A 53,930-nucleotide genomic window follows, 5' to 3' on the forward strand; every position below is an offset into this window, starting at 1 on the left:
TTCGGGGCAGAGCTCATCAGAGTAATATTCAGCATGCTTTGCAATTGTTCATTTTTACACTGAACAAAAATATAAACGCAACATGTAAAATCTTGGTCCCATGTTTTATGAGCTGAAATAAAAGATCTCAGAAATCTTCCATAGTCACCATTATTTCTTATTTCTCTCAAATTGTTTGCAAAAATGTGTTTATATCCCTTTTAGCAAATCTCCTTTGCAAAGATAATCCATCCACTTTCCAGGTGTGGAATATCAAGAAGCTGATTAAACAGCATGGTCATTACACAGGTGCACCTTGTGCTGGGGACAATAAAAGGCCACTCTAAAATGTGCAGTTTTGTCACACAACACAATGCCACAGATGTTTTAAGTTTTGAGGGAGCGTGCAATTGGCATGCTGAATGCAGGGATGTCCACCAGAGTTTGCCAGATAATTAAATGTTAATTTCTCTACCATAAGCCGCCTCCAACATCGTTTTAGAGAATTTGGCAGTATGTTCAGCCGGCCTCACAACCACAGACCATGTGTATGGCGTTGTGCTGACAGAGCGCCCCATGGTGGCGTTTGGGTTATGATATGGACAAGCATAAGCTACGGACAACGAACACAATTGCCTTTTATAGATGGCAATTTGAATGCACAGAGAGACTGTGCCATTCATGGTTCAGCATGACAATGCATGGCCCCATGTCACAAGGATATGTACACAATTCCTGGAAGTGGAAAATGTCAGTGCTTCCATGGCCTGTATACTCACCAGACATGTCACCCATTGAGCATATTTGGTATGCTCTGGCTCAACAAACAAAAAATGGCATAGAAAAGTATTTAGTATTTTGAAAATTCATTTTACAGTATTTTGAAAATGCAAAATACAAGATGAAGTGTAGTTCAAACCAGTGTCAAAATACAACATATCCAGAAGTAATTAAAATACGTATTTCAAATACAAGTATCAGAAATATTGCCCATCTCTGGCTGCCTCAGACCACTGGTAGAACAGCTAACTGGGTCATTAGATGCTTTTTTTGCCCTCCCATGTCATTTATACACAGAAGATCTCCAATAAACAAAGAATCACATGGTTTATACGCCTTTCTGTTAACACAGATAACTTCAGAACAAAGTTGACTACAAACACAATTGAAACAAACAAGAGACATGTAAAAAATGCTTCAAATTAAAACGTGAGATGACTGGATTAAATCATAAATACAGTAGGCAATAGGCCTTTTTCAATCATATTGAAATACATTTCATGTTCAACCAACTGAGTATTTTACTACTTGTATAGGTTACTGTCTGTAATTTGTCTCAATATATTTCATGTATAGCCTAAAAAGTGGGCAATGATGTGCCAAATCTTGATTTAGTGCATTATTATAGTAGGTGTAAGCATTATAATATTTGCAGCTATAGGTGATATCTTTCTAGCGGCTGATCCTTCGTCATTTTTGTGGAATAATTATAATGCTAAACTAAGATTTGAATGGAGAAAGCTGATACGAGAGCAGCAGTGTTTTTGGAAAATAGGGTGCTTGCCACGGGGCAGCTGTAATAGCATAGTGTCGCCAGCGATAAGGATAGCAGACTGCACAATAAATAACGAATATTGGTATCCATCTAGATGTTACCGTGATACAGTCTACTCAATAGGGAGAACATGAATGGCAACAGCACCGGGACACAGTGTCATCCTTAGTTGTCACAACCCTGTGCCAAAACACTCGTAAACCTAAATTCGGGAAACCGGGCGCAGAAAAGTATGCAGAAACACAGGGCTAGATAAAAGGATTAGATTAATAGGGCCACACCAATACCATAGGTGGCACTCTAAGCACCTTAAGTAGGTTGCGATCGGCCAATACAAATTTGAAGACGAAGAAGAAGAAATAGACCTCACCTACCTGTTACATGCATTCATGCTCCGTACACTGCGCGCAAGGACATTGCAACTTTATCCCTATCTTGATTGAAAGTGGAACATAGAATAAATAATGTGCAGATATAGTTAAGGGCAAAATACATGTTAGTTTGACATCGACACAGAAGATGCATGTTTTGGACACTCCATAAAAGTGCCTTCGAAGGTGAGAGATAACATACTTCTATATAGCCTACTGTACGGTAATAGCTCATTGCGATGATGTAACGTTAACTGGCTTAGTGTAAATCGAACGTTGGTTACCGACTGGATTTAAATCTGTTTCCATGTAAAAGGACATTGGTGGACAAGACAACTACTGTTGCCATGGTACTTTTTACCCCCTCCAATTGAGGCTTTCTTTCTTGTCTTTCAGATTGTTTATAGCAACGACATGACTACAGCAACAGGTGTTTGTTTGAGTTTATTTGATTAATGCATTAGTACCATGCACATTGGCAGCCAGTGGATTTCCTTGTCAGCCTTGTAACGTTATTTATGTAGCCAATCAAATGTGCACATTTGTGCCTACCGACATAACAAGGTTCTCATAACATCGCATTGGTTGTCTTGAATATCATAACCAGAGGGGTGACACTGGGACGTGTGTGTGTGTGTGTGTGTGTGTGTGTGTGTGTGTGTGTGTGTGTGTGTGTGTGTGTGTGTGTGTGTGTGTGTGTGTGTGTGTGTGTGTGTGTGTGTGTGTGTGTGTGTGTGTGTGTGTGTGTGTGTGATGCATCTGTAATGTATCAGTGTGTGTGTGCACATGATCTGTATGTGTGTGTTTTTGTGTCATGTTTTACATTCTCCTTTAGTGGGGGCCTATGTGTGTGTCAGTGAGATTCGGCCTCGTCTGTGTGTGTTTTGTGTGTAGCACGTAAAGTGTGTGTCTTCCACCTGTATCCAATACACATCTGTTCAAAACAGCAGATCTGATTTTAGATGGAAGCTGACAGCTCTATTGACTGTATCTTAAGGGGGGGTCCAACTCCTTTTTACCTCAGACCAGTACCTGATGCTCTTCCTTCCTTGCTCTCTTCCAGTCTTGGTATCCATCCCTGCTGTATCGTTCCATGTGGCTGACCTCTCTGCTCCAGCATGTCTCGAGTGTCCTCCACCCCCAGGTACAGCCCCAGCTCCAACCCCCTGGGCTACTACAGCACTTATGAGCCCACCATGAGCTACCCCCGTAGGGGATCAGAGCTTCTCCACCTCCCGTTCCCATCTTCCATGTGCGCCATCTCCACCTCCAGGAACCTGGGCCTCACCAGCCCCAGTCACAACCACAGAGGGCCAGAGAGGGGGAGAGCCCAGCTACCCCTCCCCAGGATCGAGGTCCCCCAGGCAAGTCGGCGCAGTGAAAGCTTCAGCCGAGCCCTGTGTGCCACCAACAAATGGCGGCCGGTTGGGGAGCGTATTAACACCAATGGTAGTAGGGGTCTCTCGCCGACTCGCCAGGCGTACCTTATGGTGTCCACCTCGCCCTTGTCCCGCCGGCATCGCTTGGTCAGCCAGTCGATCCTCACCCAGGACCTGGCCTCCATGGGGCTGTCTGACCAGCAGCCCTGCCCTGCCATCAGAGGACGGAGTCCAGCCAGAGCTGATTACTATAGCTTTCCCTACTGGGTCTCTGAGGTGAGTTAGTGGGACGGAAGTACTGTACATACTCTATGCATAGTTCTATACATAGTTGAATGGTGGGTGAAAGAGAGTGAGTGAAACATACTGATACCAATATTGGTAAAAATAAAATGTTATGTACTGTGAGAGGCTGAGCTGATCTGTAGTTGATTCATAGTGCCTTCAAAGGTAGACTCAGCAATATGACGTACAATTGAAGTCGGAAGTTTACATACACCAAATACATTTAAAGTTTAAGTCAGTTTTTCACACTTACTTTTTAACAATAACTTTTTTTTTCACAATGACATTTAATCCTAAAAATTCCCTGTCTTAGGTCAGTTAGGATCACCACTTCAGACATTTCAGAATAATAGTAGAGGGATTTATTTAATATTTTATTTCTTTCATCACATTCCCAGTGGGTCAGAAGTTTACATACACTCAATTAGTATTTGGTAGCATTGCCTTTAAATTGTTTCACTTGGGTCAAATGTTTTTGGTAGCCTTCCACAAGCTTCCAACAATAAGTTATGTGAATTTTGGCCCATTCCTCCTGACAGAGCTGGTGTAATTGAGTCAGGTTTGTAGGCCTCCTTGCTCACACACGCTTTTTCAGTTCTGCCCACAAATTTTCTATGGGATTGAGGTCAGGACTTTGTGATGGCCACTCCAATACCTTGACTTTGTTGTCCTTAAGCTATTTTGCCACAACTTTGGAAGTATGCTTGGGGACATTGTCCATTTTTAACTTCCTGACTGATGTCTTGAGATACTGCTTCAATATATCCACATCATTTTCCTACCTCATGATACCATCTATTTTGTGAAGTGCACCAGTCCCTCCTGCAGTAAAGCACCCCCGCAACATGATGCTGCCACCCCTGTGCTTCACGGTTGGGATGATGTTCTTCGGCTTGCAAGCCTCCCCCTTTTTCCTCCAAACATAATGATGGTCATTATGGCCAAACAGTTATATTTTCGTTTCATCAGACCAGAGGACATTTCTCCAAAAAGTATGATCTTTGTCACCATATGCAGTTGCAAACCGTAGTCTGGCTTTTTTATGGTGGTTTTGGAGCAGTGGCTACTACGCTGTGACCCACTGGAATTGTGATATACTGAATTATAAGTGAAATAATCTGTCTGTAAACAATTGTTGGAAACATTACTTGTGTCCTGCACAAAGTAGATGTCCTAACTGACTTGCCAAAACTATAGTTTGTTAACAAGACATTTGTGGAGTGGTTGAAAAACGAGTTTTAATGACTCCAACCTAAGTGTACGTAAACTTCCGACTTCAACTGTATATTCCAAAAGTAAACAGCAATAGTGGGTTAATTTCCACAACAACTACGAGTGTGGAAGCACAAGGCTCATCTTCAGCTGTTTTGGTTCTGTGACAGCGTGAAGTAAACCTTTGCACAGATACTGTGTGTGACTGAAAAGTCTTGCATCTCACTCATCTCAATATCTGCTGTGCTGCTCGTGGCAATGTGATTTATCTGAGTTTACATTTAAAGGTGCACATCAGCTGCAGATAAAGATGAATGCACAGAGAGACTGTGCCATTCATGTTTCAGCTATATCACTTGGATGTTCCATGGTGGCATTGGTTCCATAGGTTACTAGCTTTGCTTGCCAGGTCTCTGGGGCCGTGTCTTAACTTGACAGTGCATGCAGATTTAGTATTCTGATCATAGTTATGTTCAAGGAATTCCGAACACGTCATGCGTCTACATTTAAATGTGTCCACAGTGTGGCCAGATTCCCTATTCCTGCGCTTTATTCAAATGCCAAGCTAAATATTATAATAACACAACAGCAACTGATGACAGTAGCAAAATAGCCAGCTAACCTCTGTAGCTAGCAAGCAATGCTAAAGTGAATGCAAACTGGTTAGCATAACTCTAGCCAATCAAACATTTTTTTTCTCCGAAATATTAGCCCGCTGGCTAGAATTTGAGGCCAGCAAACACATTCCTCACACACTAGGAATGTATTTCTTCTAACGTTAGAATGAAGAGATAGCCTAGTGATTAGAGTGTTGGACTAGTAACCGGAAGGTTGCAAGATCGAATCCCCGAGCTGACAAGGTCAAAATCTGCCATTCTGCCCCTGAACAAGGCAGTTAACCCACTGTTCCTAGGCCGTCATTGAAAATAAGAATTTGTTCTTAACTGACTTGCTTAGTTAAATAAAGGTGCCTTTCGGTCCCAAAACACAAGTTTTCTGGAGACTTGTGGGAGGAGTCCTGATGACATCGCCCACTGTATGCGCTTTCGGTAACCTGATTGCGTCCAGACTGAGGAGAAATCCGCACACAGTGCATCCCTGACCACCTTCTGAAGTGGTCAGCCAGATCTGAACACAATCAGACCACAGTGACTTTTGTGTATCTAGACCTGTCTTTTCAACGTGGTCTTCGTATTCTGATAGCAGAAGTCGCATGTAAGTGTCAAGTGTAGCCACGACCTGGGCTCTCAAGACACAGGGCTGGTGGTAAAAGCACACAAGGACATTGAGGTGAAATAATGTAGGTATTTGTTCAATACTCACTGTAGACCACTTGATGGCATCCTTGCCTATGTCCAACAGAGAGGGCAAAGGAATACTATCTTTGACAATATAGTACCAAAGTGGTAGAGATTAGAGAGCACTGAACAACTTGAAACCTTCACACAAAACTTTCATTGACACAAACGTAATACTTTGAGTTATGTGCATGTGCGCATGTCTCTCAAGTTAGGATTCAACCCTGCATTCTAAAAAACAGCAGGTTGTGATGACTGTTCAGACGCGCATTTAAAAATCTCCTGAAAATAATAACAGTCAATTGCATTTTTATTCACCGCACTGTCAGCAATTATATTAAGAATGACAACAAGACTGAGATCCATATGTAGGCCTTCAGCCTCTGTCATAACCAAACCCACTTATTAGTCATCATAGATTGTATTTATTCAGGGTTTTATACAGCCTTTTCAATGTTTCATTGAAATGAGTTGTGACCTTTGTCTTAAATCAGTTTATTTGGTTTCAAATAATACATTTTTAAAAATGGAATGGAGGACTGGCCTTATTCATAGTAGTGTATGGTCCTCTGTAGCTCAGTTGGTAGAGCATGGTGGTAAAAATCTATAGAATGTATACATGATTGTAAGTCGCTTTGGATAAAAGCGTCTGCTAAATGGCATATATTATTATTATTATGATGAGGGGGAAAAATCTATAGTTACATCGGGATATTATCTTTGATGAGATATTTTTATTGTTTTGACAATATTGCAATATTATTTTCCTTCATAGCTTGTCATCCATCTTTTATTGAAAGATAAACCCTAAATACAAAAAAAAACTTCTAATGTAAGAGGTAGAAGAAGCCAAACCACTAAATAGGGTGTGTCTACATCATTGGTTATTGAGTGTATGTTGTTTGTTATGACAGTTTGTTTCTCAGTATCATCATCCTAGATGAGAGTAGACTTATGACTATCCATATCTTCTGAGTGGCGAGTGTGAGTCATGTAGCCTGATCCACTGGTGTGCTGTCTTGTTTGTTTGCCAGGGTGATGATGCCTCATCTAGCAATAGTATGGGAGGTTTCCCTAGAAGGACTTTTCCCGCAGAGGCTTCCATGGCATTATGGTTATGTCCTGAATGACACCCTATTCCCTATATAGCGCACTATTCACCAGGGCTCTGGACAAAATACGTGCACTAGGGGTGCCATTTGAGATGCAGACCATGTGATGTATTGAGTAATAGCAGGAATATTAGTAATGACTTTGGTGTTCTTTCTCTCAGATGTGAGCAGAGAGGGAGTGGGTGTCATATTTCAGAGTGTGTGCCTGTGGGTGAGAATGTCTTTTCAATTCTGTGAATGTATTCTAATGTATATGTAGGTTTGTTTGTGTCAATATTATTGTGTGTAAGTTTGCATTTCAGTTTTATGGCTTGCATAACACGTGCACTACCGGTCAAAAGTTTTAGAACACCTACTCATTTAAGGATTTTTCTTTATTTTACTATTTTTTACATTGTAGAATAATAGTGAAGACATCAAATCTATGAAATAACACATGGAATCATGTAGTAACCAAAAAAGTGTTAAATAAATCTAAATATATTTGACTTCTTCAAAGTAGCCAACCTTTGCCTTGATGACAGCTTTGCACACTTGGCATTCTCATAACCAGCTTCATTCTAGCTTCCTGAAATGTATTTCAATTAACAACTGTGCCTTCTTAAAAGTAAAATTGTGGAATTTCTTTCCTTCTTAATGCGTTTGAGCCAATCAGTTGTGTTGTGACAATGTTGTGGGGTATATAGAAGATAGCCCTCTTTGGTAAAATACCATATTATGGCAAGAACATCTCAAATAAGCAAAGAGAATCAATAGTCCATCATTACTTTAAGACATGAAGGACAGTCAACGTTGAAGTTGCAAAAACCATCAAGCGCTATGATGAAACTGGCTCTCATGATGACCGCCACAGGAATGGAAGACCCAGAGTCACCTCTGTTGCAGAGGATAAGTTCATTAGAGTTACCAACCTCAGAAATTGCAGCCCAAATAAATGCTTCATGGAGATGAAGTAACAGACACATCTCAACATCAACTGTTCAGAGGAGACTGTGAATCAGGCCTTCGTGGTCGAATTGCTGCAAAGAAACCACTGCTAAAGGACCCCAATAATAAGAAGAGACTTGCTTGGGCCAAGAAACACGAGCAATGGACGTTAGAACAGTGGAAATGTGTCATTTGGTCTGATGAGTCCAAATCAGAGATTTTTGGTTCTAACCGCCATGTCTTTGTGAGACGCGGTATGGGTGAATGGATGATCTCTGCATGTGGATTTCCCACTGTAAAGCATGAAGGAGGTGTTATGATGTAGGGGTGCTTTGCTGGTGACACTGTTGGGGATTTATTTAGAATTCAAGGTACACTTAACCAGCATGGCTACCACAGCATTCGGCAGCAATACGCCATCCCGTCTGGTTTGCGCTTAGTGGGACTATCATTTGTTTTTCAACAGGATAATGACCCAACACACCTCCAGGCAGTGTAAGGGCTATTTTACCAAGAAGGAGAGTGATGGAGTGCTGCACCAGATGACTTGGCCTCCACAATCCCCGACCTCAACCAAATTGAGATGGTTTGGGATGAATCGGACTGCAGAGTGAAGGAAAAGCAGCCACCAAGTGCTCAGCATATGTGGGAACTCCTTCAAGACTATTGGAAAAGCATTCCAGGTGAAGCTGGTTGAGAGAATGCCAAGTGTGCAAAGCTGTCATCAAGGCAAAGGGTGACTATTTGAAGAATCTCAAATATAATGCTATATGTGCTATTTCATAGTTTTGATGTCTTCACTATTATTCTACAATGTAGAAAATAGAAAAAATAAAGAAAAACCCTTGAGTGAGTAGGTGTTCTAAAACTTTTGACCGGCAGTGTATGTGTGGTCAATTGAATTGTTTTTAATGCATTTCTGTAATGTTTCTGATTTTACAGTCATTTTTGGAAACCTTTATTAATAATAAGACACATCCTAGCGTTACTGTTTCCAGAGACACCGCTCCTCTTCCTTTTCTTTCACTGAGAAGTACTGAGACCATGGGCATGTTCATTAGGCACCAAATAGAAGAAACAGACTGAAATGAACTGTGGGCACTCCTTGGACTTGTCCAATGAGAGAGGCTTATTTTAGTTTACATTCTAAAACATTTTCAATTGTTTGCCCTAATGAATATGACCCAGGATTCTGTAGGTAATGTAATTGTCCCCAAAATAAATAGTTTCCATGCTAACGTTTAACAGAAATCTATTCAGTTCCCACTGCTGGCTCTAAACTATCCTTGTTAAATTGATCTTGAATGGAACTCTGCCATTTGAGTCTTTTAGCTTTCCTTACCCAGACAGCTCTTTCCTGGAGTGACACAGTGATTGTGGAATGTGGTCAGGCTTAAACTGTCCTGGTATAGTATATTGGCGAGGTGAGGTGACATCGGGAGGGAGAGAACCGGCGTGTTCAATTGTGTGCCTTGAATAACAAGTGTGTGTGTGTGTGTGTGTGTGTGTGTGTGTGTGTGTGTGTGTGTGTGTGTGTGTGTGTGTGTGTGTGTGTGTGTGTGTGTGTGTGTGTGTGTGTGTGTGTGTGTGTGAGATCAAGGACATCTCACTTACGACAGATGTCATCTACCATCCAATCATACCTGATTCATCATCAAAGTACATGATGGAGTTACGTGGCATTGGATTCTGCCCAGCTCACACTTAATGGCTCTGGGCCACCCAGCAATAAACTGTTAACTTTACCTGTCTCCCTAATGGTCTGTACAGAGCTGTAAGGTTTACAAAGACACTATCAAATCAAGGCTACAATTGCTGCTGTCCTCTGTGCTTTTCTGTGTCACGCTAGCTATATAGATTGATGTCAGGGCCGATGAGTCCTCCTAGGATGAAGGCTTCTAGTCTAACCAGCACATTCATTGTTCCTGTGTCCGTGTGCGTGCGTGACCATTTACCTGCTCTTTGATGTAAATGTCCACCTCTGACAGAACCCAGAGAGACCAGAGACTGGGGAGGTCCATGTGGGTTCTAGCACGTATACAAGGAACTGCCCAGACACCTCAGTCTGTCTTTTCTTCTTACAAGGAACCATTTGTGTTTACCTGACACTTAGAAATAAGGGTACGGTTAGGGTACAAATTGTTCCCTGACGTACAAAAAGATGGATCCAAATACACAATGTACCTTCCGAGGTACACATAATGATCTCACATGGTACTGTTCGGTACCTTTTCTTTTAGGTTACATGTGTGGATAATCTAGTATAATGGAACATTTTTTTACCCAATATTTTGAATGTAAAAGGTACAGTCATGACATTCTACGGTGAAGGTACATTTCTGTTTTCCAGGGTACAAACTTATATTTTGTGAACACTTAATACTCTCAAGATACAATGATGAACTTTTGCCACTTGAAATTAACTAACGGCTTTGTCACTGTGGTGCTATCCTAAAAGGAAGATTTGTACTATAATCATGATCATATTTCCCAGCATGCTATACTGCAAGTTGATTTTTAGAATTGTTTTAAATATCTGTGTTTTTGCATGTGCATTGATTGATTAATCTTATGCTACACAAAGATAAATAACATACATTTTTCTAAACTAATCCATTCACTTAGTTGGATTTTGTGCACCTGTTACTGAAATGGTTCTTCTAGTTTAAATGGCTTAGGTAGTCTCCTCATAATGTTCCTAATTCTGGCATTCATTCTGAATTCAGGTTGCGGGCTAATAAAAATTCCAACTGTTGAATATCCTAGATAGGGTTGCAACTTTTCTAGAGATCTTGGTTGGAAAATTCCTGGAAATGGGAGGGAATAAGGAGGAACTCCGTAAAGTTACAGGAATTTTGCAAACCTACTTGTAGGCCTGATGTGGCCTGTAAACCATGAGTTTCATGATTACTGTATTAGGGTGAATTTAGGCCTCAAAATAAGGCATTATGAGATGTCATTTATTGTCATAAAGAGTTGTATATTCAGTTGAAAACAAACTAATTGAGCAACCATGTCATGGGTGGTAACTCTACAATTTACTCAAAGGCAAGGCAGACTGGGAAATTATAATGGTGGCGTGGCTTAGTGGGGGCGTTGCTTTCAGTTAGTTATTTTTGGCCACCTTTTGAGTGGAAGTGTTGTACCAGGTTTTAAGTGGTCTACTGTAGAGGTACATTTCTGCCACTTACAAGGAACAAGTGGCTCTGTCACTGTGATGTCACTGTGATGGCACTCTATAAAGGCTAAATGTACTTTATCTAAAGGCATGCTTTTGTACTTGTGGACTATATGTAAGAAAGGTACTATCTGAGGTATGAACTGGGGTGCAATTATGTTCCTATAAAACAGGTACAAAGGATGTATCTTACAGGGTACAACTACAGTGACAAGCGTTTGTAGCCCGTTAAGAACAAATCTAAACCTTTGTTTCTAGGAGTGTAGTGTTTACTTGGAAATGATCGTTAAGGACTGGGGAGTTTTTCAGGATAAAAGAGAAATGGGCTGAAGTTATGGACAGGCAAAATCCTAGAGGAAAACATGGTTCAGTCTGCTTTCCACCAGACACTGGGAGATGAATTCATCAGCAGGACAATAACCTAAAACACAAGGCTAAATCTACACTAGAGTTGCTTACCAAGAATACACTGAATATTCCTGAGTGGCCGAGTTACAGTTTTGACTTAAATCTGCTTGAAAATCTATGGCTGGACCTGAAAATGGTTGTCTAGCAATGATCAAAAACCAATTTGACAGAGCTTGAGGAATTTTGACAAGAATGATGCGCAAATGATGCACAATCCAGGTGTAGAAAGCTCCTAGAGATTTACCCAGAAATACACCTGTAATCGATGCCAAAGATGCTTCTACAAAGTATTGATTCAGGGATGTGAATACTTATGTAAATGAGAGATTTATGTTCAATACATTAGCTAAAATTTCTCAAAACATGTTTTCACTTTCTCATTATGGGGTATTGTTTGTAGATAAGTGAGAAACTTAAATTTATAAAATGTTGAATTCAGGCTGAAACACAACAAAATGTGAAATAATTCAAGGGGTATGAATACTTTCTGAATGTGATTGTTTATTGTTTTAGTCAAATATGATCTGTTTGGGCTTCTAAATTTGGTTATTTATGATGGTCCGGGCCCCCGACCAACCACTCAAAAAAAAATTGACCCGCAGCTGAATCTAGTTGATGATCCCTGTCCTATAAAATGCACTACTTTTTACCAGGGCCCATAGGGATCTGGTCAAAAGTAGTGCACTATATGGGTGGTTCTACAGAAGTGCTGCAAATTGCAGTCCTACCCCCAAACAAACAACAGAGTCTCCAAACTTTTATTTACATCACGATATGCTCAAATTCAATCGAAGGCAAAAAAACAAAAACAAAAAAAAACATTTTTAAAGGTCCTGTGCAGGTCCTGTGCAGCCATTTTTATCTGACTTATCTGACTATCAAACCATTTCTGTGTAACAATTAAGTAACTTACTGTGATTTTTTAATATTTTTAATTAAAATTAACAAATGGCTTCTTAGCAAAGAGCAATTTCTCAAGCAAGAATTTTGCTAGGACTGTCTGGGAGTGGTCTGAGTGGAAAACTGAAAACTAGCTGATATTGGCAGAGAGGTTTGGAACTCTCTTTCTTATTGATATATTAACTCAGTGTTTCTTAATCCTGTTCCTGGAGACCCAAAGGGGGGCACATTGTAGTTTTTGCCCTAGCACTACACGGCTGATTCAAATGATCAATTGAAAATAACTTTAAAAAATAAAACAAACGGAAAAGTGGTACGTGCATATGTATTCTCACTCCCTTTGCTATGAAGCACCTAAATAAGACCTGGTGCAACCAATTACCTTCAAAAGTCATATAATTAGTTAGATTGCACACAGGTGGACTTTATTTAAGTGTCACGTGATCTCAGTATATATACACCTGTTCTGAAAGGCCCCAGAGTCCGCAACACCACTAAGCAAGGGGCACCATGAAGACCAAGGAGCTCTCCAAACAGGTCAGGGACAAAATTGTGGAGAAGTACAGATCAGGGTTGGGTTATAAAAAAATATCAGAAACTTTGAACATCCCAAGGAACACCATTAAGTCACTTATTAAAAAATAGAAAGAATATGGCACTACAACAAACCTGACAAGAGAGGGCCACCCACCAAAACTCATGGACCAGGCAAGGAGGGCATTAATCAGAGGCAACAAAGAGACCAAAGATAACCCTGAAGGAGCTGCAAAGCTCCACAGCAGAGATTGGAGTATCTGTACATAGGACAATTTTAAGCAGTACACTCCGCAGAGCTGGGCTTTATGGAAGAGTGGCCAGAAAAAAAGCCATTGCTTAAAGAAGAAAATAAGCAACCATGTTTGGTGTTCGCCAAAAGGCATGTGGGAGACTCCCCAAATATATGGAAGAAGGTACTCTGGTCAGATACGGCTAAAATTGAGCTTTTTGGCCATCAAGGAAAACGCTATGTCTGGTGCAAACCCAACATCTCTCATCACCCCGAGAACACCATCCATGTTTTTCAGCGTCAGGGACTGGGAAACTGGTCAGAATTGAAGGAGTGATGGATGGCGCTCAATACAGGAAAAATATTGAGGGAGGCCTGTTTCATTCTTCCAGAGATTTGAAACTGGGACGGAGGTTCACCGTCCAGCAGGACAATGACCCTAAGCATACACCTAAAGCAACACTCAAGTGGTTTAAGGGGAAAGATTTAAATGTCTTGTAATAGCCTAGTCAAAGCCCAGACCTCAATCCAATTGAGAATCTGTGATATGACTTGAAGATTGCTGTACACCAGAGGAACCCATCCAACTTGATGGAGCTGGAGCAGTTTTGCCTTGAAGAATGGGCAAAACTCCCAGTGGCTAGATGTGCCAAGCTTATAGAGACATACCCCAAGAGACTTGCAGCTGAAATTGTTGCAAAAGGTGGCTCTATAAAGTGTTGACTGTAGGGGGGTGAATAGTTATGCATGCTCAAGTTTTCTGTTTTTTTATGTCTTATTTCTTGTATGTTTCACAATATAAAAAAAACAATTTTGCATCTTGAAAGTGGTAGACATGTTATGTAAATCAAATGATACCAACCCCCCCCCAAAAAAATCTATTTTAATTCCAGGTTGTAAGGCAACAAAATAGGAAAAATGCCAAGGGGGTGAATACTTTTGCAAGCCACTGTACTGATCTAATTAGTAGTTTTTTATTTTATTTTTTATTTTGACATATTTCTAAAAAAACAAATGCTGCCCCACCATTGGAGATACCTACCGAAACACACACACATTAAAATACTGTAGAATAATTGTGACTTAAGCCACACCCCAACAAATATCACCAGGTGATGGGTTTGCACCGCTCTCCAGCATGACCACATGGTGACCACATGGTATTCTGTGTGAATATATATATATATTGTTGTGTCTTTGGCTATGCCGGATTAAGTGATATGACATGCTATTCTATAAAATAATAGCCCATGTCCCTTCACAGGGGCGGGTCACTGATTGAGCAGAGCCCTATCCTATGAAAACCCAAATCTCACATTTTAGAAGCTAAAATCACATTTCATCCCATCACAAATAATTTCTTATTCAAACATTTTAAATTGAACAACAATTCCATGTGAATCCGATAACTCTGATGTGTAGACTTTCCATTGTAGAATTGGTCATCTTATCATTGATGAGAATGTCTCAGATGACAACCGAACTGACATCATATTCATTAAGTACCACCACATATGTTAAATTGGTCGGATTACCAGAATATAGTAAACCCCCCCCCCCTTCTGATGTTCCCAGAATCTCTATGTTAACCAAGAATTTGCAAATGTAAAATCAGTAGGGTAGAGAGAGGAAAAAGGGGGAAAGAGGTATTTATGACTGTCTTAAACCTTCCCCCAGGCCAACGTCATGACAATATGTATGTACAGTGGGGCAAAAAAGTATTTAGTCAGCCACCAATTGTGCAAGTTCTCCCACTTAAAAAGATGAGAGAGGCCTGTAATTTTCATCATAGGTACACTTCAACTACGACAGACAAAATTAAATGAAATGAAATTGCCAAAATGTTGGCAATGGTCAAACGTTTTCTGTAAGTCTTCACAAGGTTTTCACACACTGCTGCTGGTATTTTGGCCCATTCCTCCATGCAGATCTCCTCTAGAGCAGTGATGTTTTGGGGCTGTTGCTGGGCAACACGGACTTTCAACTCCCTCCAAAGATTTTCTATGGGGTTGAGATCTGGAGACTGGCTAGGCCACTCCAGGACCTTGAAATGCTTCTTACGAAGCCACTCCTTCGTTGCCCGGGCGGTGTGTTGGGATCATTGTCATGCTGAAAGACCCAGCCACGTTTCATCTTCAATGCCCTTGCTGATGGAAGGAGGTTTTCACTCAAAATCTCACGATATATAGCCCCATTCATTCTTTCCTTTACACGGATCAGTCGTCCTGGTCCCTTTGCAGAAAAACAGCCCCAAAGCATGATGTTTCCACCCCCATGCTTCACAGTAGGTATGGTGTTCTTTGGATGCAACTCAGCATTCTTTGTCCTCCAAACACGACGAGTTGAGTTTTTACCAAAAAGTTATATTTTGGTTTCATCTGACCATATGACATTCTCCCAATCTTCTACTGGATCATCCAAATGCTCTCTAGAAAACTTCAGAAGGGCCTGGACATGTACTGGCTTAAGCAGGAGGACACGTCTGGCACTGCAGGATTTGAGTCCCTGGCGGCGTAGTGTGTTACTGATGGTAGGCTTTGTTACTTTGGTCCCAGCTCTCTGCAGGTCATTCACTAGGTCCCCCTGTGTGGTTCTGGGATTTTTGCTCACCGTTCTTGTGATCATTTTGAGTGGAGCCCCAGATTGAGGGAGATTATCAGTGGTCTTGTATGTCTTCCATTTCCTAATAATTTCTCCCACAGTTGATTTCTTCAAACCAAGCTGCTTACCTATTGCAGATTCAGTCTTCCCAGTCTGGTGCAGGTCTACAATTTTGTTTCTGGTGTCCTTTGACAGCTCTTTGGTCTTGGCCATAGAGGAGTTTGGAGTGTGACTGTTTGAAGTTGTGGGCAGGTGTCTTTTATACTGATAACAAGTTCAAGCAGGTGCCATTAATACAGGTAATGAGTGGAGGACAGAGGAGCCTCTTAAAGAAGAAGTTACAGGTCTGTGAGAGCCAGAAATCTTTCTTGTTTGTAGGTGACCAAATACTTATTTTCCACCATAATTTGCAAATAAATTCATTAAAAATCCTACAATGTGATTTTCTGTATTCTTTTTAATCATTTTGTCATTACAGGCCTCTCTCATCTTTTTAAGTGGGAGAACTTGCACAATTGGTGGCTGACTAAATACTTTTTTGCCCCACTGTACCTGAAAGGGGTAGGCTAGGACATCGATATACGTATCTTGAACAGGATTATCTATTTTGGATGCAATTTGATATTACTGTAGCATAGACTATGGTGCAGCAAATGTACCTGTCACAAGGAAAAAAGTTACCAGATGATGCATGCATTGTGAACTGCGCTCCATACTGAGATGCGCTGTCTGTCCAATAAATCTCGATAACTGGTTCCCACTATTAAAACTTATTCTGTTTTACACATCTCTGATGTACACAGATACCTCACCGATAGGGTGATAGTGGAGTAAATGTTTGGCATACAGTGCATTTGGAAAATATATATTTCCAGATTTTGTTAGGTTACAGCCTTTTTTAAATGGATTAAATTGCCCCCCCCCCAATCAATCTACACACAATACCCCATAATGACAAAGCAAAAACAGGCCTTTAGACATTTTTGCAAATGAATAAAAAATATAGATTACATTTACATAAGTTATCAGACCCTTTACTCAGTACTTTGTTGAAGCACCTTTGGCAATGATTACAGCCTTGAGTCTTTTTGGGTATGACGCTACAAGCTTGGCACACCTGTATTGATATATGGCCAATATACCACTGCTAGGGGCTTTGTTCAGGCACTCCACGTTGCATCATGCTAAGAACAGCCCTTAGGCGGTCTGTTCTATTTAAGCAATAAGGCCCAAGAAGGTGTATATGGCCAATAAACCATGGCTAAGGGCTGTGCAGCCTTTTCACATTCAATCACTGTCACTCAATGACAAGTGTAAGATACAGTCAACAGTGTTAAAATATCTGCTTCCTTACTGTGCCAGGCTGTTGAGTTCGGACAGTACATTATTGATGATGATAATATCTGATATTTCAATATCTAACCCCTATTACATACATATCTGGAGCAGGTGCTATATGTCATATCATGACCCTGCCTTCAAGACTGCTAGTAAACACAGTTTATCGTAGTTCTTATAATAACGATTGAGTGTATGGCTGGGCGATATATCGAATTAATTTTAATGTTTTATTGTGCGATATTTGATGCCTGTATTGCATTAATCATTTTTTACATTTTATTTTTTTACATTTACGAGCGTTTATGTACGCTTATTCTCATGTTGTATTTTAGGTCTCTTCTCCTTCGCTCCTTCTGTGCTGTGTCAGAGAGGAAGCGAGAGATTTTACTCTCGCCTAACTCTGTCCAAAATAAACCCAATGTGTTTCTATGGGCTTATTTTGGACCTATACTTGTATCCTGCCTTCCCGTCGTTTGGACAACGACTCCCATTGTTAGGGTGGAGACATGAGCATCTCCCGATTATATACAGGTCTCTGTCCGGGTGCACCTTTCCATTAACTAACACACACACACCAAGCCCCTCCTACTGCCACTCACAACAACCAAGATGAGAGATCACTTCTTCCTTTCTGACAAGCGGTTTAAACTCACTAATTGCATTTCAGGTAAGGGTCCAACAAAATCAGTCATATGAATTCCGAAACACACTGAGACTCAAATTGCGCGCAGACCAGAACCTACAAAAACGGGAGTATCAATGAACATTGATTCCTGAAAATTAATGCTCAGTTTATTGCGTGCGGCATTTTAGCCAAATACTGTTATTTGTCTAGTCTGTGGTAAAGCATAAAACACAACTATATAACGAATTGGCAAGTCGTTCTCATTCGGAGAAATACGGATGGCCACTCGACATTTCAACATCTGAACCAAGTGGACAGGCTAGCATTCTGTTCAAACTGTTGCAGACGGACAGAAGGGCGTGTTTATAACAAGTCAACTGGTCTACCTTGTTAGCTACAAAATAGATCCAAATTGGCTAAAATTATTATAGAGCTGCTAACTCTCACTCATTGGCCGTGAGACACACGCTATTGACCCTCGCACGCCACACCTCTTATATATCACGCAACGCAAATTACTGCTTTTATTTTTCTAAAGAGTCCATTGTGTAGTGTGTTAACTTTTCAACTATGCTCCATATTGTTTTGACATTGTAGCATCTGCGACTTCAATTTTACATCAAGAGCGGAACCTCGATCATTGTCTTGTCTTGTCACACATTGAAGCATATGATTGGTCTTGTTAAATACGGGATCGAGGGGGTTGGATGCGCGTTAAAAAAACGCCCCTCAAGATCAGAGTGGAGCTGAATGGAGATAACGTTCTCCGTTGACTTTATAAAACTGTAAAAAGAGCAGCACGGTAGCGCTGTTTTATGTACAATGGTGTCAACACAATTAGGTTGCTGTTACTCCGGGTCCTAATTGCAGAATGCAGCCTTTTGACAGCATGTACAAAAGTCGATTTAATCCACACTTGCAGTCCCCTCGTTTGACGATTGGCAGGCAGTGACAGCTAAAAGGCAGCTACATACAGTATGTTGTAGCTGGGAAGTTTGCTAGGGTGACCTGATTTGTAACTATGAACAATATTTTGTCAAAGTTATTGTAAACCCAAAAGTGTACGTTTGATTCTAGAGGGGAGATAAATGAAAATAAACATAATTTGGTTATGAGATTTTATTAGCAATGTACTTTATTTAGTCGGATCAATGGAACAATTCGTATTCTTAACAATGGGCTAAAATACAGGGTAATTAATGTGCTTGTCAGCAAGAACACTAATGTTATTCCCCACACTGACATTATTGTATTCTGCTTCTTCCCAATTTTGCCACTGTAATCACATATTTGAAATCTGATGACTACTCTTTGAAAATGAATTATATCAGGCTATGTATTTCTGCAGCCATTCACGGGCAGTTTTGAATAAGTCCTACATATTACGTCCTGCATATTAAATGCTTCAGACCTCAAATATATATTTTGACATTTTAGTATTGTGCACATGCTAGGCAGAGATGGTAGGGGGGCTCACAACTCCTAAACTCATCCTATTTTGTCTATGTAGAGTCAGATGATGGCAAGAATCTTCAACTCGTTGGCATTAACCACCTAAATACTGATATTCATTAGATTTGTCTTCAAGGTTGGGTGATTTTGATCAATTAATTGTTATAACAAGAACATTTTCAAACACCCAGCAGTTGGGAAACAGATCATGGGTGGACAACCATTCTGAAGAGCAAGCAGGATTTTATTCCAGCCCTTTAAAAAAAAGTTTTTACCCCCTTTTCTCCCCAATTTTGTGGTATCCAATTGTTAGTAGCTACTATCTTGTCTCATCGCTACAACTCCCATACGGGCTCGGGAGAGACGAAGGTTGAAAGTCATGCGTCCTCCGAAACACAACCCAACCAAGTCGCACTGCTTCTTAACACAGCGCGCATCCAACCCGGAAGCCAGCCGCACCAATGTGTCGGAGGAAACACTGTGCACCTGGCGAGCTGGTTAGCGTGCACTGCGATGAGACAAGGATATTCCTACCGGCCAAACCCTGCCTAACCCGGACGACGCTAGGCCAATTGTGCTTCGCCCCATGGATCTCCCGGTCGCGGCCGGCTGCGACAGACCCTGGGCTCAAACCCAGAGTCTCTGGTGGCACAGCTAGCACTGCCCTAGACCGCCACGCCAGCCGAGAGGCCACAAGCCATATTTAAAGAGAGTTCCCCAAAATGTGTGTCCTTGCCTTGTAAGCAGTCTGCAATCTATGATTTGGTTACCGACTGCCATTAATATGAGTATTTCCTGTGCAGAGCATTGGTGTAGTGCAGGTGTGTCAAACTCATTCCATGGATGCCCTAGTGTCTGCAGGTTTTAGGCTTTCCCTTTCAATTAACCTCTTAGTCCGCCCCATCCCGGATCCGGGATCGTGACTACAACCTCAAGCTCATTACCATAACGCAAAATTAGCGATTTCTGAAAATTGCAAATTAAATGAAATAAATATGCCTATCCTCAAGCTTATCCTTTTCTTAACAATCCTGTCGTCTCAGATTTTCAAAATATGCTTTAGAACCAGAGAAAATCAATAATTTGTGTAAGAGTGGTGATAGCTAGCTTAGCATTTAGCGTTAGCATTTAGCACGCAACATTCACAAAAACCAGCAAAGGGATCAAATAAAATAATTTACCTTTGAAGAACTTCAGATGTTTCAATGAGGAGACTCTCAGTTACATAGCAGATGTCCAGTTTTTCCTGAAAGATGCTTGTGTAGGACACAACGTTCCGTTTTGTTACTATGCATTTGGCTACCGAAACTAACCGAAAATTCAGTCACCTAAACGTCAAACTTTTTTCCGAATTAACTCCATAATATCGACTGAAACATGGAAAATGTTGTTTGAATCAATCCTCAAGGTGTTTTGTCATATATCTCTTCATTGAAATCCCTTCCCTGGAAGCGTGCATTCTTCTCTGATTCGGATGGAAAAATACTGGTACCTGACTTTTGCGCACCAATTTCCACGCAGACACCGTGCGGGACACTTGGTAATTGTAGGCTCTTATGGTCAATCTTCCAATGATATGCCTACAAATACGTCACAATGCTGCAGACACCTGGGGGAAACGATAGGAAGTGTCCGTTCATTCCTGTCGCATTCACAGCCATATAAGGAGATCATGGAAAACGTGCCTCCAGAAATCTTGTTGATTTCCTGGTCACTCAAACATCTTGGTTTTGCCTGTAGATTCTGTTCTATGGCACTCACAGTGAAAATCTTTACAGTTCTGGAAACGTCAGAGTGTCTTCTTTCCAAAACTATCAATTCCAAGCATAGTCGAGCATCTTTTCGTGACAAAATATTGCGCTTAAAACGGGCATGTCTTTTTATCCAAAAATGAAATACTGCCCCTAGAGTCTTAACAGGTTTAAGACTTACACAACCGGCGAGGGGAGTTCTTTACTAATTATTGACCTTAATTCATCAATCAAGTACAAGAGGGAGCGAAAACCCACAGACACTCGGCCCTCTGTAGAAAGAGTTTGACACTTGGTGTAGGTCTTATTTACAATGGCTGCCGAGGAACAGTGGGTTAACTGCCTTGTTCAGGGGCAGAATGACAGATTTTTACCTTGTCAGCTCAGGGATTCGATCTAGCAACCTTTTGGTTACTGGCCCAATGCTCTAACCACTAGGCTACCTGCTACAACTTTCCACCGGAGAATAGGGATCAATCCGTGCTTCCGACCTTCCCACGGTTTCTCCCATTTGCCTGTCTCCCCATATAATTTCATTACCTTCTGAATAAAGTGTCAAACCACCTAAAAAATGTGTAAAAAATATTAGCATACTTTAAATTTCATCCCCCCAAGCATATATACACTGCTCAAAAAATAAAGGGAACACTTAAACAACACAATGTAACTCCAAGTCAATCACACTTCTGTGAAATCAAACTGTCCACTTAGGAAACAACACTGATTGACAATACATTTCACATGCTGTTGTGCAAATGGAAGACAACAGGTGGAAATTATAGGCAATTAGCAAGACACCCCCAATAAAGGAGTGGTTCTGCAGGCGGTGACCACAGACCACATCTCAGTTCCTATGCTTCCTGGCTGATGTTTTGGTCATTTTTGAATGCTGGCGGTGCTTTCACTCTAGTGGTAGCATGAGACGGAGTCTACAACCCACACAAGTGGCTCAGGTAGTGCAGCTCATCCAGGATGGAACATCAATGCGAGCTGTGGCAAGAAGGTTTGCTGTGTGTGTCAGCGTAGTGTCCAGAGCATGGAGGCGCTACCAGGAGACAGGCCAGGACATCAGGAGACGTGGAGGAGGCCATAGCAGGGCAACAACCCAGCAGCAGGACCACTACCTCCGCCTTTGTGCAAGGAGGAGCAGGAGGAGCACTGCCAGAATCCTGCAAAATGGCCACAAATGTGCATGTGTCTGCTCAAACGGTCAGAAACAGACTCCATGAGGGTGGTATGAGGGCCCGATGTCCACAGGTGGGGGTTGTCCTTACAGTCCAACATCGTACAGGACATTTGGCATTTGCCAGAGAACACCAAGATTCGCAAATTCGCCACTGGCGCCCTGTGCTCTTCACAGATGAAAGCAGGTTCACACTGAGCACATGTGACAGACATGATAGAGTCTGGAGACTCCGTAGAGAACGTTCTGCTGCCTGAAACATCCTCCAGCATGACCGGTTTGGCGGTGGGTCAGTCATGGTGTGGGGTGGCATTTCTTTGGGGGGCCTCACAGCCCTCCATGTGCTCGCCAGAGGTAGCCTGACTGCCATTAGGTACCGAGATGACATTCTCAGACTCCTTGTGAGACCATATGCTGGTGCGGTTGGCCCTGGGTTCCTCCTAATGCAAGACAATGCTAGACCTCATGTGGCTGGAGTGTGTCAGCAGTTCCTGCAAGAGGAAGGCATTGATACTATGGACTGGCCCGCCCGTTCCCCAGACCTGAATCCAATTGAGCACATCTGGGACATCATGTCTCGCTCCATCCACCAACGCCACGTTGCACCACAGACTGTCCAGGAGTTGGCGGATGCTTTAGTCCAGGTCTGGGAGGAGATCCCTCAGGAGACGATCCGCCACCTCATCAGGAGCATTCCCAGGCGTTGTAGGGAGGTCATACAGGCAAGTTGAGGCCACACACACTCCTAAGCCTCATTTTGACTTGACTTGTTTTAAGGACATTACATCAAAGTTGGATCAACCTGTAGTGTAGTTTTCCACTTTAATTTTGAGTGGGACTCCAAATCCAGACCTCCATGGGTTGATAAATTTGATTTCCATTGATAATTTTTGTGTGATTTTGTTGTCAGCACATTCAACTATGTAAAGAAAAAAGTATTTAATAAGAATATTTTATTCATTCAGATCTACGATGTGTTATTTTAGTGTTCCCTTTATTTTTTTGAGCAGTGTATTCTGGCTGCATGAAGAAACATTTAATGTAGCCACAGATTATAGGGTCCCCTAGGAAACACTGACCAACACTTTGGTTCCTACCCTGTCACTAACTCCTTCCTGGCATTTTAGTTCGTTGTCATGTCAAACAGTACTGTATTCAAAGTGCCCACAAGTATTTATTTTCTAACTATAGAATTAGAATAAACATATTTCCATGATTCCAACAGTTCACACACATTTTTATTCATATAAATCGCACCTCAAATCGCAATTGCAACATTTGGGTTACAAATAAGGCCTCTATATTTTGCAGCCCTATGTGACAGTATGGAAATTATCTAAAATTAGTGCAGGAAATTTAGAAATGTTATGAAAATGCAGGAAATTATTTTGGGTTGAATTAAACAGTATAAAACAATCCGAATGGAGAAAGACCCATAGAAATGACTTAGAATGTATGTGTTGCCACCCTAGGGTCGTGCATTACTCACAAAGCAAATGTAGGAGTTTTATTTTTCAAAAACATAAAATACTGTTAAACAATTTTTAAATACCATGTTATGATATTTTGGCCATTTCCTCAAGTGTGCATTATGCATGGTTCTGTTCATATTTTTTTTTAACAAAAATGGCATTTTAATAGACAGACTTGAATGCCAGATCAGTGATTATTTAAAAAAAGACAGATTAATCTATTTTTTCTAAAATAATTAAATCATTAGTGGGTCTTATGGTTGTGGAAGGCACACATTTAGCCTAGGTATAATTTCACAATCCCTGAATTTATTATATTATTGCTGACTATTTGCAATGCAGTGTGTTTTACCTTTAATTGTACACAAAGCTTATTTAGAGAACACTTAAATCGAGATGTATATCGTGAATTGCACATAACTGAAAAAATCTAGATGTAATTTTTAGACCATAACGCCACCATAACGCGCTGATTCTCAGGGAACGGGTCAGTTACACGCTGCTTACGTAATGATTCGGCGAAAAGCGACACTTTGCTTTCGTAAGATTATGGTGCTGTGTTTGTGGTTGTTGGGTTTCCTGTTTATGTTTTGAGAGTGGGTGTTTTACTTTTTCTTAACACCCCCTCTAGCTGGTATTATTCTGCATACAGATTGAATGTGACTGTAGAGTGATGATGGGCCAATTAGGAGTAGGGTCGAGTTCATTGGACCCCAAATGGCAGAAAACGGGGAAGGGAATACCTGGACTGGAAAGCTAATTTTCGTTCACGGTTGCAAAACCCTTTTCTGCTGTGTGCCCTAATGAGCACAACCCTGGTATGCCAAATATCTGCTTGCATAAAAAAAAGAACCTCTGTTCCAGGGAAATGTTTGATTGGGTAATGTCTTACATTGCTGTACCCCAGGGTCGTATTCATTACTGTACACCGTAGCAACACGTTCTATAACGGAAAATGAAAACAACGTTTCTTATTGGTCAGATCCCTCCATGTTTCGCGCTGTTTGATCCTTAGTGAAATGCGACTCAGTTTTGTCATTCATTCACAATATTCTAGAGAAACGCATGGCAATGCTTGAGCTAGGACCAACTGTTGCTTTAGTTTGCTAAATGTGCAAGCAACAAACTTTGGACGTTATTGACTTTTGATTGACATAATGCCATACGCATGACATAATGCTTGTCATAACGTGTTATAGGTTTTACTTATGACATTACACTGATATGCATTATATTGTCAAGCTAAATTCACATGTCAAGGTGGAAGAAGCCAATGCTGTAAGGCAAAGTATAAAAATATATGGATGGATAAATTATAGAGATATCGCCAGCCGTAAAAATGTACGCATGACAGTAAGTAGCTTTGGATAAAAGCGTTAGCTAAATTGCATATATTATTATAGACGGACGGATATATCATGCATTTCCACCACCCTCCTCTCAGTCCTCATCCTCCTCTGTGAATGGGGAGAACGTCTCGTCCTCTGCCGTTTGACGTCTCGACAAGCATGAGATACTTCGTGACGTCTATTGAGTCCGAGGGGGCGTGTGCTGTGTAGTAAAACGAAAGGGCACTGCACACCGACTGTAGTTTATTCAACCCACACTGAGAGAGGTGGAACCTTATACAACCGAATCGGCCTCAGTCTGCAGGCAGTGATATTCCAGATTGAGTTTGGGGTCTAATGTTATTCTGGTAGGCGAAGTGCCGGTTGGGGCCTATATGTTACTGTTTATTTATAAATAAAGGCTAGTAATATAGGCTTGACTACCCGATCTATCGGGTTGTCTCACTTCTGACGGACTGCAAATCGCGACAATTGATCATCAACGCCTGTTTTATTTGATCATTTCAAGTGTTTCGAAGGATTCGAATTGAACACCTTGTCCTCGATGAGAGGAACAGTTTCCTTACCAAGTGCAATCACGTTACACCGGGACCAGCTACTGTTGCACCCGCGGTAGACAACTTTTCAGCATCGCCACCTCTAATTGATTGTATCGTCTGCTGTATAGACCGTAGCCTACACCGTCATCATGCCTAGTATGCGACATTCGTACACCGTCACCGTGCCGGAGGAGCCGCCGGTCACCGCATTCCCCTTCCTAAAGACGGACCTGCGCAGGAAGAGTCCTCCAATGTCGCGCTCAATGTTGGTGTCCACATTTGTGGGTCTTCTTATTAATCAAGCCAAGGTGAGTGCGCCTAATCGGTATGCAAGCAAATGCATATTCAGGTAGCCGGTGTCCAAATTGTGACTGAGCGAATATATTGTCAGAACATTTTTGATATTAGGCTTATGGGCCTATTTCATATTTACATTTATCATCGGATAGATTTGTTTTAGTTACAGGCGACATTTCCATCAACAACATAAACCTCAGGAAAAGATCATGTTGGCAGCTATAGTCTACGTACTTACATAACAATGTCACTTTACCCTGTCAGCAACAGATTAAATGTGTTATGAAATTGCTTTCAGAGCTTGAGCCCTGTAAACTACACTTTCCACGTTGGAACTTGGAATCTTGACGGGTCCGTGGCTTAGTTATTGATTTGCCAAAGCAAAAGTGGAGCACGGCTAACTTAAATTCGGCACCTGTAGGTCGAATAGGCAAGCCTACATCCTCTCCAAAAAAAAGTTACATGTTATTTCGACACCCGTGATAATATAAAAGAATAGAATTACACTTTTGTGTGGTTGAATGTTGTTATCCTACACAGGCCAATATAGGCTCACGGTTGTTGCATTGTCAACTAATGCAATCGTTTCAATCCAATAGGAATAGTTTCACATTATGTTCAAGTCATCGGGCATCTGAAAACAAAACAGTGCCTGTCAATTTACTGTAACCTCCTGCAGTTTATTTGGTTCTATAATCTGCAGTTTAGCAGTTCTTACAGAGCTCAGAGCATCCTGTACACAAGCGTTTCTCAACCAGGACCCCCTGGGTTACTCTGGGAAGTAACAGCAAAAGGTTGGGAACCACGGCTCTAAGCTGAGTAGGAGTTTGTGCACCGCTGGCCGTAAATGCACATAATATAGGCCTGCTTTCTTCCGTTCCAGCTGTTCTTTTTTGGCCCTGAATGTAGGCTACACTGTACAGTACAGAGAATTAGTGACGGGGACAAATTTGTGCCTTTCCCTTCTGAAGCTCCAATGCAACATGCACTATAGTCTACTGAAAGGAGAAGAATTAGGCCGAAAGAAAAAAGATAGTCTGTGCCACATCAGATTATGTTAACACTACACAGTACTTTAGTCGTTCTTGAAATAATGTATTTAAGAAAATATATATGGATAATGGCCTAAAGGCCTGTATAACATACAACAGACAGGGGCTGTATGTATCAAGCATCGGAGTACGATTTTGATTTAGGATTAGTTTTGCTTTTAAGATCATACAGAATACGATTACATGGACATGGGGGAACTGTTCCTAGATCAGCACACCTACTCCGAGACCTTTTATGAATACCGGCTCATTAATCCTCACATGAATAACACTGAGGAAATGACAGGATGACCCCTAGTGGACAAACCAAAGGCTCACAGTGCCCGATAGCACCCTGTCTATCAGTCAAGTTCAACACAAAACCTCGCAATGACACACCAAACAAACCACCATTCATAATCATTGCCATCAGTGACTGCGGCTTAGCCCTTCAAAGTCAAACGTACCGCAGTATACACTTGACCAAGAACACTGTCTTACCTCACCGTGTTCCCTGGTTGATAGAGGAAAGTCCCATCAGCACGTGTGGGTGAAGATAACCTGATTTTGCCTATTGTTACATAACCTCAACACACGTTAGGGTATCGAGAACACTGTTAACACCATTTGGCCTGTGTCACACTAACAATTAGGGGCGTGACGTTGTTTTACGACGTTGAACGAACACCAATAGATAAGGAATGTCAGCCTGTGTCTCCAAGAATGTCTCGTCTTATCTGTACTGTACAGTAAGCTGTGGGTGACTGGGTGCATGGGTCCTCAGAATGGGCTGAGGGCCTAAAGATATGGATGTCCTTTACGGGGACATCTAGAGAGCAGAATGTTCCTCAGTCAGCACCGTCACAGTGACAACCAACGCATAACCGTAATGCAACATTATTGCTGCTTTGACAACATTATCAATGGTTCAAATACGTTATCAATTCTTTATCCACCACAGTTTTTAGTCTTATTGGTATGGACAGTACAGTCTGCCTACGGTGTTGTGGCTGCTGAGTGGTGCACCATATGCCAACTTTATGTGGGTATGAAGCGGGTTTTGTGTGTGTGCGCATGCGTGTGTGCACCCAGTCACAAGTTGTTTGGCTGTGACTAGTCCTGCAAAGCAAGGTTGGAGAACACAGCGTTCTCACCACTCTTAGACTTTCAACCTGTGCCAACCAATGGAATATCTGCCTCCTCAGGACAGATGGGACGCTAGCCAATCAGGGCCCTTTATTGTTGGACCCCCCCTCCATGTTCTGAGTGAGCCACATGCCAATAGAGCCCATTCTCTACAGGCCTCTCCTCAGTAATCACTGTAACAGTGTCCCTGGCTCTGGTGCTATTTCTACCCAGGGTGTGAGAAACTGACCTGTGCATGCGGCTCAAGCCATATGGTCCGTCTCAGCGCTAACGATGAGGAGTGGGCCCAGACACACTCTCTGAAGGGCCATGTAAAGCAGCACTGTCTGTACTCCGTACTCACACTCCAGCTCAATGAATTTGGCCTTTAGTCAGTGCCTGCACTGCTCTACTAGTGGAAAGTGAACTCTGAGAAAGAAGTATGAGGAATTTGGTACCTGTATGGGTGTGAGAAGTGACATTGTGGTGCTACATACTGTACAGTATGTGGAGTGGTTTGGGGTGGGACAGGAGATAGTCACTGACTCACATGCATCTGACTGCTGTTTCTACTTCATTCACAGTGTGTGTGTCTATGGTGTGTGTGTGTGTGTGTGTGCATGTTTATTTTAGGCCTGTGTGTGCCTGACTGTTTATATTTATACTGTACCCACATGCACGTATGATGCCACCCCAGTCCTGTCAGCTGTGGCGTCAGGCGGGTGCTGCCTCCCGTAGGTGTTTCATTCGTGAGCAGATGTACCGATGCACTTTCACCAAACCCTCCACTTCAATCTGGATTAGCCTAGCTAGAACACTAGAGGAATATTTAATATTAATATGTAACTTCCAAGAATTTCCAATTCCCAGAAATGTCCCTCTATTACAGCAATGTGTATTACGGGGACACACATGTAGCAGTTAGCTCAGATAAGCAACATTATCCATTAAACCTGCTTAACCCAGAACTGGTGTAACCCAGTATTCAGGGAAGATTGCGTTAACGTGTGTGTGTGTGTGTGTGTGTGTGTGTGTGTGTGTGTGTGTGTGTGTGTGTGTGTGTGTGTGTGTGTGTGTGTGTGTGTGTGTGTGTGGGGGGGTGGTATGTAGCTTACTACGACTGTGATATGTGGTTGTCTCACCTAGCTATCTTAAGATGAATTCACTAACTGTAAGTTGCTCGGATAAGAGCATCAGCTAAATTATTAAAATGTTATGTTTCTGTATAGCACTTTATGACCTGTTGATGTAGAAAGGGATTCATGAATACATTTGATTGATTAATGTACAATTATATTAAAAGTCTATAGTTTATACAGTAAAGCAACTATATGCTTATGGCTTAACCCAGTATTCATGACCCAGTATTCAAGGAAGACCTGGTCTGTCTAGTGGGTTTCCGTAAAGTTAGGCTTTGTGCACAGGGGCATTGTCGTGCTGAAACAGGAAAGGCCTTTCTCCAAACTTTTGCTACAAATCTGGAAGCACAGAATCATCTAGAATGTCATTGTATGCTGTAGCTTTAAGATTTCCCTTCAATGGAACTCAGGGGCCTAGCTCAAACCATGATAAACAGCTCCAGACCATTATTCCTCTTCCACCAAACTTTACAGTTGCCACTATGCATTTGGCCAGATAGCGTTCTCCTGACATCTGCCAAAAATCCAGATTCATCTGTCGGACTGCCAGCAGGTGAAGCGTGATTCATCACTCCAGAGAATGCGTTTCCACTGCTCCAGAGTCCAATGGCAGTGAGCTTTACACCACTCCAGCTGACGCTTGGCATTGCGCATGGTGATCTTAGGCTTGTGTGGGGCTGCTCGACCATGGAAACCCATTTCATGAAGCTCCCAACGAACAGTTCTTGTGCTGACATTGCTTTCAGAGGCAGCTTTGAACTCGGCAGTGAGTGTTGCAACCGAGGACAGACGATTTTTACGAGCTACATGCTTCAGCACTGGGCAGTGTGGCCTGAGCCGTTGTTGCTCTTAGACGTTTCCACTTCACAAACAACACTTACAGTTGACCGAGGCAGCTTTAGAAGGGCAGAAATTTGACGAACTGACTTGTTGGAAAGGTGGCATGCATGACGGTGCCACGTTGAAAGTCATGGAGCTCTTCAATACGGGATGTTCTACAGCCAATGTTTGTCTATGGAGATTGCATGGCTGTGTGCTGAAATAGCCAAATCCACTCATTTGAATGGGTGTCCACATACTTTAGGCCATGTAGTGTATGTGTGGTGACCGTATAGACACTGACATTGACACAAGCTAAGTCTATAGTCTATACAGTGTAGAATTTAGGCTTATGCTTAACCCAGTATTCATATGAATGGATTGAATAGGGACAGTTAATTGCTGAATTACCCAATCAAGTGTACAGTGGATCTCTCCGTACAGTAAATGTTAAATCATTGAGATCCATTCCAACACAACCAACATAGCAATTGTAGGGCTACTCACTCTCTTACCCATGTGTAGCACAAGTCCCAGTGAATTCTATCATGTGGGCTGCTATAAAGTTATCACCTCAAGGGCGGCAGGTAGCCTAGCCTAGTGGTTAGAGCGTTGGGCCAGTAACCGAAAGGTTGCTAGATCGAATCCCTGAACTGACAAGGTAAAAATCTGTCATTCTGCCCCTGAACAAGGCAGTTAACCCACTGTTCCTAGGCCATCATTGTAAATAAGAATTTGTTCTTAACTGACTTGCCTAGTTAAATAAAATACATACAAATTAAAAAAGGGTCTGTGACATCACCATGCGATAGGTGGCGGTGTTACTTTGTGGAATGGCAACGATTAGCAGAGCAGTGGCAGATTCCTCCAGTGATACTATGTCATATGTGATCCGTGTGACAGGATGACAACCCGTGAGTCTCTCGCACACATGCAGAATGCGGTATACGCCGCCAGACGCTGTCATATGTTCAGTATGCTGACTATTCTCATCCCAGCTCTATGTGCTTACACCGTAGTGTTACTGTAGTAATACCCTTCAGACAACGTTACACCACTCCAGTGAACATCCAACATGTCAGTGTACACTACTGTCATCAAAGGCCATATAGTTCCCGCACTGTGTATAATTAAGCAATAAGGCCTGAGGGGGTGTGGTGTATATGGCCAATATACCATGACTAAGGGCTGTTCTTACGCACAGCGCAAAGCGGAGTGCCTGGATACAGCCCTTAGACGTGGTATATTGGCAAAATACCACAAACCCCAGAGGTCCCTTATTGCTATTATAAACTGGTTACCAACGTAATTAGAGCAGTAAAAATACATGTTTTGTCATGTACCACGGCTTTCAGCCAATCACCATTCGGGGCTCGAACTACCCAGTTTCTAATGTCCGAGTTTTCACAACAGAGTCAAATACTCCGCGGGGGTAAATAGTAATACCACCTGTTTCTTTCAGTGCTCAGGGTTATATTCCCTGACTCACAAGAGCAGGCTGGTGACCTCGTGTTTGGTCCCATGTTCTGGTATGTACCATAGTGTGACCTCGTGTTTGGTCCCATGTTCTTGTATGTACCATAGTGTGACCTCGTGTTTAGTCCCATGTTCTTGTATGTACCATAGTGTGACCTCGTGTTTGGTCCCATGTTCTTGTATGTACCATAGTGTGACTGAGTGAAGAAAGATTTCTGCTCTAACCTGCGTCTCACTTTTCTCTGCCTCAAAAGAACTCCAAGAGTCCTCAAGGCCTGGTGGGACTGAGAAACCTCGGCAACACCGTGAGTAAACCATTACTTCAATCACAAGTCTGTTTTTACACTTTCTTTATGTCTGGTCTGGTTTGTAGTGGATCTGATGTCATCTCTCCTCTCTCTCTCTGTCCTGGTGTAGTGTTTCATGAACTCAATCCTGCAGTGTCTGAGCAACACTCCTGACCTGAGGGACTACTGTCTGAGGAACACGCACCGCACCGACCTCAACAACAACTGCAGGGCCAAGGCCGCTCTCATGGAGGGTAAGGTACACTACTGATCCAACAAGGAGCACTTTACTTAAGCCTGAGTGTAAAGTGCATTGTTAGAATAACATTGGGACGTTACCAGCTGTCAAATTCTGAGAAGGTTGGAAGTGGGCCAGTGTGGACTATTTGGTAATAAAACATAATAATAATCTGTTATTTCCCTTAGGACAACATTGTGTAAAGAAGCACTAACTATGATTATGCAGCATAATTATCATCCTAAGAATATTTCCAGAACCACCTGGGGACACTATAATACTGACCTCTAATGTGTAACATAACCTCTATGCTTAATACTTGGACAGATTGTGTCATAAATTCATTTGAAATTTATAGGAGCTATTCTGCGCTAACACACACACACACACGGTTTGGAAATTATTAACATTTGATCAGTAGCTAACGTCTGTCTTCTACCTGATTGTTATTCTTCACATGGCTCCTCTCCCCTGCAAAGTGACCTCTGCTTCACAGTACAAGGGCTCTAAAAGTGGTCTCATTTTCTTTCCCCTGTCTCTCTCGCTCGGTCTCCCCGTCTCTCTCTCTCTCACACACACAGAGTTTGCCAAACTCACTCAGACCCTATGGACGTCAGTCAGCAGCGAGGCCATCAGTCCCTCAGACTTCAAGACCCAGATCCAGAGATACGCGCCCAAATTTGTGGGATACAAGTAGGTTAATTCAGAAAAGGGCTGTAGTCTGTTCTACTAATTATATTTCTATGGTCATACGTGTGTCGCGAGAGCGCAAGTTCATAAATTAGTGTTAGCCATTAAAAACGGCATCTCACTCTCTCTCCCTTTCCCAGTAAGGCATTAATGTCTGTTAATATCTTTCATTTTCATTTCTTATTTTGTGGTTGAAAAAAAAGGAAGCTTTTGAAATGTCTCTCTCTCTCTCTCCTCTAGTCAGCAGGACGCTCAGGAGTTCCTGCGTTTCCTATTGGACGGCCTCCACAACGAGGTCAACCGGGTCACAGTGCGGCCCAGGCTCCCGGCCGAGGACATTGACCACCTCTCGTAAGTTTCACCTCCTGTAGCACCAACCCAGGGACATGTTCAGTAGTTTTAACCGTTTTGAAAAGGAAAATCAGCGTTTCTTAGTGGACAAGCCTGGTAGTCCCTTACCTTTTCAATCCGTTTTCTTCTGTTTGGTGCCACTTGGCCCAGACATAAATTCAACGTCTATTCCAAGTTGGTTCTACGGCATTTCATTGAACTGCCTTTGTAATGGTCCTGTGTAGCTCAGTTGGTAGAGCATTAACGCCAACTGCCTTAGAATGTGCACACATGACTGTAAGTCGCTTTGGATAAAAGCGTCTGCTAAATGGCATATATTATTATTATTTATTATTATTTTATTGGTTAAAGATATTCTCTGGTACTTTTGAATAGTTTTTAGCCAGTAGTTCTGAAAGTAGTGCACGAGCCAAAAGTGGTCCCTGATAATTGTACACTACTTCACAAATGTGTGGATATGTGCACCACGTCATTGCTCTCTACTGTGTGCATCTTGCTAGCTCTCACTCAAATGGCGAGAGGCTGTAACTAGAATTGCTAGGGGGCTGGCCCACGTGGGGGCAAATGGCATAGGACAGCCTCCAGAAAACAGTTGCTTTCAAACTAGGTCCTTCGTTGGCTGATTGAAGTCAGTAATTCTGTTAACAGAGTATGCATGCATGAACTACACATTGCCACATACAGCCCAAAGCTGCAGGTTTCAAAAATACTTACTAGTTAGCAAAGTACCAAGAGCATGTCTTTAATTGCTTTTTTTACCAAGACTGGGTGCCCCAGTTTAAACCAACCTGGTATCTGTATTAAAGAGGAGTGTGTCTGTTGGAGAGGACAGCTTGTTTGATTGTAAACTCACTTGGGATCTGTGTTAGAGGACCCAGCGAGCACATTTGGTTCCTTGGAAGTTGTGGGAATGTACGTGTTTGGTTTCCCATTGGTGCAGTGGCTTCCTGACAGGGGAATCCTTTTTTTCTTTAAGTGAACATTTGACCTGTTCTGGGAACATCCATTTTTAGGTTTCAGGTACTGATAATGTTTTGCTATGATTCCCTGAAAGTTTTCCAGGAAGGTTTTCTTAACGTTCTGAGAATGGAAATAATAGAAGGTAATGAAATAACATTCTGAGAAAATGTGTCAATCAGACTTTTAATAACACTGCTAGCTTCATTTGGGTTAACGGTTTTGAGCTCCAAGCACTGATAGGACACATGGAAATGAATTTGCTTAGGCATTAACCTATGATCTTCTGTTCTCTATCCATGGAATTAGTCCTCTACGCCACCAAGATGGAGCTAGCATGCCGTGTTTTTTTTTTTTACAAGTACAATGCTGTTCATTGTAGTCCATTCAAACGGACCCTATTTCAAACGAAACACACAAAGTCATTAATATCACCTGAACACACTTAACAAGAAGAGGATCGTTTTTTTTTGTGACACAGAACAGAATGTATATGTTTTTCAATAACATTATGAAAATGTAAATGAAATGTAGCCATGTTTGAACTTATGGGAAATGTTCTGTTAAAGTAATGAAATACCACAAAAATACTGGGGGGGTTTCAAGTTCCCTTAATGTTCTGAGGATCTTCCAAAAGCCAAGCAACTATCCTGCACCATTCCCAGAAAGTTGTGGGAAGGTTTATGCAAAATAACCATAGGACAACCACACTCTAACCTAGCTCTAAGAAACATATGGTTCTCAGACCGTTATGTGCTAGTATGTTCTAGAGGACAGGTTGTTTGACCGTAAACTGACCTGTGATCTGTATTAGAGAGGAATGTGTCTGTTCTACGGGACAGCTTGTTTAACGTAAACTGACCCAGGATATATGTTAGAGTGAGTGTGTGTCTGTTCTCGAGGACAACTTGTTTGACTGTAAACTCACCTGGGATCTGTGTTTGTCTCCTCCACAGTGACAATGAGAAAGGGAAGAAAATGTGGAACAAATACCTAGAGAGAGAGGACAGCAAAGTGGTCGGTGAGTGACTGAGAAAAGGTGTGTGTTTGTGTGTGTGTGTAATGTCCTATGTGTATAATCGTGTATCTGTTTCTCTGTGTAGATCTGTTTGTTGGCCAGCTGAAGAGCTCTCTGACCTGCAGTGAGTGTGGTTACTGCTCCACAGTGTTCGATCCATTCTGGGACTTGTCACTACCCATCGCTAAGGTCAGTGTACACACTCAGACATGCAAGCAGGCATGGGCACAGACACGTACACACACACACACACACACACACACACACACACACACACACACACACACACACACACACACACACACACACACACACACACACACACACACACACACACACACACACACACACACACACACACACACACACACACAGAAACAGTGAATGCTGTGTCTGACTGAGGGTGTTTGTGTCCGCAGAAAGGTTCAGGGGAGGTGAGTCTGACAGACTGCATGCGATTCTTCACCAAAGAAGATGTACTGGATGGAGATGAAAAACCGGTAAGGGACTACTGTGCTTGGTGTGGGTGGGTGTGTGTGTGAGTGAGTGAGACTGTGAGTTTCTACATGTAATGACCAAACCCTCTCTTCCTCTCCTCTAGACATGCTGCAGGTGTAAAGCCAGAAGGAAATGCACGAAGAAGTTCACCATCCAGAAGTTCCCCCAGATCCTTGTGCTTCGTATCCTTTCTACTACATCATATTGGCCTCCCCAACATTGGTCTCCCCCAACAATTTAAATGACTCTGTCTTGTAGTAGTACAACTTCATAGGATGTAGAAGAGTTAGTAATAACACAGTATAACCAGAGCTAGAATTAATTGTTTCTAATGAACTAATTCTCGGAACTTTGCAGGCAAAATCATTGTAATGTTATGTTTCAAACAGTGTAATGAATGTCTATGGTTCTGGGGTTAACCCAGTAGCCGGCTGAGCTACGGAAGCCAGGTATAGCTCAACGCTACTTCAATATCTATATATGCTGCTATGCTATCAATAGCTGTCTATTCTACCAGGCTATCAATAGCTACTGTATCTATGCTACTGTGCTCGAGTTGTACATGTGCTTGTCCTTGACGGAGCCTGTCTCCCAGACCTCAAGCGCTTCTCAGAGAACCGCATCCGAACCAGTAAACTCTCTACCTATGTCAACTTCCCCCTCAAAGAGCTGGACATGAGGGAATTTGCCTCCGAGAACAGCAGTAAGTAGTGCCCACACACACGCAACAAGATTTGTAAATAGGCTAGCACTCTGTCTCCAGCTACTTTAATATTTTTAGAATTGCTTTTAGTGCCATTTCTTGATTATTGAGTGGACTAATATAAGCACTGGCTCGACTGACTAGATCAACTGGCTTCATTGAACTCAGGGCACATACAGTACACACACCCACACACACACAGTTCAACTGACTTGCTTTATAGTCTATAGATTTGCCATCCTCTTTGTAAATCAGGCTTAAAACAGGCATTGTCATTCAATAATGATAGGGTGTCTGTTGAAACTGAATGAAGGGCTCTGATGTCAATGACATAACACGTGTGTGTGTGTGTGTGTGTGTGTGTGTGTGTGTGTGTGTGTGTGTGTGTGTGTGTGTGTGTGTGTGTGTGTGTGTGTGTGTGTGTGTGTGTGTGTGTGTGTGTGTGTGTGTGTGTGTGTGTGTGTGTGTGTGTGTGTAGTGAATGCAGTGTATAATCTCTATGCGGTGTCCAACCACTCTGGGAACACACTGGGTGGCCACTACACAGCCTACTGCAGGAACCCAGCCCTGGGGGAGTGGTACAGCTACAATGACTCCAGGTATGTAATGACGCCATGATGCACCCTCCATCCTATATAACCACCTAACATTATCATACTACCACTAAGGTGTACATTTTACTACTCTGAGTCAATGGCTCTGTTTTTAATGGCTCTGTTTTGTGTCTGTATCTATCTATATTTCTTTATCTCTGTGTCTATAACAATGCTCTAACTAACACACACTTGTTCTCTGCGCCCTCCGTACAGGGTGAGCCCCATGTCATCCAGCCAGGTCCGCAGCAGTGATGCCTACGTGCTCTTCTACGAGCTGGCCTCCTCCTCTCATTCACGCCTGTGAAGCTACATGTCATGGACATATAGGCTACGTAAAGCCTGGCACCCTGGTCATACTTCTAATATATGGACTACATAGATCTACACAGTGCCTGGATCCTATGCAACGAGCCTAAAAAGCCTGTGCCTGGTCTGATAGTTGACTTTTGAGCCTTGCTCTGTATATATGTATACAGTAGCCCTTGGCACCATGGATTCAGCTACAACACATAGGCTGCAATGCCAGGATACAGATATTGAGTTGAGGTTCAACCATAGCGGTTCTCCCGGGGACGTTGGGAAGAGTGGGTGTGTGCGTGCGCAGTCGCCATGCCGATGGTGAAAATATTTTTTTATATATTTTTCAATGCACTACAACGAGGTCTCTAAGACCCTAAGCCGGATTTTCGTCATTCACTTCAAGGTCACCACTGAGACATGAAAGATTATCACCTGACCTTCCGTTCTGTAAATGATTCTATTTAAACAAGCGTCACCATATTTGTGACTTTAGAGATGGATGACTGTCTAGCACCATCTGGGGTAGAACGAGGTCAGTGTTTGTATGTACAGTTGTAAAAGGCTTAAACATAACTAGGAATGACTTCAAACAGTATTTGACCTGGGTTCCTATACTATTTCCTATACTATTTGAAACTCTTTCTACTTTGAGGTATTGCTTAAGCCTGCCTGGGGTGCCAGGCTTGCAGGGTTTGCAGAGCACGTTTGTGACTTCATTTGTTCCATTGCAACAGGAGAGCTTAATAAAGCACAGCTGAAGTATTTGTAATGATTTTAAATAGTATTTGAACCCAGGGTCATATTTATTAGTGTAAATAATAAAGATGGGTGTTTTGCTACAAAAACTATAGTTTGTTATTAGACAAATTCGGCTAATCCCTAACCCATTTGGTCTGTTACCACTTTACCATTATGGAGATGTGGATGTCTAATCAGATTGCATTTTTCAGCAAAATGAATGGCAATAATTAATTTAGATGTCTTGTGCACCTGCCCCCCTAAATGTCTAAATGACCAAGGCCTGTATCGATAAAATGTCTCACAGTAGGATTGCTGATCAAGGACTAGGTCCCACCTGTCCATACAATCTTATTCATTGTGATATTATAAATCAAAAAACTGATCCGAGACCAGAACTCCTACTCTGAGACTATTTGTGAATACGGGCCATGAGGTCAGTCCTGATCCACCGGTGGGGGGGTGGTCTCCCCACTAACATACTCCCATGGGAGATTGTGTGTGAGTCCAAGTCTAAATCTTCTCAGTAGCAGCAGCTTGGCCCAAACACAGTGGGTAGTTGTAGTTTTGCGTGGGGCTAATTTGGAGGTAACCTGCCTGCTGCCTTTCGTGCTCTCTTTCTACCGCTCTCTCTACTCTCTGTCTCTCCCTCTGAACTCTGTTTCTCTTCTCTCTCCCTCAGCCTGCCTCTACATCTAGGTCAGTCACCCCATTTCTCTCCTCAGTGACCTCTGGCTGGAGACTAATCCTTATGTCACTGATCTTGTTAATGTGGGTATTAAAGAGAGAGAGGGTGTGTGTGGGTGCATGTACAGTGGGGCAAAAAAAGCATTGTCAGCCACCAATTGTGCAAGTTACAGACAAAATAAGAAAAAAAATACAGAAAATCACATTGTAGGATTTTTTAACTCCCAGCCAACATAACTATACAAAATGCAGTAATGTGCACAAAAATCGTCCCCAGTGATAAAACGCAGTGCTGAATGATAGACTGAATCTAAAGGTTTTAAAGTGGAGGCTGCCGCATGCATGTAGATTATATCACCATAATCAAGTACTGGGAGAAGCATGGCTTGAACAGATCTTCCTTCAACTTTCCAAAGTGAGGCAGGATTTATTTATCTCGGTGCTCCCTCTCCGGTGCTTCCTCTCCCTTGTCCCAACCTCTGTCTCTTCTGCTTCCACTCATCTTCCTTTTCTCAAGGCTGGTGAGTGCAGCTTAGATGCTTTAGTTGAACAGGGTGCTGTGTTGGATTAATACCCCAGAGTCTAAATTGAATTAGCAGAGGACAAAAATCGCCATCGTGTTTAGGAAGCAGCTCTTCAGAGCCGGATTCATTTTTTTATGGGCTGCTCGCTTAGCGGCAGAGTGGACGAGAAAGAGGCAAAGAGAGAGGGATGTTGTTCCTTTCTCGCTTCCTCAATCTGGGCATTAAATGCCATGTGACATATAGGGCTCCACATTTGATCTCACAAGGAGCCCCCTCACACTGATATAGGCCTTGAAGGACACGCGCGCGCACACACACACACACGTACAGTTGAAGTCAGAAGTTTACATATGCCTTAGCCAAATACATTTAAACTCAGTTTTTCACAATTCCCGACATTGAATCCTAAATATTCCCTGTCTTAGGTCAGTCAGGATCACCACAAAATGTTAAGAATGTGAAATGTCAGAATAATAGGCGAGTAATTTATTTCAGATTTTATTTCTTTCATCACATTCCTAGTGGGTCAGAAGTTTACATACACTGAATTAGTATTTGGTAGCATTGCCTTTAAATTGTTTAACTTGGGTCAAGCATTTCAGGCAGCCTTCCACAAGCTTCCCACAATAAGTTGGGGGAATTTTGGCCCATTCCTCCTGACAGAGCTGGTGTAACTGAGTCAGGTTTGTAGGGGTCCTTGCTCGCACACGCATTTTCAGTTCTGCCCACAAATTTTCTACGGGATTGAGGTCAGGGCTTTGTGATGGCCAATCCAATACCTTGACTTTGTTGTCCTGAAGCCATTTTGCCACAACTTTGGAAGTATGCTTGGGGTTATTGTCCATTTGGAAGACCCATTTGTGACTAAGCTTTAACTTCCTGACTGATGTCTTGAGATGTTTCTTCAATATATCCACATCATTTTCCTGCCTCATGCTGCCATCTATTTTGTGAAGTGCACCAGTCCCTACTGCAGCAAAGCACCCCCAGAACATGATGCTGCCACCCCTGTGCTTCACGGTTGGGATGGTGTTCTTCTGTCTTGCAAGCCTCCCCCTTTTTCCTCCAAACGATGGTCATTATGGCCAAACAGTTCTATTTTTGTTTCATCAGACGAGAGGACATTTCTCCAAAAAGTACGATATTTGTCTCCATGTGCAGTTGCAAACCATAGTCTGGCTTTTTTTATGGTGGTTTTGGAGCAGTGGCTTCCTTGCTGAGCGGCCTTTCAGGTTATGTCAGTGTAGGACTCGTTTTACTGTGGATATAGATACTTTTGTACCTGTTTCCTCCAGCATCTTCACAAGGTAGCTGTTGTTCTGGGATTGATTTGCACTTTTCACACCAAAGTACGTTCATCTCCTTCCTGTGGGGTATGATGCTGCGTGGTCCCATGGTGTTTATACTTGCGTACTATTGTTTGTACAGATGAATGTGGTACCTTCAGGTGGATGAACCAGTGGTACCTTCAAGGATGAACCAGACTTGTGGAGGTCTACAATTTTTTTCTGAGGTCTTGGCTGATTTCTTTTGATTTTCCCATGATGTCAAGCAAAGAAGCACTGAGTTTGAAGGTAGGCCTTGAAATAGATCCACAGGTACACCTCCAATTGACTCAAATGATGTCAATTAGCCTATCAGAAGCTTCTAAAGCCAATTGTTGGAAAAGGTACTTGTGTCATGCACACACAAGTATATGTCCTAACCGACTTGCCAAAACTCATTTGTTAATAAGAAATTTGTTGAGTGGTTGAAAAACTGGTTTTAATGACTCCAACATAAGTGTTTGTAAATTTCTGACTTCAACTGTATACACTCAGTTGCTAATATTCACTTTACTCTACACAATATACATTCAGTTGCTAATATTCACTTTACTCTACACAATATACACTCAGTTGCTAATATTCACTTTACTCTACACAATATACATTCAGTTGCTAATATTCACTTTACTCTACACAATATACATTCAGTTGCTAATATTCACTTTACTCTACACAATATACACTCAGTTGCTAATATTCACTTTACTCTACACAATATACATTCAGTTGCTAATATTCACTTTACTCTACACAATATACATTCAGTTGCTAATATTCACTTTACATCACTTTCTTGGTGCTCGGATTTGTAAACACATTCCATGCCGTTTCTCACATATAATAATTTGCGGGGGGGGTGCTTATGTTTTTCCTGATATTGCAAAAATGTCAGTATAAGTAGACAGCATTAGGATATCTTAATTCATCTTGGAAATATAGACCTGTAAACACAGAGATACAACCGGCAGAAATATCAACTATGAATATTTATGATGAATGTAAGCTTTACTTTTTGTTAGCTGATTAATAGACACCTTTTTCAAGTCAAATGTGCTCTCATTCAGTGCTGTATGGTGCTGCCTGACAGAAATGCATACAGTTAAACATGTATTTTTTTAAATGTTGTGGGTATTGTAATCGTCTCTAAATTACACACCTAAACTGCAAAATAATGCCTGGCTTGAAGGAGAGTGGGACACAAAATCTTATGTAATCAAATATTGCAAGCTCTGAAATTGTTAAATGTGGAATACAAGTAGTCAATTGTCTGCACTATATACACAAATAAAGCATTAGGATCTCTTAATTCATCTTGGAAATATAGACCTTTAAACACAGAGATACAATAGGCGGAAATATCAACTCTGAATATTTATGATGAATGTAATATTTAGTTTTTGGTAGCTGATTTATAGACCAGTTATAACTTGCGGTATAACGTGTGCCTCCAGGATTGGACACTTAAGTCACCTCCTTTATTATTAAGAAGTAAGCTTTGATTCGTTGCTAGTCCAATACGACTGCTTCAATCCAACATGACCTTCCGCTGGCTCACTGCATTTGTGATTCGTATTGGGATGTTCCAGTGCACAGTCCACCATCCCGGCTGTCATCCTGGCTGTCTGTCCTGGAGTTTCCGTATACAGTGCCTTCAGAAAGTATTCACACCCCTTTCGTTTTTCCACATTTTGTTGTTACAGCCTGGATTTAAAATAGTTTCACTTGAGATTTTGTGTCACTGGGTTACATTTCCATTTGACATTTTAGTAATTTAGCAGACTCTCTTACTCAGAGCAACTTACAGTTAGTGCATTGCAGAGGAGACTGGTGGGGGGACCTATAGGAGGATGGGCTCGTTGTAATGGCTGGAATGGTATTAATGGAAACCATGTGTTTGGCTCCTCTTCATTGTAATGGCTCGAGTGGAATCAATGATCCCGTCCTCCTGTAGCTCATCCCACCAGCCTCCTCTGGTGCATTCATCTTAAGATAGCATGGTGCGACAGTCGTAGTAAGTATATTTTTCTTCAATAAAGTAGCTATCAGCTAAGTCAGAGCTACAGTAGTACGGGCGGAAAGAGGCCAGTGTCAGTTCCTAATACCCCATAATGTCAAAGTAAAATTTGTTTTTAGAAATGTATTAAAAATGAAAAGCTGAAATGTCTTCAGTCAATAAGTATTCAACCCCTATGTTATGGCAAGCTTAAATAAGTTCAGGAGTACAAATGTGCTTAAGACACAGGAGTTGCATGAACTTACTCTGTGTGCAATAACAGTGTTTAACATGATTTTTAAATGATTACCTCCTCTCTGTACCCCCACACATGCAATTATCTGTAAGGTCGAGCAGTGAATTTCAAACACAGATTTAACCACAAAGACCAGGGAAGTTATCCAATGCGTCACAAAGAAGGGCACCTATTGGTAGATGGATAAAAATAAATAGAAGAAAAACACACATTGAATATCCCTTTGAGCATGATGAAGTTATTCATTACACTTTGGATGGTGTATCAATACACCCAGTCACCACAAAGATGGAGGCGTCCTTCCTAACTCAGTTACCGTAAAGGAAGGAAACTGCTTAGGGATTTCACCATGAGGCCAATTGTGGCATTTAAACAGTTACAGAGTTTAATGGCTGTGATGGGAGAACACTGAGAATGGATCAACAATATTGTAGTTACTTCACAATACTAGCCTAACGGACAGAGTGGAAAGGAAGCCTGTACAGAATAAAAATATTCAAACAAATGCATCCTGTTTGCAATAAGTAATTGCAAGAAATGTGGCCAAGCAATTCACTTTTTGTCCTGAATACCAAGTGTTATGTTTGGGGCAAATCCAATACAACACATTATTGAGTACCGATCAAACATATTTTAGTGCTGGCTGCATCATGTTATGGGTATGCTTGTAATCATTACGGAATGGGGAGTTATTAAGGATAAAAAATAAACTAAATGGCGCTAAGCACAGGCAAAATCATAGAGGAAAACTGGGTTCAGTCTGCTTTCCACCAGACACTGGGGGAGAAATTCACCAAGAGAATAACCTAAAGCACTAGGCCAAATCTATAATGGAGTTGCTTACCAAGAATACAGTGAATGTTCCTGAGTGGCCAAGTTTTAGTTTTGACTTAAATCTGCTTGAAAATCTATGGCAAGACCTGAAAAGGGTTGTCCAGCAATGATCAAGAACCAATTTGACAGAAATTGAAGAATTTTGAAAAGAATAATGGGCAAACGTTACACAATCCAGGCGTGGAAAGCTCTTAGAGACTTACCCAGAAAGACTCACAGCTGTAATCGCTGCCAAAGGTGATTCTAACATGTATTGAGTCAGGGATTGAATACTTATCTAATCAAGATTTATGTTTTAATTTTTCTTCCACTTTGACATGAGTATTTTGTGTGGATCGTTGACAAATTACAATTAAATCCATTGAATCCCACTTTGTAACAACAGAATGTGGAAAAATACCATAGTCCCTGTGCCCAAGAACACTAAGGTAATCTGACTAAATGACTACCGACCAGTAGAACTCACGTCTTTAGCCATGAAGTGCTTTGAAAGGCTGGTCATGGCTCACAACACCATTATCCCAGAAATGCAAAACCCACTCAATTTGCATACTGCCCTAACAGATCCACAAATGATGCAATCTCTATTGCACTCCACATTGCCCTTATTCTCTCCCTCAATGTGATCAAGATAAAAGGAGATGACTGTGGACCACAGGAAAAGGAGGACCGAGCATGCCCCCATTCTCATCGATAGGGCTGTAGTGGAGCAGGTTGAGAGTTTCATGTTCCTTGGTGTCCACATCACCAACAAACTAACATGGTCCAAGCATACCAAGTCAGTCGTGAAGAGGGCACGACAAAACCTATTCCCCCTCAGGAAACTGAAGAGATTTGGCATGGGTCCTCAGATCCTCAAAAGGTCCTACAGATGCACCATCGAGAGCATGGTTGCATCACTGCCTGGTATGGCAACTGCTCTGCCTCCGAACGCAATTTCCCCCCCTTTTACACTGCTGCTACTCTGTTATTATCTATGCATAGTCACCTACATGTACATATGGCCTCAATTAACTTGACTAACTGGTACCCCCTGTATAAAGCCTTGCTATTGTTATTTTACTGCTGCTCTTTAATTATATGTTACTTTTATTTCTTATGCTTAATTTATTTTTATTTTCTTAACTGCATTGTTGGTTAAGGGCTTGTAAGTAAACATTTCACTGTAGACCTGCTGTATTCAGTGCATGTGGCATTTGATTATTTTACTTGTAAAATGAGTGATGCCTGAAACATGCCAATTCTTTGATCAGTTGTGTTTCTGTGCATTCTAGTATATATCTCTTTTTTAAATGATTTTGGACCTCTTAAAATGACACTCCTTTAAATTAATAAAGGCCACGCTCTACCTTCAACATGACAATGTTGTTATTGAACCAGTATTATTTAGTCCTGTATTATGACAACCAATGGATAATTTCATGTTTTTATCCCATTTCCTATAAAGGCAGTCGTAAGGCACAGGGGTAGGAGGCTGCTTTTGGAAGTGGTGTGGAGTGGTTGGACAGCTGCGGCCACTCCTTCCAGTCCCTGTATTGGCTGTCACAGCTACAGCTTCCAAGGCTACAAGACAGAGCACAATGAAGCACCTGGGCATGCAGCAATGTGTTGAGGTGGTGAAAAATCCTGAGAGGAACATCAGTCTGGCCGTGAAGAAGATGTCGTCTGACCCTGAAGAGACGTTTTCATGGCTGCTCACAGAGTTGGAGCCAAAGGGGCCTGAGACCGCAAGGACTGTCATATACTGTAAGAGAATTGAAGACTGTTCTTTGCTGTATAGCCACGTTTTTCAGCATTTCCTTGTGGAGAAATGTGCATCCAGGAGGAGCAGAGGACACAATGGAAAAAGGCTTTCAACGTACCACTCAGAGCACAGACACCTGAGCACATCATCGCAGCCTTGAAAGATGAGTAATCTAATCTGAGTTGTGATGGATACTTCAGCACTGGGAATGGGGGTAGACTTTAAGGGTGTCATGTCGTCAACTCTGGACCACCTCAAGACCTTGAGTCCTACATGCAGGCACATGTAAGAGCGGGGAGGGACGGCACAAGCTCACATTCACTTATCGGATACCATGGAAGACAACTTATTGGAGTTTCAGATAAGATGAGACTGTATGTGTCAAACAGTACCAGCTGCAGGCGGGTGAAATTGTTACAGCTCTTTGATAAGGTCATGCAACCAATAATCACCCAAACATGACTGGGGTGACAATTGTGCTACCTCATGCAACTGCAAGGACGTATGTGAGGGCAATTCAAGTCTTTTGGAGAGGCATGTAGGACAACAATAACATCCCAGATATAGGCTGGTCAGTGAAGAGCACAGGAAATGCCTGAGAGAGAAATTACATGACCTTGCACTTGAGAAGGCGCACACAGGTGTTCATGGGAGTGTCTCTGTTTATTGCGCATCAGCCAATGGCGGCAACCCTGACAAAATAGACAATATTCTGAGTGCAATTCCCTTTCTTTTCTGACTTTAGGAAATGTTTTCTGCTCTGCCTATTACTGACATGAGGCATACAATAGCCCTACCCTCTATCACCATAGAGGTTTTTGGGGATGATGAACACTTGAGTGGTCATGATTATGATTCAGTGTTGGGACAACTTGGGGTTTTTGTAAACATGACTGTGTATACATGAGGACTTTTACATGTTGATAATTACTTTAGGTATTGTCGCGTCTGCTTAACACTTCAAAAGACATATGGTATGTAGTCTAGGATATTAATTTTGTGGAAACAGGCCCTTTTACCATTGAGTTGTGGAATAGTATAATATATACCATACACACACTGTAAAGAGAACCATTTAGCTTAAATATGTTTGGCCAAGATGTGACCTGTCACCCATAGCATTTTGTATCTTTCACTTTTCTCCTCAATAAATATTCCAGATTTGAAACATTAATGCTCAGTGGATTAATGCTCATTAATGCTCAGTGGATTAATTCAACCAAGAATGTAGCGTAACCAATGACAATGTAGACTCACCTTTTGTGAGTCTACATTGTCATTGGTTACAGTACTGTCTTATTTCCTCTCTTACATTACTTCTCTAACTGACAATTTGTTCTTTTCACGGTGTATTTTCAGTTTGTGGTTGCTGATCCACAACACTAGGTCCTCATAGTCCAATTTGTGCAACAGGTTTATTTGCAAGTTCTGGAAGCTTGGGTAGAACCTGCCAGCGGTCAAAGCAAACACCTTCTGCTTAAGAAGCACACTTTCTATATGGTTGATGTCCTCAGATCTACTAGAGATTGAGGGCTTTCCAGACTGACTTCTGCTCACAGTCTTAATCAAATCGCTGCATGAGGTCCGTCTGCCCTCCAATGGTCCTGCTGACTTCCTGTGCGATGTCAAACTGGACATGGGGCCCCTTGATGTTGGATGAGGTCTTTTGTGAGGCGTACATGGTGTTGACAATTCTTGCATCAAATACTTTGGTATTTGATGCATATGCCAATTATTTCCAAAGGAAAGTATCCTTGACTTTGTACCAGAAGTAGTTGTAAACAAGCAGGTCACCCGTGATAGAAGTCAATATTATACACACATCCATGTGTGAGGGAGATGTGGAAACCGGCCACTAGGAGCAACAGTGAGCGTTGTTACGTTCAAGTAGGTTTTGGTTTTGCTGGGGCGTTGTGGATGGGCGCAAGCAGCTGCCTCTGATTCCAAAGGTTGCATGTTCTAATCCAGTGATGGAAAGTTGTTTTTGATATTTCGTTTTCAGCCTATCCCAAACATTAACCCTTAATGCCTAACCTTAAGACTTTGGGGTCAATGCCTAAACATAAACCTAACTGTAATAAACAAAGAAACAATAAAACAAAAGTTCACCTGTAGCTGCATGGCCTATTCCATTGACAACTATGTTGTTCATAGGTAGAATACTTTAACTATACAGTGATCACTGCTCACTTAACCGCACCAATGTGTCAGAGGAAACACTGTCCAGCTTTAGTCGCTAGAGCGACAAGGAAATCCAAGCCAGCCAAACCCTTGCCTATCAGGAAAACGCTGGGCTAATTGTGCGCCGCCTTATGGGTCTCCCGGTTATGGCCAACTGTGAAACAGCCTGGGATCGAACATGCGTCTGTAGTGACACCTCAAGCACTGTGATGCAGTGACTTAGACCATTGCGCCACAAGGGAGGCTAGAGGCATCATTGATTTACCCTGGGTTCCAACCCTTTTTAGCAGGGAAGCCTTGTTCTTATGACAGACCATGTATTGACCCTGCACACCTTAATTGACAAAGAAACAAATCAAAACAAAGGCAAAGTCTTGCCATGCTTTGTTGATTTAAAACAGCTTTTGACTCAATTTGGCATGAGGGTCTGCTACACAAATTGATGGAACGTGGTGTTGGGGGGAAAAATATACGACACTATCTCTGGTCTGATGAAACCAAGATTGAACTATTTGGCCCGAATGCCAAGCTTCACGTCTGGAGGAAACCTGGCACCATCCCTATGGTGAAGCATGGTAGTGGCAGCATCATGCTGTGGGGATGTTTTTCAGCAGCAGGTACTAGGAGACTAGTACAGAGAGATTCTTGATGAAAACCTGCTCCAGAGCACTCAAAACCTCAGGCTGGGGCAAAGGTTTACCAACAAGACAACAACCCTAAGCAGACAGCCAAGACAACACAGGAGTGGCTTTGGGACAAGTCTCTGAATGTCCTTGAGTGGCCCAGACTTGAACCCAATCCAACATCTCTGGAGAGACCTGAAAATAGCTGTGCAGCGAAGCTCCCCAACCAACTGAATAAAGCTTGAGGATCTGCAGAGAAGAATGGGAGAAACTCCCAAAATACAGGTGCCAAGCTTGTAGCGTCATACCCAGGAAGACTCGAGGCTGTAATCACTGCCTAATGTGCTTCAACAAAGTATTTAGAAAAGGGTCTGAATACTTATGTAATTGTGATATTTCAGTTTTTTAATAAATATTTCTAAAAAACTGTATTTGTTTGTCATTATGGGGCATTGTGTGTAGATTGAGGGAGAAAACAATTTAATCAATTTCAGTAGAAGCCTGTAACATAACAAAATGTGTAAAAGGTCAAGGGGTCTGAATACTTTCCACATGCACTGTACCTACAGTACAACCAGGTCATATTAAATAAGAACCAAATGGAAGTAAACGGCTGAAAGAGGGAGGACTACTTGGACTTGTTTATAAAAAATATTTTTTGAACGATTGCAGTTGCCAGAGTAGCCTGGAGCAGGCATTTTCATTGACAGATGTATGTCTCCTTGTTTGTCTGTTTTATTTGTACTTTATTTCACTTTCACGTCATTTTGTATCTATTTACCTACTTTGTCCTCTGATTTGGCAGTTGGGACTGCTGCTCCCGCCTAATAGAGTAATTTGAATAGTAGCATTTGAATTAATTTGGTTACACACAAACATGACGGCCAATAAACCAGTGTGGTATCAATTTTCATGGTTCAATATTGGGTTCCCCCTTCCTCTGTTCTGTTAATGAATAGATAAGGTGTGTGTGTGTCTGTGTGCGTTGCACTCACTGTCTGGCCAGTTGACAATACTGGCTCTGGGGCTCCCTCGTTGGCCTGGGTGGATGTGGGGGTGGCCTCTGTGGGGTTAGATGTTGTGTCGGTCACTGGAGTAGAGGTGTAAGTATCAGCAGTGGAAGATGCGAAGGTGGACACATCGGTAGTAGTAGCCTCTGGGTTTGTAGGTGGTGTTGTTGGGGTGGGTGTGTTTTCCGCAGGTCCAGGAGAATGTATGCATAGAGAATGGCTGACGATAAAAGAAGAGGAAAGAGTTAACAGTCACAATTGCTCACACCTACCACATAAGCACCTTCAAATAAATCACACTAAATTCACTACTCAATGCTCATTCGTTTTTATACACTGAGTGTGCAAAAAATTTGGAATATCTTTCTAATATTGAGTTGCAACCGCTTTTGCTCTCAGAACAGCCTCAATTCAGTTAATCTGTATAAACAATAATACGCAAGTATAAACACCAGGGGACCACGCAGCCATCATACCACTCAGGAAGGAGATGTGTTCAGTCTCCTAGAGAAGAACATACTTTGGTGCGAAAACTGCAAATCAATCCCAGAACAGCAGCAAAGGACCTTGTAAAGATGCTGGAGGAAACACAAATATATATATATATATCCACAGTAAAATGAGTCCTATGTCGACATAACCTGAAAGGCCGCTCAGCAAGGAAGAAGCCACTGCTACAAAATGGCCATAAAAAAGCCAGACTATGGTTTGCAACTGCACATGGGGACAAAGATTGTGCTTTTTGGAGAAATGTCCTCTGGTCTGATGAAACAAAAATTGAACTGTTTGGCCATAATGACCATCGTTATGTTTGGAGAAAAAAGGGGGAGGCTTGCAAGACAGAACACCATCCCAACCGTGAAGCACGGGGGTGGCAGCATCATGTTGTGGGGGTGCTTTGCTGCAGCAGGGACTGGTGCACTTCACAAAATAGATAGCATCATAAAGCAGGAAGATTATGTGGATATATATATCAATCCTATAGACAATTTGTGGGCAGAACTGAAAACTTGTGTGCGAGCAAGGAGGCCTACAAAACCTAACTCAGTTATACCAGCTCTGGCCAAAATTCACCCAACTTATTGTGGGAAGCTTGTGGAAGGCTACCCAAAACGTTTGACCCAAGTTAAACAATTAAAGGCAATGCTACCAAATACTAATTGAGTGTATGTAAACTTCTAAACCACTGGGAATGTGATGAAAGAAATAAAAGCTGAAATAAATAATTATCTTCAATTATTCTGACATTTCACATTCTTAAAATAAGGTGGTGATCCTAACTGACCTAAGACAATGAATTTTTACTAGGATTAAATGTCAGGAATTGTGAAAAACTGAGTTTAAATGTATTTGGCTAAGGTGTATCCAAACTTCTGACTTCAACTGTATGCATTTTACAATCCGTAACCAATTGTGATATTTTGTTAGTTTTTTTGCATTGTTTATAAAAAATACATAAACTTATTTTGTATATAATGTTGCTTCTACCATCTCTTATGACCGAAAATAACTTATGGCCATCAGAACTAGGTTTACTCTCCACGAACTGGAATAAGCTTTATACTTTAACATTTCAGACGAGAAAGAAATACTGCTCTCCCGGGAACAGGCCCAGATACATTTGCATGAAGAAAAGACGGAGGAAAAGAGCTACGCAAATTGGGCTGCCTTTTGAGAATCCGTGACGAGCGACTACACTCCCACTGCCATCAATTCTACTTGTTAACATGCAATCACTGGAAAATAAAATTGATGACCTACGATTACAATTATCCTACCATCAGAACATTAAGAACTGTACATTTACATTACATTTAAGTCATTTAGCAGACGCTCTTATCCAGAGCGACTTACAAATTGGTGCATTCACCTTATGACATCCAGTGGAACAACCACTTTACAATAGTGCATCTAAATATTTTAAGGGGGGAGGGGGTGAGAAGGATTACTTTATCCTATCCTAGGTATTCCTTAAAGAGGTGGGGTTTCAGGTGTCTCCGGAAGGTGGTGATTGACTCCGCTGTCCTGGCGTCATGAGGGAGTTTGTTCCACCATTGGGGAGCCAGAGCAGCGAACAGTTTTGACTGAGCTGAGCGGGAACTGTACTTCCTCAGTGGTAGGGAGGCGAGCAGGCCAGAGGTGGATGAACGCAGTGCCCTTATTTGGGTGTAGGGCCTGATCAGAGCCTGGAGGTACTGAGGTGCCGTTCCCCTCACAGCTCCGTAGGCAAGCACCATGGTCTTGTAGCGGATGCGAGCTTCAACTGGAAGCCAGTGGAGAGAGCGGAGGAGCGGGGTGACGTGAGAGAACTTGGGAAGGTTGAACACTAGTCGGGCTGCGGCGTTCTGGATGAGTTGTAGGGGTTTAATGGCACAGGCAGGGAGCCCAGCCAACAGCGAGTTGCAGTAATCCAGACGGGAGATGACAAGTGCCTGGATTAGGACCTGCGCCGCTTCCTGTGTGAGGCAGGGTCGTACTCTGCGGATGTTGTAGAGCATGAACCTACAGGAACGGGCCACCGCCTTGATGTTAGTTGAGAACGACAGTTTGTTGTCCAGGATCACGCCAAGGTTCTTAGCGCTCTGGGAGGAGGACACAATGGAGTTGTCAACCGTGATGGCGAGATCATGGAACGGGCAGTCCTTCCCCGGGAGGAAGAGCAGCTCCGTCTTGCCGAAGTTCAGCATGAGGTGGTGATCCGTCATCCACACTGATATGTCTGCCAGACATGCAGAGATGCGATTCGCCACCTGGTCATCAGAAGGGGGAAAGGAGAAGATTAATTGTGTGTCGTCTGCATAGCAATGATAGGAGAGACCATGTGAGGTTATGACAGAGCCAAGTGACTTGGTGTATAGCGAGAATAGGAGAGGGCCTAGAACAGAGCCCTGGGGGACACCAGTGGTGAGAGCGCGTGGTGAGGAGACAGATTCTCGCCACGCCACCTGGTAGGAGCGACCTGTCAGGTAGGACGCAATCCAAGCGTGGGCCGCGCCGGAGATGCCCAACTCGGAGAGGGTGGAGAGGAGGATCTGATGGTTCACAGTATCGAAGGCAGCCGATAGGTCTAGAAGGATGAGAGCAGAGGAGAGAGAGTTAGCTTTAGCGGTGCGGAGCGCCTCCGTGATACAGAGAAGAGCAGTCTCAGTTGAATGACTAGTCTTGAAACCTGACTGATTTGGATCAAGAAGGTCATTCTGAGAGAGATAGCGGGAGAGCTGACCAAGGACGGCACGTTCAAGAGTTTTGGAGAGAAAAGAAAGAAGGGATACTGGTCTGTAGTTGTTGACATCGGAGGGATCGAGTGTAGGTTTTTTCAGAAGGGGTGCAACTCTCGCTCTCTTGAAGACGGAAGGGAAACTGTAATATCTTATGTTTCACCGAGTTGTGGCTGAACGACAAAACGGATAATATAGAGCTGGAGGGATTTTCAATGCACCGGCAGAACAGAGAAGCTACGTCTGGTAAGACAAGGGTTGGGGCTGTGTGTCTTTGTCAATAACAGCTGGTGCGTGATGTCTAGTATTAAAGAAGTCTTGAGGTATTGCTCGCATGAGGGAGAGTACCTTATGACAAGCTGTAGACCACACTATCTACCAAGAGAGTTCTCATCTATATTTTTCACAGCCGTCTATTTACCATCACAGACTGATTTAGGCACCAAGTCCGCTCTCAACCAACTCTAAGGCAAACATATGAATGCTCCCCCAGAAGCGGAGCTCCTAGTGGCCGGGGACTTAATGCAGGCCAACTTAAATCAGTTTTACCAGCATGTCACACGTGCAACAAGAGGAAAGAAAACTCCAGACCACCTTTACTCCACACACAGAGATGCATACAAAGCTCTCCCTGCCCTCCATTGGCAAATCTGACCATAATTCTATCCTCCTGATTCCTGCTTACAAGCAAAAACTAAAGCAGGAAGTACCAGTGACTCGCTCAATACGGAAGTGCTCAGATGACGCGGATGCTACGCTACAGGACTGTTTTGCTAGCACAGACAGGAATATGTTCCAGGATTCATCCAATGGCTTTGAGGAGTATACCACCCCAGTCATCGGCTTTATAAATAAGTGCATCAACGATGTCATCCCCACACTGACCATACGTTCTTATCCCAACCAGAAGCCATGGATTACAGGCAACATCTGCATCGAGCTAAAGGCTAGAGCTACCGCTTTCAAGGACTACGACACTAATCCGGATGCCTATAAGAAATCCCGCTATGCCCTCAGATAAACCATCAAACAAGCAAAGTGTCAATACAGGATTAAGATTGAATCTTACTACACCGGCTGTGACACTCGTTGGATGTGGCAGGGCTTGGAAACTATTACGGACTAGAAAGGAAAACCCAGACGCGAGTTGCGCAGTGACGCAAGCCTACCTGACGAGCTAAATGCTTGCGAGAGCACCAGCTGTCCTGGATGACTGTGTGATAATGCTCTCGGTCACCGATGTGAGAAAGACCTTTAAACAGGTCAACATTCACAAAGCCGCAGGGACAGATGGATTACCAGGATGTGTACTCAAATCATGCACGGACCAACTGGCAAGTGTCGTCACTGATATTTTCAATTTCTCCCTGACTGAGTCTGTAATACCTCCACGTTTTAAGCAGACAACTATAGTTCCTGTGCCCAACGAAGTGAAGGTAACCCGTAGCAATCACGTCGGTAGCCATGAAGTGCTTTGAAAGTCTGGACATGGCTCGCATCAACAGCATCCTCCCGGATACCCTAGACCCACTCCAATTCACATACCGCCCCAACAGATCCACAGATGATGCAATCTCATTCGCACT

General features: G+C 42.3%; 1 protein-coding gene across 3 annotated transcripts; it reads left to right on the plus strand.

The window, feature by feature from the left end:
* Positions 1 to 1,904: 1,904 nt before the first annotated feature.
* Positions 1,905 to 39,577, plus strand: LOC123999495 (ubiquitin carboxyl-terminal hydrolase 2-like). 3 transcript variants are annotated; one of them, XM_046305349.1, is made up of 14 exons: positions 1,905 to 2,091; positions 2,302 to 2,335; positions 2,969 to 3,560; positions 31,825 to 31,875; positions 31,988 to 32,111; positions 32,677 to 32,788; positions 33,026 to 33,136; positions 35,050 to 35,114; positions 35,197 to 35,300; positions 35,531 to 35,611; positions 35,713 to 35,791; positions 36,205 to 36,312; positions 36,791 to 36,911; positions 37,122 to 39,577. In XM_046305349.1, the coding sequence occupies exons 3-14, from the start codon at positions 3,024 to 3,026 to the stop codon at positions 37,210 to 37,212; spliced, it is 1,584 nt and encodes a 527-aa protein (XP_046161305.1). In that variant the 5' UTR covers positions 1,905 to 2,091; positions 2,302 to 2,335; positions 2,969 to 3,023; the 3' UTR covers positions 37,213 to 39,577. The 3 variants fall into 3 exon arrangements, with proteins under 3 accessions (XP_046161305.1, XP_046161306.1, XP_046161308.1); XM_046305350.1 differs by lacking the exon at positions 2,302 to 2,335; XM_046305352.1 differs by lacking the exons at positions 1,905 to 2,091; positions 2,302 to 2,335; positions 2,969 to 3,560 and adding an exon at positions 25,379 to 25,991.
* The last annotated feature ends 14,353 nt before the right edge of the window (positions 39,578 to 53,930 follow it).

This window comes from Oncorhynchus gorbuscha, linkage group LG16, assembly GCF_021184085.1.
Source record: "Oncorhynchus gorbuscha isolate QuinsamMale2020 ecotype Even-year linkage group LG16, OgorEven_v1.0, whole genome shotgun sequence".
Classification (NCBI taxonomy): Eukaryota; Metazoa; Chordata; class Actinopteri; order Salmoniformes; family Salmonidae; genus Oncorhynchus; species Oncorhynchus gorbuscha.

What these genes read in the sequence shown, in the direction of transcription:
- LOC123999495 (XM_046305349.1), top strand. Translation starts at nt 3,024, where the DNA reads ATGTCTCGAGTGTCCTCCACCCCCAGGTACAGCCCCAGCTCCAACCCC. An exon ending in AGAGGACAGCAAAGTGGTCG is followed by an intron (nt 35,115 to 35,196) that starts GTGAGTGACTGA and finishes TTCTCTGTGTAG; the next exon opens with ATCTGTTTGTTGGCCAGCTG. An exon ending in TGTCACTACCCATCGCTAAG is followed by an intron (nt 35,301 to 35,530) that starts GTCAGTGTACAC and finishes TTGTGTCCGCAG; the next exon opens with AAAGGTTCAGGGGAGGTGAG.